Source organism: Lissotriton vulgaris, chromosome 3_2, assembly GCF_964263255.1.
Source record: "Lissotriton vulgaris chromosome 3_2, aLisVul1.2, whole genome shotgun sequence".
In the NCBI taxonomy this organism is placed as follows: domain Eukaryota; kingdom Metazoa; phylum Chordata; class Amphibia; order Caudata; family Salamandridae; genus Lissotriton; species Lissotriton vulgaris.
The window spans coordinates 253,277,944-253,350,032 of record NC_141690.1 but is presented as its reverse complement, the minus strand read 5'-3'; positions in this window follow the sequence as shown (position 1 = coordinate 253,350,032).

Below are 72,089 nucleotides of genomic sequence, written 5' to 3'. Positions count from 1 at the left end.
TTCTTCTGCGGGAGGGCGTGTACCGTCCTTCGGTACGCCTACTGGGCATGGTCTTCGGTGTAGGTGTCTAGGACAACCCCTCTTGGGCGGGAAAAGGCGCGCCCGGCTACGCCGCTTCGGGCATACCAGCCGAGCCACGCCCCCGCCCAAAATGGCTTCCCAGGGGGATCGGGGCACCCAACCATACGTTCGGGGGGACCGAGTGGTCGCCCCTTTCCATATGGCCGGGATGCCCGCCACCCCCTCCCAACACAATCCCCAAGGATGGGAGAAGTCGGAAACAGGTTTGAACTTTTGGAAGGCGGGAGGGAGTCACCCTCCCGGTCGTATTTATTAAAATATGAAACAAAATTTAAAACATTAAATAAAAGTTTCATAATCATGTACAATTTTCATTTATTACATTTCGATGAAGACATGTTCTTGGACTAACCTTAACAGATCTCTAATACAAAGGTTTCCTAGCCGAGTCTAACATCCTGCAAATGCATTCATTCTAAATTAAAATTGTACATCCTAGCATTAAGGGCCAACGGCAAGGTCTTAACCGGTGTCAGATACCTACTACCAAAACTCTCGCCCTCACGGTGTGATTGGCGCATGCGCAGAAGACTCTACCCTCGTTGCCTACTGTAACTTCTCTTGTCGTGGTGGGGGCCCCCTTTCCACTCGACGCCATCTTAAAGGTAGTCCGAGTTCCCGTGTGAGGTATCTGTAGGAAGGACAGTGTGGACTCCCCCCCATCCCCACACTCTCTATCCGCCGTCGCGGATATCCGGCCCCCGGGAAATTAGTAGGAGGGGCATCTAGCCGCCTCCCCCCCTGGGAAGGGCCTATGGCCGTCTCCCCCTAGGCGACCCATCCTTAGTGGGTGCCGCCTCCCCGTGGGAGGGGCCAATGGCCGCCTCCCCCCGGGCGCTCCCATCCATTCTGGGTGGCGCCCCCCTCTAGGGACCTTGAAATTACTGCTCACCGATCATGACCTTACCGCCACAGGCCGGATAGTTGACCGACTATCCGGCCCCCCCTACTCCTCCTAAAGGTCATGCTTCCTCAAACCCCTTAGCCATGCTATGAAGTCTCCTATGAGTAAATCATTCCCCTCCCCGGACAGGTGAACCCCATCATTCAGATACATGAGATCACCCCGAATACACCCGTGAGGAATGCTATGCAACTGCGAAGAGCGAAACAATTTACCAATTTTATTGTTAACCCTTTTCACCGAATGGTTCAGTGCTGACACCGAAAGGCCCCCCCGCCATACCTTCCTGGGAATCATGTGGGACCAGGCAATCGTGCACCCCGGGATTCTTTTAGCCAACCAGCTAACAGCAGACAAAATTTGTTCAAACAACACTCGTCTACGCAGTGTCACCAAGTCATTGCCCCCCAGGTGTACTATGACTACAGATGGCGGTGACCTTTGCCGCCCTAAGAGACCCTCAAAAAATGATTCGAATTGGTCGAAACAGAGCCCGCCCTTCCCATGGAAGGCCACTCTGTACCCGTATTCCCCAGCTGCGTGAGTCGTGTCACCTGCTTTGAATACGTCCCCGGCGGGCCTCACATATGAGTGGGCCACGACCCATACCACTCTCTCTCCAGACGGTGGTCCTTGACCGCTGGTCTCCTGGTGCTGGGTCGACTGCAAATTCCGCCCCGCGGGACAGGCTCGCAAAACTGTAATTCAACCAAAAGACAAGAAGCGTGAGTGCATGTCAATTGATCTTTACAACATGTGCAATCGCACATACCTTTTGAAGCAATTCAAGGACCATTGTCCCAACTGTTTCACTTCCTCCGCACTCTGACCCCTGGCTGTCGCCTCAGTAGCAGCCCCTATCCTAAAGGAGTGGGTCCCAAAATCGCACGGATCCATGCCCGCAGCAGCGATTGTCAGTGCTAGCACCCTCTGGAACTGAAACCTCGTCAGTGGGGTGCCATCCCTGTGCCTCAGCAAACTCCCCCCCATGTAACGTTACGTTAAACGTTACGTTACGTTAAAATTATTTGTAACGCGCACTATCACCATCGGTTTCTTGGCGCTCATTGACAGGTAACGTGAACCAGAGTGGGAGGGTTATTCATATGCGGATTGAAAGAGCAGGGTTTTTAACAGTCTGCGGAAACAGTCGTACTTTGGGCAGAGACGGAGTGAAGGTGGCAGAGAGTTCCAGGTGGAAGGGGCCAGGAACGAAAAGCTCAGGCCACCGTGCTTTTTTCTTTTAAATTTGGGGACATCGAGGAGATTTAGTGATGCTGAGCGAAGAGCTCTAGAAGGGATGTGACGTGATAAGGCCGAAGAGTGGCATTTCTGGCGGACTTCAACGGTCGAGTCGTGTGGAACAAGCCGCCAGCGTCTTCAGATGAACTAGGACTGACTCAGCGGGGAGCGTGCGATTTGGCGCCATCTTTGGTAGCTGCCCTCAGTGCCAAGTATTCCTCTATATACTTTATCGGGCAGGTGGGGGACCCACGCGCGCGCTGCACGACAACACTATTTCCCATAGCCCCCTGGTCGGTCTTGGACCTGGCTATCGAGACCACCATCGAATCACCCCTAATTTGGACGTGATCCCTGCACAAGCCTCCCTCAACATCTTTCTTATTCCTTGTGACCAGTTTGCTCACCCGCATAGCCCCATGGAATGCTAATGCGAAAGCTGCCCGGAACAGAACTGCTTCGAAATGGGAGGAGCACGTCTCGTCTATTTTCGCTACAAGTAGAGACAACCTGTCTGAGCCAATCGGGCGCCTCGCATCTTGCTTGCGACCCTCGAGGCGCTGCCAGCCGCGAAGGGCCTTCTTAACCAAAAAGGAACCCGTCGGGTCTTTTATGCCATGCACCTGCGCCATGAATGAAATGGCCGCCCTATGTCTACTGGCCGTTGCCGCTGATTGGCCTTCTCTGTGCAGCGCTACCAGGAACCCCAGGAAGGATTCCTCCTGACCCCAGCTCTGACTCCCTGTCGGACCCAAAAATGTGCAATAGGAACGAAACGCTCCTTCGTATGCCTTCCTTGTCCTGGGGGTTATGCTTGCTGCCACGAGGTCTTGTAATCCGGGGCACCGATTAGCCATAGTGCTTCGGGGAATGGTGCCGCCACTAGGTCCGCTGTAGGTAGATAACCCCTGAACGCCTGCATATGTGAACGAGAGAGTGCATCATCTGCATGATTCAGTACGCCTGGCACATGTTTCGCCCTGAACTGTACATTCAGTCTCATGCAAAGCAGCACAACTTCTTTCAACAATCTCAAGATCCATTTGCAGCGTGCTGCCTGTTGGTTAATGCATTCGACAACAGTCATATTATCAGACCAAAACACCACTGAGCGGTCCCTGAAGTCGTCTGGCCATGCCATCAGAGCAACCCAAATGGGGAATAACTCCAAGAACCCAATGTTACCTGTGAGACCGCTGGAGTGCCACCACGTCGGCCATGTTTGCGCCGACCATCGATTACCAAAGATGACGCCAAATCGCACGCTCCCCGCTGAGTCAGTCCACAGACCTAGTTCATCTGAAGACGCTGGCGGCTTGTTCCACACGACTCGACCGTTGAAGTCCGCCAGAAATGCCAACCAAATGCGCATATCCTGGCGAACCTCTGCAGACAGTCTCGTACGGTGGTGTCCCTCTTTGAGACCAACCATAGCTTGTGCAATAGAGCGTGAGAAGGGGCGGGCCATTGGTATCACCCTCAATGCAAAGTTAAGCTGACCCACTGTTTGTTGTAACTGGTGCAGGGTCACTTTCTCCTTACCCAGGCATTGCGTCAAGGAAGCCCTAAACTTGGCCACCTTTTCCATCGGTAAACGGAAACATCCCTCCACAGAATCAAGCTCAATTCCCAGAAACTCCAGTGAAGTAGATGGTCCAACCGTCTTACCTGGTGCCAATGGAACTCCAAACTCCCTCATGAGGATGCAGAAGTCATGCAGCGCCTGCGCACATTTCGTATCGCCGGCTGCTCTCAAGAACAGGAAGTCATCAAGATAGTGCATAACATGCCTATGCCCTGTGGCCTCGGTGAATGCCCATTCTAAAAAACAGCTGAACATTTCAAAATAGGCACAAGAAATGGAGCAACCCATAGGCATGCATTTATCCATGTAATAACTCCCTTGAAATGCAAAACCTAGCAAGCGCTGATCCTGTGGGTGTACCGGGAGCAACCGGAACGCCGATTCGATATCTGATTTCGCCATCAGTGCCCCGGGGCCCAGGCGATTTAACATGGCCACGGCATCATCGAACAATGCGTACCGCACTGAACAAACTTCTGGGTCAATGGCCTCGTTCACCGAGGAACCCCTTGGAGCAGACAGGTTATGAATAAGTCTAAACTCCCCTGGGTCCTTCTTCGGGACAACCCCTAACGGGGAACAGATGAACTCCGCCACCGGCGGGCGATGAAAAGGCCCTGCCACTCGCCCTAGGCTGACTTCTTTTGCAATTTTCTTCTCTGCCACGCTTGGGTTGTGCTGTACCGATAACTGTTTTTTACAAAAGGAGTCCCCCCGAAAATCCCCCGCCGGGATGTGGAAGCCATGTAAGAATCCCTTCCTCAACACCCCAGCGGATACATGATCAGGGTATTTGTTCAACCAAGGAGTCATAGCCATGATATCAACGGGTGTAGGCAATCGGTCACAACGTTCTACCTCACTCCTGCTTAGACCCTCCTTTTCCTCCTGTCCCGCTATTTTTGATCTACATGTACTCTCCGGGTGTGAGGAGTTCCCACAGCCTGCACACGCATGCCGGAACCTACATGTTGCCTGTAGTCTGTTACAGTTGCCTCGATTGAAGCCCCAACAAACCCCACGCTTGCCGCCATTCCCGCCGGTCTTGGGCTGGTAATCCCCACCGGCGCCCGCTCGAAAGGGCACAGCAGGCTTTTGGCGGACGGACCATGACCCGCTCCCGCCTGGCGAGGACGTACCTGCCGCCCCTGGCAGGAGCTGTTTCTGCCATGACACCGAGTCCAGGCAATCCCAAGTCAAAGTAGCATCGTATTCTTTCGCTTTCCGGAATTTCATATCATAACCTTTCCATTCTTCCCCCTCATACATTGAATAAAAATCCATAATACGATTTTGATAGCAAGTTAACTCAGTCATCAGCTCGGGTTTACGTTCCCCCATAACTGCAGTAAATATCGAAAAAGCCTTAACCCAGTTCGTTACTGTCTCATCCACCCTGAATTCCGCCATCTTTGCGCGCCAGACGCTCGGGTGCCACAAATCCTTCTGGGTTTTAGCATATTCCATCTCGCGATGGTCAGTCAATAATGAAAACATGTTAACATATTTGTCTCCCCATATTAACTCTTTCGTGGCCATCGGGATGTGCTGTGCCACCTTCTCCCGCCTCGAGGGTAATAAACCCTCCCCTGCCATTGGCAATGCGAGCTTACCAGGTTCGGCCGTTGTTCCCGCCGTCTTCTCGTGACCAACTGCAGGTCCTACCGGTGCCACCTGTGGGGAAACAAGAGGAACATTCGCCTTTGCGACATCTCTCGACTGCCGCAATTGCTCGATTAGTAGTCTGGCCTCCTCGGCCGGGTCTCCAGGGGCCACTGCCCCCCCTGCTTTTTTCTTGAGCCAAGCTGCCAACTGGATGGCCAATTCGGGAGGCATCTCCTCATCATTAGCGGGAGTAATCACAACCAGGATCGGCAGACCTATATCTGGGTTTGGTACCGGGTTGTCTGCCGGCGTGACGGGGGCGACTGGGGGTACCTCTGAAACCGGGACTTCCCCTGAAACCGCCCTCTTCTTGACCCGTTTCCCTCTACCCTCGGGGACGACTCCCGGCAAGGCCGGGCCTATTACCTTCATAGGGTGACCCGGGTTGCTCAGTGCAGCCAGCTGTTTTTTGACCTCCGTCAAACCTCGACCGATCGATTGGACTTGTCCGAGTTTTCGGTCCATGCAAGCCATCCGGTTTGACAATAGGCGTAACACCTTATCCGTCTCGGAACCCTTTCCTGCTTTCTTGCCAGCCATGGTTTCGAGTATTCTGCTCCTAGTCGATCAATGAGGTCCTGGACTCTTCGACTCCAAATAACTGAAAGAGAAACAACAAGATTACAAGTTCTCAAAATTGCTGCTTGTTCCGTCGAGGGCTCATGAGCAACGAGTGGGTGCAGCCTTCAGAGCACAGGAACAAGAGGACGTTTCTTCGGATTTCTGCTCTATTTATTCCTCTGCGGGAGGGCGTGTACCCTCCTTCGGTACGCCTACTGGGCGTGGTCTTCGGTGTAGGTGTCTAGGACAACCCCTCTTGGGCGGGAAAAGGCGCGCCCCGGCTACGCCGCTTCGGGCATACCAGCCGAGCCACGCACCCCGCCCAAAATGGCTTCCCGGGGGGATCGGGGCACCCAACCATACGTTCGGGGGGACCCAGTGGTCGCCCCTTTCCAATCTCCTCCTAATGTTGTTGTAAATTCCTTCTGGATTGGCCTTTGTTTAACTGACCTGCTATTGCACTCTATACCAGATTGCGTCCATTTGAAACTGTTTTTTAAAAAGTTATACTCTTTTTAGTATGCGCACAGGTAGTGCATTTATAACTGCAGGAGGCTTCCTACCAGATGTGAGAACAGGGCGCATTCGAGCTTTTTCAGATCCTGTCTCCTGCCAATGCTGCTCTAAATTCCTTTTGAAGTGGCCTTTGTTCAGCTGTCTAATCTCACACCATACCAGCAGTTCACACAAACTCTGATTAGAATGTGGATACTCTGCCTTTGCAACCCTCACACTCTGTCACTCTTTCTTTTCTATCTTCCTTCCTATCTTTGTTTCTTTCTCTCTTTCATTCTTTCTTCCTTTATTTGTCTCTTTCCTTCCTTCTCCTTTCCTTTCCTTCTTTCTTTCTTTCACTCTTCTGTTCCATTTTCATTCTTGCCTTCCTCTTTCTTATGTTTTGCCTTCCTTTTACTTTTTTTCTTCTCCTTTCTTTCTTTCTTTCTTTCTTTCTTTCTTTCTTTCTTTCTTTCTTTCTTTCTTTCTTTCTTTCTTTCTTTCTTTCCTTCTTTCCTATTTTTTCTCTATTTCTTTCTTTCTGTCTTGTTATGTTTCTTTCTTGCCTTCTATCTCAAAGGCAAGATGCTGACAGCCATTGTCAAACTAATTGTCTTAAATCATTGAAGAGCTAGAGCAGTTCTATTATACTACCTTAGGAATGAGAAAATAGTCGCTTGCCGCAAGCACTTTATCAGCATGTGCTGCTTTTGATAGGAAATGTAGTAACAGATGTGGACATAATTGAAATATGCAACAAAACATAACACAGTAACATAGACAAAGCAACATAAAAGCACTATTAAAACACAACCAGATTCAGCAGAACATTCACAAAAGAGTGCAACACAACATCCACAGTACAACTTAACATGGCAATAGCGAAGCACAGCACAAAAACAGCAGCTAAATGAAAAAGAAACTGCATCACCACTTTATGAAAATGCCACACATCAAATTTGTACAACCATTTTTGACACACATTACTACCTACAATAACCTGCTTCACTAATATGGTGGTAACATTTGTTTGCACCAAGCATTGCCCTAACTTACCACAAAGGACATGAAATAGTGTCAGTTAAAAATGTTTTGCCACCCAACACATACTCCTTCCCTGGACCTGTAGGCCAGGTTGGACAGCTGGCTTTCGATGGGTTGCAAAACAACAAAACCTAACGTCTCTGATCCATTAATTCATTACATTAATTTCATATATGTGTGGGAGGCGCAGTCTGCCTGGTATCAAGATGGCTGCCTAATCGGCGTGCTCCTTTGGCCAATTACAAACTCCTGCATAGTCCTGTCGCATCACCGACATTCAAGCACTGTGAGGTGACCCCCACACAGAAGAAAATATATCAGGTGCAATTGCTGGACATGAAGGTCCTGCTGGTTGGGTGCCGGTATAAGTTTGAGGCCTGCAATTGCTACAGAGTTGCCCATGACCCCTTGATTGTATGAGGGTCCTGGGGGATACCAGGCGTTGGAGCCGGTAAATGCGCAATCCCCCCTTGGAAACTTGGGGTGTTTCGTTGCCCTGGGCCCTGTGCCCATCTGCTGCGAGGCTGGCCAGCCAGTGGTGAACCTTGCCTGCCTACGTCTCCCCGAGGCCGCACAGCCTAGATGTGTGTGCCGGGGCAGGCAGCCTGAGGGTCGAGATGGAATTGCTATCCTTGGCCATAGATGCTGCTTGACCTGTTGCGTACCCTGTGGGCTTAGAGCCGCACCTCTGCTTTGGAGACCTGATAGGCATATGTGCGTCACAATGGACATTTAGTTTCTGCGGTCCAGTCTGAACCATATATGAGAAGTGTGAGATATCTGGACATCATCGCACTTATTGTGGTTCCAGAAACTGTCAAATCGGAGTTATCATAAACTTGCTGCAATACCCCAATATATATATTTTTCATAGGGCTTTATGGGTTTGTCATTGTGGAATATCTCCGCCAATCACTCCGTGGCATGCCTTCACTGCTTTCACTTTGGACTGCCACTCGGGTAGTACATGCTACAAAGGAAAGACCAATAAAACCCTGTCCAAATTAACTTTTGAACAGCGTCAAACATCCCAGGAAGGAGATCTGCGTCATATTCTGGCAACTATTCAACTCAGCCTCAATAAGATTGATGGGAAATTTGACACTCTTTCATACAGAATAGACAGGATGTCAGAACACATGGATGAATACGGAGCGTTTAGGCTAAGAATGGGCGTAGTACCACTACACGGAATTCTGTGGAATTGATCAAAAACTCTGTGAACTCTGCTCCACAACTCCATTCCACTTTTCCCAACTAATAAAACAAAAACCTCACATACCCTTGATAAAACAACAAGTATCTCTATCATTATATGCCAAAATGCATATAGTCATCTCACAAAAGTGAAAATTAAAATATAGCAAGCAGTGAGAGAGGTAATGATTCTGGTGTCCTCACTAACCTAGGGAGAGAACCAAGCAGATGCCTTGAACACAACGAGCACATCATGCTGAGTGATAAGTGGTGGTCCCATCCTTCTAGGACAACCCCAGGCACAGTTGTGGGCAAAATACAATCCCAACCAAAGGCCATGCAAAGCATTATGGGACAAGATTCTATCTAGAGTGTAGTGAATATTATAGTATCCAATATCAAAACATTTCTCAAGGGGCAGGCTCTCCATGCTCAGCTGAGACCTAATCCTATTATATTCACTGCACTCTAGAATCTCGCCCCATAATGCTTTGCTGGGCCTTTGGTTGGCATTGTATTTTTGCCCATAACTTTGTTTGGGGTGGCCCTAGGAGGATGGGACCACCACAGTCATTCAGCATGATATGCTCTTTGTGTTCAAGATAACTGCTTGGTGCTCCCCCTAGGTTAGGGGGTGCCCTAAAATCATCACCTCTCTCATTGCCTGATATTTTTCAAAGCTCACTTTTGTGAATTGGTTATGTACTTTTTAGCATTTAAATGTAAAGTTGTTTCATCAAAGGGTTGTGGGTGCAGTAGCTTACTCCAGAGTTTTGCATGAACTCTGTGTTATGTGTATTAATAAATTGCACTGAGGGGGATCTTGACCATCTTATCCTTCAATGTGAATGTGTGGCCCCCTTCTGGGATAAAGTCTTTGAATTTACTAATAAAGACTTTTCTTTCTCCCCGCCCAGGGTATTACCATACCTAGTATTTGGGTTTCTCAAAGCCAAGTCCCTCAATGACAATGACAGAGCCTTACTAGACCTTCTACTCATGGCTGCTGTAAAGGTAGTCCTCAATAATTGGAAAGATACCCGGAAAGCTAACTATGCCTGCTGGTTAAACTGGGTAATAATTCTTCGTGGCGCCGATAATATGGCTCTTCAACACTCCCCTTGGCGCTCCCCGGCAAGGCGTTTGTGGATCACCCTTGACAATTACTTTAGTGCCCACAAACCCCCATGAATCAATCTCACGCTCCCTTGACCCAACCACTCCCCCCCCCTTGATTTCACAATCTTACACTTTATATCGGCTGGTGTTTTTCTACCTGCACAGCTGGGTACAAATCAGTGCACTTTAAAACCTGTCATCAAACTGTGGAGCAATCTTGTGATACTACTGCTCATACAGTCGCTTTTTGTGCTGTCTTATTTATGGTTTCCTTTTTATTTAGCATCTTGTGTTTGCTTCTGTTGGTTGTTGCTGATTGCTTGTTTATTGATACTTACAGTCCTTTATTCCAGCTTCAGTCATGTCACAAAAATGAAAATATAGCAAACAGTGCCTTTAATCGTACAATAAATAATTCTATCTTTACATGCTAAATTGCATAAAGTCCTCTCACAACGATGAAAATGAAAATATAGCAAGCAGTGAGAGAGGTGATGATTTTGGTGTCCTCCCTAACCTAGGGAGAGAACCAAGCTGATGTGTTGAACACAAAGAGCAGATCATGCTGAAATGATTCGGTGGTGGTCTCATCCTCCTAGGACCACCCCAAGCACAGCTATTGGCAAAAATACAATCCCAACTCCGCCATCTCTGCGAGTGGAGTTCATTGCCCATCGTTAGTTTAGATGCACTCGAGAGGTGTGTATCTGATGCTGAAGAAGAGCAGGCAGTAGTTCTAGACACCCCAAAAGAGATGGAAAAAAAGGCTGGCAGCACTACAGGCCAAGACAGAGGATTTGGAGTCTCGCTCAAGGTAGAAAAATGTGCACATAGTGGTTTTTGCGCAATCCACCAGCAACGTAAACATGGAATCCTTTGTCCAATGTTTGCTGATTGAGTTGTTGGGTAGGGAGTCATTTTTTGGACATAGTTGATATTTGTAGTTGAGTGGGCTCACCGATCTCTGGCGCTGCCCCTCTGTGCCTGGGACACAGCCTCGTACCATTATTGCAAAGCTACTCAACTACAGGATCCGCGCTGCAGCGCTGCGCCGTTCTAGGAAGTTGTGTTCTCTCCGTTATGAAGGCGCTGAACTTTCTATCTTTCCAGATTTCACGCCAGAAGTTCAAGACACCAAGAGTAAATTCCTCCCACTCAAATACAAGCAACAGGACTATAAATTAGAATACCCAATGCTTTATCCTGTACGTCTGAGGGTCACAGTGAATGGCAAGTCTAAGGGTTTTTGTTGTTGTTTTTTTTTAATTTCAACAGATTTTATTAGCAAATTTTAGTATATACATACAGTACAGGTTTTGAATGGACCTAAAAGTTTACAACACTTTCTCAAGAGACATGAATCCTCAGCATCTGGTCCCGGGGCAATGAGCCAGAATGACGACGTACTGCCTCTGCTCGTGAACTAGTTGAACAAGATTGAGAGAGATGCATATTGTGCTTGATTTAGAATGATAATGTATCATCGCATGTTATGTTGCAACAATATCCCCTGGAACTACTCTGGATTACCAATGTTATTACATAATGGTTATGTTACTGCTGTACTATACAATTACCATTTTAGATATTACACCTGAGACAATTGTATTGTGTGGATGTAGGCCTATGGCGGTGGACCGTGCGATCATGGTTGGATGTCGGGCTGCCACATGTTATGTACAACTTATGGATGAGCTGTGCTGGCCGGGGACAACAGTGTTGCCCTGCTATTTAATCTGTTCATATTTGTAAGCATTCAGTGAGAAGTTAATATTACATAGGCCCTCCTGGGACAGTGTCTGCCTCTATGTGTGTACCACATTGTTCAGTTCAGGGCACACGGTTGTGGGCTCAGGGATAGTTAGTAGTAGAGAATGATGTGCCCTATCAAAAGTTGGGGATAGGGCGTGGATGGGGGGGTGAGTTTGGCAGTATTCAAATATTAGTTTCATACAGACGAAAACAGATAATATTACATGGTGTGTGTCATTTATGTTGGCTACATAGGATATGGACTCTTGTTGTTGAATGGGGAGGTAGAAAATTCTACTTTCATTAGATAGATGTCAAAGTTAAATGGTCTGACTTGGAATGCTAGAGGTTTGAACGACTGTCGCAAGATTTGAAAGGTAGTGTCAAATTTATAGCGACGCCATATAGATATAGCTATTCTACAAGAGACACACCTGGCCCGAACACCGGGCTCCTCTGCGACGTATGCACGGGGAGTGTTTGGCTGCAGGGTTCACTAATCATGCACATGGGGTAATGATACGGGCTCGCAGAGGCGCAGGCATTCAATTGCAGGAGATACTCATTATCTTGGGGTCATATATGTGCTAGGGCGTTGTCGTAAACACTCTTTGGCTGCCCTCCTACTGGGGCTATATTGTCCTAATTACGACGATCCCCACTTCTATTCCTCATTCATGCTAAACTTGCCGCACATACAGGCTTACAGCAGATATGGGGAGGGGACTTTTATCATGTGCAGGCCCCTGACTTGGACCGGTCCCGAGGCCCACAGCGATGGCCTTCAGCAGCTGCCTGTGCTATAGCTTCAGTGGGGGAGGAACGTGGCTTGGTGAATGCATGGCACTATCAACATCCACAGGGCAGGGAATATACACATTATTCCACAGTACATGATGTTCACACACGTATTGACTTGTTTCCCGCAGTCTGTTGTCTGGAATACCACTTTGTGACCACATCCGACGCACACACTCAGACCACTGCCCGGTACGTTTGGGTCTGGGCTTGGTCAGACCACGTTCACTTGCTTTTTCTTGGGGTTTCCCAAAGTATTCCATACTTGGTTCTGTGTTTTTTTCAGAGATTTCACAAGCAATAGATGAATATTTCAAACTGACTTGTGTTCTGTTACTGAATTTGCCACTATTTAAGAGGCATTTAAGGTTCATATTTGAAGCGTTACCATAGGGGAACGTCCTTTACAACGGAACTTTTACAACGAAGTACCGTTACGACGCAGGTTTAACAACGAAAGTCATTACAACGACTTTCGCTGGAGGGCGCTCTAGGATAGGTAATAGTTTAATTTACTATCCAACACCTTCCATACTATCCATTAGGACTGGAGCTGGAATAGTAAATTAAACTATTCCCTATCCAGCGCCCCCCAACGCAAGTCGTTGTAACGACTTGCGTTGAAAAACCTGCGTCGTAACGGTACGCGTTGTAAAAGCACGCGTTGTACCGTCATACATCCGTTACCATATCAAAGCATGCAGGGGTGTTACGTTCTATCCGCGACTGGCGGCACAGGCTGGAGGCCGATATTGCGGATCCACAGCGATCTCACAGGGAGAGTGATTCTGAAGAACTATTGGCGCTAACAAGGGCCAAACTAGACGGGTATAACAAATTAGTGCTGAATGAGATAAAGCATCTGGGCAGATATGCCACTGCTAGAGTCTACACAGAGGGTGAGCGACCAAGTGCCACTCTGGCAGCTCTCATCCGGCCTAATCGCAAATATTCTAAAATACTATCAGTCCTTAATGAGTATGGGATATCTATACATGGCACCGCGCAGGTGGCAGAAAGGTTATATAACTATTATACTAAGCTATATGCATCTTGCATTAATTATGATGAACAGGCAACTACTAAATATTTGGTGCATATCTCTATGAAGTGGTTTTTGGATGCACATAGAGAGTGGCTAATGGCGCCTCCCGGTCCTACTGAAATTGTGGCTGCATTAAAGGACGTGTCTGGTGGCAAGGCACCAGGCTCTAATGGCCTCACAGAGGCTTTTTACATGGCATATCAAGATAAGCTCATACCTCATATGAACAATCTTTTTGAGGTGATGGTGCGTGGTGACACCATGCCTCCGTCAATGCGTGAGGGGGTATTGATTATGTTGCTTAAACCTGGCAAGATTGTTGTTTTTTGAACTGGCCGTCGCCACTCTTAAATACGGACACACAATTGTTTGCAAAAGTATTAGCTTATAGAATGGCACCTTTGCTCCCCGGTATTGTGGGCCTTGAACAAGCCGGGTTTATACCTGACAGATCTCTTATATATATATATATATATATATATATATATATATATATATATATATATATATATATATATATATATATATATATATATATATATATATATATATATATGTACAATTGTTGGTACAATTTCATGTATTGACCCTAATGTGCATGCTGTGGCTGTTTTTAGATGCTGAAAAAGCTTTTGACTCTGTTGAGTGGGAATGTATGATTTCTGTTTTGCGACGAGTGGGTTATCGGTGATGTGTTTTTGAAGCTGTTACAGGTCCTATATAAGAACCCAAGAGCCTGTGTGAGAGTCAATGGTTTGGTATGTGACCCAAAACATATTACAAGGGGCGCATGTCAAGGATGCCCCCTGTACCCCTATGCTATACCCTCTGGTGGCAGAGACTCTGGCTGTGTGCTGCGGGAGTATCACGCTCATCAAGGCATATGATTCTTGAAATACAACCTAATGTTTTCTGCATATGCAGATGATACACTCTTATATGTTGGTGATCCCGACCGTAACTTATCTCCAGTTCTCGGAGAGGTGGTGAGGTTTGGTGGCCACTCTGGGTTACAGATAAATTAGGACAAATTTCTTATGTTTCCTCTTAATGGTAATGCAGTCCCAGTAACAGCAGAGTTTTCCCTAAAATGGACTACGGATCTGGTATGGTAACCAGGCATAAGGATACATACTGATCCAGAAGTGGTACTACTCGAGAATTATGGTAATACAACTCAGAGACTCACTGAGCCAGTGGGCCAATGGATACATCTCCCTCTTTCACTTCTTGGCCGTATAGCTATTATGAAAATGGTATTAACGGGTGCACTATTTCGGACTCTGGGCACTTCGATGCTTCATTTGACTTGTGCCGGCAAACAGCCCCGTGTACAATGGTCCACCCTTCCCCTTCCTTACCCAGCAGGGGGCCTGGATGCTCCTGTTTTCTAAATATATTATAGAGTAAAATAATGTTCATTTTTTGGCTACATGGTTGAATGGAATTACCACATGTTCGCTTGGAACGAGATGGGGTATCTCCTCTATCCCTCCCTTCTGCTTTTCTAAGTAGACCTGTGCGCTGTTATAAAGTAATAGATTAAGTGAGTACCACGCAATACCTTTTAAAGGAACAGCAGATGTACAAAATGCGACCTCGCTTTATTTTCCGAAGTTGCCATTGGAATTTTGTGAAGATAAGATGCTTCGTGACTGGGATCAGATTAACTTGCAGACTGACACACCAGATTTGGTAACCCAATTTCATTATTATCATTCCCACCAAGCATGGTGAACATTGTTGAACGACGAATTATTTGAGCCACCTGAGATTCCCTCTCTCAAGTACTTGCTGCAAACACAGACACTGCTGGGCAGTATCAGTACTATACACATTTGCCAAGGAGGCTGAGCGGCTCAAGACCTCTAAAGCTCACGCTGCATGGCAGGATGAACTAGACTTAAAAATCACTGATAAGCAATGGGCATATGGGCCGGGATGCCCGCCACCCCTCCCAACACCAATCCCCATGGGAGAAGACAGACACAGATTTGAACTTTTGGAAGGCGGGGGGGCCTCACGACCCCCCCGGCCGTATTTATTAAACTATGAAACAAAATGTAATACTTTAAATTAAAAGGTTTCATGTATCATGTACAAATTCAACTTCAATTACATTTTGATGAAGACAGGTATTCAGGCTAACCTTAACAAATCTCTAATACAAAGATTTCCTAGCCGAGTCTAACATCATGACAAATGCATTACATCAAATTTGTACAACCTAACATTAAGGGCCAACGGCAAGGTCTTAACCAGTGTCAGATCCCTATCACCAACTTCCCGCCCTCACGTGTGAGTGGCGCATGCGCAGAGGACTTTACCCTCGCAGCCAACTGTAACTTCCCTTGTCGTGGGGGCCCCCTTTCACTCGACGCCATCTTAAGGTCATCCGAGTTCCCGTGCGAGGTATCCGTAAGAAGGACAGCTTGGACTCCCCCCCTTTCCCCGCACTCTCTTCCGCCGGAGCGGATATCCGGCCCCCCGGGAAATTCTGGGGAGGGGCACATAGCCGTTTCCCCCTGCGAGGGGCCTATGGCCGTCTCCCCCTGGGTGACCCATCCGTAGTGGGTGCCGCCCCACCATGGGAGGGGCCAATGGCTGCCTCCCCCCGGGCGCTCCCATCCATAATGGGTGGCGCCCCCCCTAGGGACCTTGAAATCACTGCTCACCGATCATGACCTTACCGCCACAGGCCAGATAGTTGACCGACTATCTGGCCCCCCCTACACCTCCTATAGGTCATGTCTCCTCAAACCCACTAGCCAAGCTAACATGTCTCCTATCAGTAAGTCATTACCCACCCTGGACAGGTGTACCCCATCATCCGAATAACAGTGATCGCCCCAGATGCACCCATGAGAAATGCTTTGGAGATGAGCAGAGCGAAACAATTTCTCCATTTTATTGTTGACCCTCTTTACCGAATGGTTCAACGCTGTCGTAGACAAGCCACCCCGCCAGACCCTCCTGGGAATCATGTGAGACCAGGGAATCGTACATCCCGGGAGCCTTTTTGCTAACCAGCTAACTACAGAAAGTATGTGCTCAACTAAAGCCCGTCTGCCCAGTCTTACCAAGTCATAGCCCCCTATGTGCACTATGACTACAGATGGCGGTGACCTGTGCCGCCCTAATAGTTCCTCCACAAAATTTTGCAGTCGGTCAATACAGAGGCCGCCCTTCCCATGGAAGGACACCCTGAACCCATATTCCTCAGATGTGTGGATTGCATCACCTGTCTTGAATATGTCCCCGGCACGCCTCACGTATGAGTGGCCCACGATCCAGACCACTCGATTTCCATTCCGTAATCCTGTTGCGGTGGTTAGCTGATACTGGGCCGATCCCAATTTCCGCCCTGCGTCACAGGCTCGTGAAACTGTAATCCAAAGAAAAGACAACAAGCGTGAGTGCATTTCCTCAGTCTTTTACAACATGTGCAGTCGCACATACCTCTTGAAACAATTCGAAGACCAACGACCTAACTGTTTCACCTCGTCTGCCTGCAGACCTAGGGCCATAGCTTCTGTAGCGGTCCCTATTCTGAATGAAAGAGTGCCAAAATCACTCGGGTTCAAGCCCGCTGCTGCAATCGTAATTGCCAGCACCCTCTGAAACTGAAATCTTGTCAACGGGGTGCCGTCCTTATGTCGCAGCAGGGCTCCCCCCCACGTTGTCAACCTTTGTTTTAGGTAGGCCTCACTGGACAACCGGGACTACCTGGAGCGCGCTGCAACACAACACTATTCCCCTGGGCCTCCTGGTCCATTTTTGACCTGGCTATCGAGATCAGCAGAGAATCCCCCCTTACTTGGATGTGATCCCTGCGCAGACCTCCTTCCATATCTTTCTTATTTGCTGCCACTAGTTCGCTCACCCGCATGGCCCCATAGAACGCCAATGTGAACGCTGCTCGGAATAGTATTACCTGATTAGGCGAGGAGCATGTCTCTTCTAGTTTAGCCAGCAAGGTGGTCAACTTATCAAAACCTATCGGGTGCCTGTTATCCTTCCTGCAACCCTCTAAGCGCCATCAGCCGCGCAAAGCCTTCCTGACTAGAAAGGAGTCCGTCGGGTCCCTCATCCTATGGAGCTGTGCCATAAATGATATGGCGGCCTTATACCGATTTGCGGTTGCCGCCGACCGGCCTTCCTTATGAAGTGCCACTAAAAATTGGACAAAGGACTCCTCCTGCCCCCATCTATGCTCCCATGCTTGCCCCAAAAAGGCGCAGTACAAGCGGAACGCCCCTTCATAAGTATTCCTTGTCCTGGGTGCTAAACTGGCTGCCACGAGGTTTTGTAGTCCGGGGCACCGATTTGCCACAGTGCTTCGGGAAATGGTGCCGCCACTAGCTCCGCTGAGGGTAAACAATCCCTGAAAGCCTGCATTTTTAAACGAGAGAGCACATCAGCTGCATTATTCAGTACACCCGGCACATGTTTTGCCCTGAACTGTACGTTTAATCTCATGCATCGCAACACAATCTCTTTCAACAATCGTAAGATCCATTTGCAGCGTGCTGCCTGCTGATTAATGCACTCAACCACAGTCATGTTATCGGACCAAAATACCACCGAGCGGTCTCTGAAATCCTCCGGCCATGTCAACAGAGCCACCCAGATGGGGAAGAGTTCTAGAAAACCAATGTTACTCGTCAGGCCGTTTGTTTGCCACCACGCCGGCCATGTTTGTGCCAAACAGCGATTTCCGGGGATCGCACCAAACCCCACGCTGCCCGCCGAGTCCGTCCATAAGCCGAGTTCCGCCGACGAGGCTGGGGATTTGCTCCAGACCACTCGGCCGTTGAAGTCTGCCAGGAATGCCAGCCAAATGAGCATGTCCTGGCGAACCTCAGCCTACAGTCTCGTGCGGTGGTGCCCTTCCCTGAGGCCCACCATGGACTGGGCAATGGATCGAGAGAAAGGGCGAACCATCGGTATCACTCTTAATGCAAAATTAAGCTGACCCACTGTCTGCTGCAAGTGGTGCAATGTCACCTTCTCAGTCCGGAGACACTGCAACAGGGAAGCCCTAAATTTGGCGATCTTGTCCGCCGGCAAGCGGAAGCACCCCTCCACGGAGTCTAGTTCTATGCCCAGAAACTCCAGGGAGGCAGTCGGCCCTACTGTCTTACCTGGCGCCAATGGAACCCCGAAACCCCGCATGAACACGCAGAAGTCCTGCAATGCCCGTGCACAGTCCTGAGTGCCCGCTGGGCCGAGAAAGAAGAAATCATCAAGATAATGCATCACATGTTGGTGCCCTGTGGCCTTTGTGAACACCCACTCCAGAAACGAGCTAAACATTTCAAAATAGGCACACAAAATTGAACACCCCATTGGCATGCACATATCCATGTAGTATTTCCCCTGAAACGTAAAGCCCAACAAGCGCTGATCTTGAGGATGCACCGGAAGCAACCTGAATGCAGATTCGATGTCTGATTTTGCCAACAATGCGCCGGGACCCAGGCGATTCAACAGTACTACAGCGTCATCGAAAGATGCATACTTTACACTGCAAACTTCAGGGTCGATCGCCTCATTGACAGAAGCCCTCTTTGGTGCCGACAAATTGTGAATGAGCCTGTACTCCCCCGGGTTCCTTTTTGGCACCACCCCTAATGGGGAGCACACAAAATCAGCCATTGGTGGGTCACCAAACGGTCCTGCCACTCGCCCCAAGCTAACCTCTTTGGTGATCTTTTTGGCGGCAACTGTCGGGTTGTGCTGCACGGACAATTGGTTCTTACAAGAAGTGGTCCCACGAAAATTGCCCACCGGGATCCTGAAGCCATATGAGAAGCCATCTAGCAGAATCCCGGCGGACGCATGATCAGGGTATTTGTTCAGCCAAGGGGTAAAAGCCAAGACATGTACGGGCGAAGATGTGTGCTTCCGGAGCACCGTATCAATCCTGCTTGGTACCCCCTTTGCCTCCTGTGCCATTGGTCCTGGATCGGCAGCTAGTTTCAGGGTGTGAGGTGTTATCACAGCCAGAGCACGCGTGCCGGAACCTACACGTTCCCTGCGGCCTGTTACACGTTCCTTTATTGAAACCCCAATACATCCCTCGCTTACTTCCGTTCCCGCCCGATCTAGGCTGAGGCTCCCCCCCATAGCTCGGACGAAAGGGCTGTGACTGCCTCTGTGGAAATGCCCTGGAGCCATTCGTGCTTGACCCCGAACCACCCGCTGATCCTGGCAAGAGCTGCGCATGCCATGATACCGTATCGAGACAATCCCAGGTCAAAGCCTCGTTAAACTCTTTCACTTTTCTAAAAGCCACATCATACCCTTTCCACTCCTCACCTCCATACTTCTCATGGAAGTTCGTGATCCTGCTCTGATAACAAGCCAAGTCACTCAACAGTTCTGGTGTACGTTCAGCGATAATAGCACAAAGATAGAAAAGGCCCTGATCCAGTTCATCATTGACTCTTCGACCCTAAATTCCGCCATCTTTGCCCTCCATACACTGGGGTGCCATAAATCCTTCTGGGTCTTTGCATATTCTAGCTCTCGATGATCAGCCAACAATGAAAACATATTAATATACTTGTTGGCCCACACCATCTCTTTAGTAACCATGGGAACATGTTGCGCCAAGCTTTCCCGCCTTGACGGTACCGCGCCCTCCCCCATCATCGGTAACGATCTCTTACCGGCTTCCGCTGCACTTCCAGCCGTGTCCGTCGCTTTATCTTGGTTGTCTGCCGGGACCACCTTCGCCACCTGTGAGGAAATAGAATGCACATTCGCTGCCCCAGCATCCCTTGTCTGCCGTAACTGCTCAATAATTAGTCTAGCTTCTTCTGCCGGGTCTCCCGCAGCCGCGGATCCCCCCTCTCCCTTTTTCAACCATGGTAACACAGCCGCTAACTGAAGCGCTAATTCCGGAGGCATCTGATCGTTTTCCAGCAGTGTGATGACCACAGGGATAGGCAACCCCCCGTCCGGTATGGGTACCGGGCTGGCCGCTGGCGCTACTGCGATTGGTGGTATCTCCACCGGGACTGGGGCCTCGCTAGGACCCGCTTTCACCCTCCTCTTTTTGCCCTTATCCCCTGGGGTAACGTTTGGTAAAGCCGGCCCTATGACTCTCTTAGCTCGCCCTGAGGGGGCAGCTTGAGCCTCCACCTGTTTCCTGAGGGCCGCCAAGCCGCGATCCAGCCGGTCTACTTTACCAAATTTTCGGTCCATCGCCACAACCTGGTTCACCAATGTACGCAGCATTCGTTCCATCTCAGAGCTCTTTCCAGACTTCTTGCCAGGCATGTCCGCGTTCAACGTTAGCTCGGCCTGTCCTTCGGAAGTGACTCGAACTCTAGCTACGCCTTGATGACTGAAACAGAAAAACAAAGATTACAAGTTCAAAAACTGCAGCTTGTTCCATTGAGGGCTCACGAGCGACGAGTGGTGCAGCCTTCAGAGCGCAGGAACAAGAGGACGCTTCTTTGGATTCCCGCGCCTTTTATCCAGCAGCAGGAGGGCGGGGCCGCGCCCCCAGCACGCCCATCGGTACACGGACTTCTGGGCGGGTGTTTAGGACAACCCTTTTTGGGCGGTAGTGGCGTGCCCCGGCCACGCCGCTTTGGGCATACCGGCCGGGACACGCCCCGCGCCCGCAATGGTTTCCCGGGGGATCGGGGCACCCATCCATACGTTCGGGGTGACCGAGTGGTCTCCCCTTTCCATACTGCTGCTCGTGATTTATATGTATCTTTGAATGGACGCCATCCCCTAATACATTTTAAGTTTCTTAATTGAGTATTTTATAAATCTTCCAGCTTACATCGGAATGGTTTTAGGGAGGATGCCAGATGTCCTCATTGTGACATGGTGGAAGTACACTTTGCACATATAGCGTGGTTCTGTTCAGTGTGGAATCATGCAGCCTCTGCGCAAAAGATGGTAACCATGTTTAAATTGAAATAAAGGAATACAAAGGACAAACTGGAGTGCATTGTTCAAATCATTGCAAGTGCTGCAAGTATGGCTGTCGCGGCTTGTGTCTGGTACTAGATGTTGCACCAGCAAGTATATGATGGTTCTATTCAGTCCTTTTTCAACTCTGGATGAGGTATTTAGAGTGTTGGGAGGGCAAACAGCGTTTATAACGCTGTCATTACCACGCGGGTAGGTAACAACATGGACGTTACATCGTCCGCGTTGTTACCAGCATGGCATTACATAGCAAGTCCTTTCTATGACTTACGCTAGATGGGGCACAACACCAAGGAAGGTGTTGGATTTAAAATACAACACATTACCTACTGTTGCGCTAACTGGAGTAGGAATAGTAATTTATACTATTTCTAAGTCCAGAGCGCCATCTAGTGCAAGTCGTAGAAACGACTTGCGATGTAAAGCTATGCGTGGTGACAACGTGGACGATGTAACGTCCGCGTTGTAACCTACTGCGTGGTAATGTATATCATAGTAACGTCATACATTCGTTGGGAGAAATCACTGGTGAAGTATTGAGTTGCTCTTTTTTGTTGGCCCTACTGGATATGATTTTGACATCTCGAAAACTTATAGGAAACTTGTGGCACTTGGCCTTTTGTTGGCAAGATGCAGGGTAGCAATGCTCTGGATGAAAGGCCCTCTACCGACGATATCTGAATGGCAGACTGACATGACATATTGTAATACTTACTTTGACGACTACCATGCTCTAATGCCATCTTGATTTCGCCCAAAAGATATATGGGCTTCGTATCAGGCGTTTTTGCTTCGCCCACATTCTGAACTCAATGAAGAGGGGAGTCGAGGAGATGTCCCACGAATGTATAGCATTAGTTGTGGTTCACCTCCCTTATTTGCATATCACTGGGGCAATGGGTGATGCCTTTTGAGTGATGTGATATTATGTATAATCTTGAGTACCTCTGGCATTATATGTACGGGTGTGACCGGTCGATGCTCAATATTACACAGTGATACGTTGTACCACGTCAAATGCGTTATTTCTTCTGCTTGCCGGTCTGACAATAGGATCTTCTGTTCAATGTATGATTTTTGTTTATGCGGCCAATACGAAATGTATCTTCAACTGCTCACTGTTTACTTGACACCATGATGTGTCTGTTTACCACTCAACTTGTAATTACTTTATACCTTTTTAATAAGTAGGAAATTAAAAGAATAGTTTTTTTTTATAAAATCAAATATGTGTGCTTAATTTCTTTGCACAGAATTTCAGGCAAGCAGCTCACTATGCTACTGTTTATTTCAGAAAGTAACTTCGGAACTGCTATCAATCAATTAATCAGAGTGCTTGTAAAGCGTGCTACTTACCCGTGAGGGTCTCAAGGCGCTGAGGGGAGGGGGTGCAGCTACTGCTCGAAGAGCCTGGTCTTGAGGAGTCTTCTAAAGGCGAGTAGGTCTTCGGTCTGCCGTAGGTGGGTAGGGAGGGTGTTCCAGGTCTTGGCGGCGAGGTAGGAGAAGGATCTGCCGCCGGAGGTTGTTAGTTGGATGCGGGGGACAGCTGCGAGGGCAAGGCTGGCGGAGCGGAGTTGGCGGGTAGGGGTGTGGAAGCTGAGTCTGCTGTTCAGGTAGGCTTATCGGCGTTGTGGAGTGCTTTGTGTGCGTGGGTGAGGAGCTTGAAGGTGATCCTCTTGTCGATGGGGAGCCAGTTAACGTCTCTCAGGTCGGGGGTGAAGTGGCTGCGGCGGGGAACTTTGACGATCAGTTGGGCGGAGGCGTTTTGGATGCGTTGTAGTCGTCGTAGGTGTTTGGCTGTAGTCCAGTCTGCTGCTGACGAGGGCCTGTGTCACCGTTCTTTTTCTTTCGGTCGGGATCCACCTGTAGATCCTGCGGAGCATGCGGAGGGTGTTGTAGCAGGAGGAGGAGACAGCGTTGACCTGTTTAGACAGGGAGAGGGAGGAGTCGATGATGAATCCTAGGTTGCGTGCATGGTCGGTGGGTGTCGGTGCTGTTCCTAATGTTGTCGGCCACCAGGAGTCATCCCAGGCTGAGGGGGTGGGTTCGAGGATGAGTGCCTCCGTCTTGTTTGAGTTCAGCTTCAGACGGCTATTCCTCATCCAGTCGGCGACGGCCTTCATTCCCTTGTGGAGGCTGGTTTTGGCAGGGTGCGGGTCCCTCGTGAGGGAGAGGATGAGCTGGGTGTCATCGGCGTAGGTGATGATGTTGAGGTTGTGTTGGCGGGCCACTCGTGCGAGGGGGACCATGTAGACGTTGAACATCGTCGGGCTGAGGGATGAGCCCTGGGGGATGCTGCAGATGATGTCGGTGGCCTCAGATCGGAAGGGCGGGAGGCGGACGCTCTGGGTACTGCAGGAGAGGAAGGACGTGGTCCAGTCAAGGGCCTTCTCTTGGATTCCGGCTTCTAGGAGGCGTGTCATTAGAGTATGATGGCAGACCGTGTCGAAGGCGGCTGACAGGTCCAGGAGGATGAGGGCTGATGTTTTGCCGTTGTCTAGGTGGCGCCTGATGTCGTCAGTTGCGGCGATGAGGGCTGTCTCGGTGCTGTGGTTCCGTCTAAACCCGGACTGGGACAGGTCCAAGATGTTGTTGTCTTCCAGGTGGCGGATCAGTTGCATGTTGACGATTTTCTCGATGACCTTCGCCGGGAACGGGAGCAGGGAGATGGGCCGGAAGTTCTTGAGGTCCTTGGGGTCCGCCTTGGGAATCTTGAGGAAGGAGTTGATTTTGGCGTGTTTCCAGCTTTCCGGGAATGTTGCTGTTTCGAAGGAGATTTTGATGACCTTCCGTAGTTGGGGTGCGATGGCAGCGCCTGCTTTGTTGAATACGTGGTGTAGGCACGGGGCTGACAGAGAGCCTGAGTGGATGGAGTTGATGACCTTGTGTGTCTCGTCATCATTGACGTTGGACCAGGAGGTCAGGCAGTTGGCGCTGGTGGTGTTCACAGGGGAGGGGGGTCTGGCTTAGTCGGGGCGGTCATGGTGTTGAAGCTGTCATGGATGTCAGCGATCTTGCGGTGGAAAGATGGCTAGTGAGTTGCACAGTTCTTGTGAGGGCGGGATGTCGTTGGTGTTGGCGCTGGGGTTGAAGAGTTCCTTTACAATGCTGAAGAGCTCTTTCCTGTCGTTTGCATTGTTATCCAGGCGGCCTTTGAAGGAGGATCTCTTGGCTAATCTGATGAGGTGGTGATGTCTGCAGGTGGTGTCCTTGTGGGCTGCGTGGTTGTCCGGAGGCGTTTGTGGAGCCATATCTTCTCCAGTTTCCGGCATGCGTGTTTGGAGGTCTGGAGCTCATTGGTGAACCAGGTGGCTCTCTTGCTGGCTTGGTTGTTGGAGGGTTTCTTGAGTGGGGAGAGGGTGTTGGCGCAGTCGTCGATCCACTGTCTGAGGTTGCGGGCTGCAGTGTCTGGGTAGGTGGGGTCGGTGGGTGGGTTTTGGGCGAGGGTGGTGATCAGCTGGTCTTCGGTGACTTTGCTTAGCTGTTGGGTGCGGTGGTGCGTGGTTTGTTTATTGAAGGTGAAATGGATGCAGCTGTGGTCGGTCCAGTGGAGTTCAGTGGTGTGGTCGAAGGCGACGTGGGTGCCAGTGGAGAAGACGGGGTCCAGCGTGTAGCCAGTGGCATGGGTGGGTGGGGTGACGAGTTGTCTGAGGCTGAGGTTGGTGAGGATGTAGATCAGGGTGGCGGAGTTGGTGTTGTTGTTGATCTCGAGGTGGAAATTCAGGTCCCTGAGGAGGATGTAGTCCGTGGAGGTGAGTGCGTGGGTGCTGGCGAGGTCGGCGATGGAGTTGCTGAATTGAGCTCGGGGTCCGGGGATCTGTAGATGAGTGTTCCTCTGAGGGTGGTGTCGGGTATGGTGTGGATCCGGAAGTGCAGGTGTTCGGCGGTGTTGAGAGTGTCGTTTGCGTGGGTGGCGACCTTGAGGGTGGACTTGTGGACGATGTCTATTCCTCTTCCGGTTCCGTTGGCGCGATCCCTGCGGGTGATCTTGTAGCCGTACGGGATGGCTATGGTGATGTCGGGCGCCGAGGAGCCGTTCCACCAGGTCTCGATCAGGAAGGCCACGTCTGGGGCGGAGGTGTCGAGCAGATCCCAGAGCTTGACGGCATGTTTGCTTGCGGAGCGGGTGTTGAGGAGTATGCAGCGGAGGTTGTTTGGTCCAGTCCTTGGAGGTTTGGTGGTTCTGTCGCAGGTGAAGCTGCAGGTGTGGCAGGAGAAAGGTCCGTGAGTCGGTTTCGGGGTGGCTTGGAAGCAGGTGTGGTTTCGGCCGGCGTTGAGTGCGTAGAGGGTGCTGACGTCGTAGCGGAGTCTGGTGTTGTGGCTTTCACGTGCTCTAGGGGTACTGGCGCTGGGCGCGGTCCAGGTGCGGACGGGCACAGATGTGCTTGGATTTGGCACACCTTTGGCGTGCCAGCGGCGTGCCCGCTGCGCGCGTCCGTTGCGCGGTACATGCGTGGCCTCTATAGGTGGGGAATAGGGAGGGAGAAGCAGCTAGGAGGCGGGAGAGGGGTGTCCAATGGGGAGCAGGGGGGCGGGGCCACAGGGACGAAGCAGTGGGAAGGAGCAGGAAACAGCAGCAAAGCGGGTGGGCAGCAGGTAGCAGGCCCGAGGCAGCTGGCGGCCGTGTGGTGGCGTGGGGAGCGACCTGCCTGAGAGCAGGTTCAGAGGTCGCTCCTACGCCACTGCGCAGCCTCCTTAAGTGAGGGAGAGGGAGGGAGGAGCCGCTGGGAGGCAGGAGCGACGTGTCCAATGGGGAGCAGGGGGTGTGGCAGCAGGGACGCAGCGGCGGGATGGAGCAGGAAAAGTTGGCAAAACAGGCAGGTGGCAGGGAGCAGGCCTGAGGCAGCTGGCCTTCGGTGACTTTGCTCTGGCAGCGGCGAGGTAGCTGTTGGGTGCGGTGGTGCGTGGTTTGTTTATTGAAGGTGAAATGGATGCAGCTGTGGTTGGTCCAGTGGAGTTTGGTGGTGTGGTTGAAGGCGACGTGGGTGCCTGTGGAGAAGACGGGGTCCAGCGTGTGGCCAGTGGCGTGGGTGCGGTGACGAGTTGTCTGAGGCCGAGGTTGGCGAGGTTGTCGATCAGGGTGGCGGGGTTGGTGTTTTTCTCGAGGTCAAAATTCAGGGCCCCGGGGAGGATGTAGTACGTGGAGGCGAGTGCGTGGGTGCTGGTGAGGTTGGCGATGGAGTTGCTGAATTGAGCTCGGGGTCCAGGGGTCTGTAGATGAGTGTTCATCTGAGGGTGGTGTTGGGTTTGGTGTGGATCCGGTGGCATGGGGAGCACCCTGCCTGCGAGCAGGGTCAGAGGTCGCTAATCAAGCCCTTGTTCGCTCTCATCTGGTGGTAATGCCTTACTCCTAGGCCTCCTGTACTACTCACTGGCAGTCCTGAGGGGCATCTTACGCGCTACAACACGTCTCACTCCAGGCCTGAAGAAATATGACCACCCCCATCCTGATGGAACTCCACTAGCTCCCCTTGGTCACCCACACCATCTTCACCCCAGCTGCATCATTTAAAAAGCCATCACAACCAGCACCCCCACTTGTCATGCAGACAAGCTCACCATCTCTGGTGGTCCTCAGCACATCTGCAACCACGACAACATCAGATTGCAGAAAGCGAAGTAAAAAAGAAAAAAACAAGACAGCAAGCATTTTCAATCTATGCACCCAGGATATGAAACAGCATCCCCATCTACATTAGTTGTCCCCCCCATGCCTCTCCAAAATAGTATCAAGACTCACCTCTTTGGAGAACACTAGATCACAGTGCATTAACTGTCCACAATCCTGCTTACTTTCCTAATACTTGTTGACTCTATTCTTGTCTTTGAACATGTGCAGCTCTCAGCTGGCTCTTGGGCTAGTTTCACACTACAGAAATGCTAAACATGTATATAAATACATACATCCATTCAAAGCTATTTTTATCCCCCTGCCCCAAATATAATAACGTATGTATGATGGCTTCATGCTTAAACACTGAGCAGAATGTCTTAAACTCCTTGCGTGCTCGTGGCTATGCAATCAATTTCAGGACTTCCATATGTTGAGAAGGGGCATCTGCACCACCTTTCTTCACAAGCCTGTGCTGCTTTGAAAGTCAACTCTAGGGATCCTGAAAACTTGAATAATTCCTCACCAATCAATTATGTTAGATTTCCCATTAAACCTTGGCTTCTTTCCCCAGGCCAGGCATCTGCTAGGTATGAAAGTGCAATGTTTCATGCTATGCAGTGTTGGATCTCCCCTCTACAGTGTTTTGCTATTCTGCTTGGGAACACTGTTTTTAAGAGGAAGATACCCTGTTTACCGAATTCTGGGCCATACTTCAAAACATTTTTGATTTGTTAGTATTTCATGTAAGACAGAGCTTGGTGTAAACACCTTTCATCACCATGTTATTAAAGCAGGTTTCTTGACATCATATTTTTTGTCACTGATGTGTGGCATTTTAACATGGTGGTGTTGTATTTTGGTGTTGTTGTGTACTGCAATATTGATGTGTGATGTTGTGTTGTACTGTAGTTGTGCTGCATTCTGTTGTGATATTTCACGTTAGAATCTATTTGGCAAAATATCATGCTGGTCTAGAAAAGAAGGGAGAATTACAACATAAAACACCCACAGAAAATTCGGTGTAAATATAGAAGATCGTGAGACTTTGAAGACTGAATATATCTTTCAAGAAGAAGATCTCAGAATGCATGACAGAAATGCTATAGGTAATAAATCAATGCAAATGGATTGAAAAGATGGATCCTAATTCTGTCCTGTTTTACCCTTGAGCAACAAGATTTACATTTTTTCATGAACTGTTAACTATAGAAATTAACAAATCAAAAAATACAACCAATTGAGGCAAGGGTTAAAACTTGACTTTAAATCAAAGAAGATAACATCCTTACTAGAGGATTCAGTAATTGAAATCAACCCAGTTGATAAAGGGCGGAAATTAGTGAGTGTGACTGGCGTAATTATCTCTAGCGTAATTTCTCATAATTACCACAAATGTACTCATAATTGTGCATAATTGAATGAGAAATGACCTCCAGCATTTAGAGGCATTATCTTTGTGCAAAATGCACCCTCGTGTCCAGATTGGACCCAAGAATGCATTTTGCGCTAAGAAAAGTGCACTAATGTTACAGGCCAAAAACAGCCGTAGGCAACAGCAGCTCTCTCTCCTTTAGTATGTTGATCCTGTGCTCCTGCGAATTTTGCCTCAAATTACTTTTAATTATTCAAGTTGGTGTCATTGCGTAATTTTAGTACAGAGTATTTCGTAATTACTGCAGTTACTCCAATTTTTCCGACGCAATTACAATTTCACCCAGGCCTTCTGGAAATATAGTTGCCATGATTGAGAAATAATATTATCACAGAAGCATACAGCCAATTTGATAACACTTTTATTTTACAAAAAGGATGCCATCCATAATAGAATAATGCAGTGGTGAAATCAGGATCTCATCTTATGAATGAAAATATACTAAAATATTTAACTGTTCAGTACCTAGTGAAATAACTATCTACATTCTCCATGAGGTCCATAAAGATATTAAGAACCCACCAGGGAAACCCACTGTATAAGCTTATGCAACTCTACAATAAAACAACAGATTATGTGGATCGTTTTCTATCCCCAATGGTTGAAACTTTCAGTTCATATGCAGTTGCAAAATATGCCATGGTCCCATACATAACAAGTAGTCACAATGGACAAATGATCCCTCTATTCATCAGTTTGACATGAAACAGGACTTAAGGTTTGCAGAAAGATAAAAATTGCCAGACATACTTGGAATTTTCTAAAAATGATAGAGATCTGTCCATTAAAGATATTAAAGGACCAGCAGGGAGAACCATTGCATCAGCTTGTGCTTCTTTCTTCTTAAAAATGTCAAATTATGATGATCATTTTCCATCCCCAATAATTAAACTTTTCGGTTCATATGGACAACAAGTGAGTGGCAGAGCTGAGAAGCCACACGCAGGGATCTACGGCTGGTGGTAGACAGGGCTCTTCACCGACCCTGTAATGTGCTAGGTCCTGCGGGCCTGGCGAAACACGCGAGAGGGGTGCCACCGGCGATAGCGGCTGCTCCGCACGGCTTGGTGCCCAGTGGGAATTGAATTGGTGTGGGGCCCTGAGAAACATAATGGGGCGCACTAAGGCCAAACAGCCAGACCCTGCGGTGGACGCTGCACTACAATCTACCGGCTCCGCTGATCCACTCGCCTATTCTAGCAATGAAGTGATACCACCAACGGGGGTTGACCCAAGAGATGCCAAGCTGGATCTGATCCTGTCCGAGATCGGAGCCTCCCGAGAGGCACTGGAAACACGCATGGATGCAATGTCCGTGGGTATGTCTCTTCTGAGGGCTGACCACAATAAGCTGGCTGAAAAGGTGGCTGCACACAAACTGGCGCTCAGTGATTTACTGCCGCAACAGACGGAGCATTCTGCATGCCTCGAAGAACTTATGCGTCAGATCAAGGGACTGCATGACAGAGTAGATGATGCGGAAGGGCGCTCATGCCGAAATAATGTACGCATCCTGGGAATTCCGGAACGCAGCGAGGGATCAAACCCCACACAGTTCGTGGAGGATTGGCTTAAAAACGTAGTGGCACCAACGAGCCTTACTTCGCTATATAGTGTGGAACGCGTTCACAGAGTACCCCCAAGACCTCCCAGACCAGGTGCGCCCCCACGACCTATGATAGCACGCATATTGCATTATAAGGACAGAACCACAATCCTCAGGGCCGCCCTAGAGAACGCCCCGGTGAAATATGAAAACAGAACAATCTCCCTCTACCCAGATTTCACCCCAGCAGTCCAGAAAGCTAGATCGACCTTCCTGGGAGTGAAACGCGCACTGCGTGACCGCAATTTGAAGTATGCACTCCTGTTTCCGGCGCGTCTAAAAATCATGCACGACCATAAAACGTATTTCTTCGACTTCCCAGAGGAGGCGTCAGAATGGATGGAGGTCACGCTTACGCCACAATCCTCTCAGGATCCGCTGTCATCGGCACAGCAGGACCGACCTTCACGTCAGATGCAGTCGACTACACACCAACCAAGACGTGGCCAGGACGACGACATCATCAAACTCACCTAGACACAGGAGCTGGTAGGAACTATCGTAGAGAAAACGATCCTGACAACGTCAGCCCTGGCGGCCCACGACGCCCAGGAACGAATAGAAGTGGATCATTTGATACTCACACGGAGCCTTCTGAATCGGACGTTAGCCTTCAGCTGTTTCCACGGATCCCCGGCGCAGAATGACTTTTGAGTTCACTGACGACAGCAACAAGGTGGTAACATATATTGGTACACGCTGCAGTGGAGCAGCGAGGGGCCCTAGTGGACTGGGGGTTTCTTTGGACTAACAGGGTGCACTTAAGAGACACTAAGTAATTGCTTGCATTTGTGTAAGTGTATTGGAACCAACCCCCCCCCCCCCAAGCAAAGGCATAGTTGCGCTAACTTGGTTCACCCACGTTGGGTACAAATTGTTTGGTCCCCCTATGGTTATGTATGTGGACCTTAGAGTTGGGGAGTTTAAAATAGTTAGGGCACTCAGTTCATGTATAATACAGTTTCACAGAGCACAAGTGATAAGCTGCGAATCCACATTGCCACCTCCTCACAATGACAAGTCAAGTCAAGTCAAGTCATAACATTTATATAGCGCACTACATACCCAGAGGGTTTCAAGGCGCTTAGGAAGGGGAGGAGGATTATTTGTCAAATATCCACGTTTTAAGCTGCTTTCTGAACGCTAGGTGATTCTGGGTGAGGCGAAGGTAAGCGGGGAGTGAGTTCCATGTTTTGGCAGCCAGGTATGAGAAGGATCTGCCTCCCATGGTGGTCTTGTTGATGCGAGGTACAGTGGCGAAGGCTTGGCTGGAAGAGCGAAGTTGGCGGGAGGGGGTGTAGAAGGATAGTCGAGAGTTGAGGCAGTCTGGTCCGATGTCGTAGAGTGATTTGTGTGCGTGGGTAAGCAGTCGGAAAGTAATCCTCTTATTGACGGGTAGCCAGTGGAGGTCTTTAAGGTGACCAGAGATGTGTTCGTTGCGTGGGATGTCTAATATGAGCCTGGCTGAGGCGTTTTGGATTCGTTGTAGTTTCTTCTGGAGTTTAGCGGTGGTACCTGCGTAGAGGGTGTTTCCGTAGTCCAGTCGGCTCGTGACTAGAGCGTGGGTGACTGTTTTCCTTGTTTCGGAGGGGATCCAGCGAAATGTTTTTCTGAGCATGCGAAGGATGTTAAAGCAGGAAGAGGATACGGCGCTGACTTGTCTGTTCATTGAGAGTGAAGAATCCAGGATGACGCCAAGGTTTCGTGCGTGGTCTGTCGGGATGGGTGCATTTCCGAGGGCTTCCGGCCACCAGGAGTCGTCCCATGCAGAGGGGGATTTACCTAAGATGAGGACTTCTGTTTTGTCTGAGTTCAGTTTAAGACGGCTTTGTTTCATCCATTCGGCGACTTCTTTCATTCCTTCGTGTAGGTTAGTTTTGGCGGTGCTGGGGTCATTGGTGAGAGATAGGATCAGTTGAGTGTCATCCACGTAAGAGATGATGTTGAGGTTGTGTTGGCGGGCGATGGCCGCGAGGGGGCTCATGTATACGTTGAAGAGGGTGGGACTGAGTGAGGATTCTTGTGGTACGCCGCAGATGATTTCAGAGGCCTCGGACTTGAATGGTGGGAGGCGGACTCTCTGGGTTCTTCCGGTGAGGAACGAGGTGATCCATTCAAGTGCTTTTCCTTGTATTCCGATGTTACTGAGGCGTTGTAAAAGGTTGCTGTGGCAGACTGTGTCGAAGGCTGCAGAGAGGTCGAGGAGGATGAGGGCGACTGTGTCTCCATTGTCCAGTAGAGTTCGAATGTCGTCTGTTGCTGCGATGAGGGCGGTCTCAGTGCTGTGTTTGGCTCGGAAGCCAGATTGTGAGGGGTCGAGTGATTTGTTGGCTTCGAGGAAGGCGGCGAGCTGGTTGTTGACAGCTTTCTCAATGACTTTGGCCGGGAATGGAAGAAGCGAGATGGGGCGGTAGTTTTTGAGTTCGGTGGGGTCTGCTGTTGGTTTTTTCAGAAGGGCGGTGAGTTCAGCGTGTTTCCAGTCTTCTGGGAAGGTAGCGGAATTGAAGGAGCAGTTGATGACGTCTCGGAGGTGTGGAGCTATGACGGAGTCTGCTTTGTTGAAGATGTGGTGAGGGCATGGGTCTGTGGGGGATCCAGAGTGGATGGAATTCATCAGGCGGATGGTGTCCTCAGTGGAGATTGGGTTCCAGGCGTTAAGGGTGTTAACGGGGGGAGGATGGTCAACTGATGGTAGGGTGGGTTGGCTTCCGGGTTGGTTGTCAAAGCTGTTGTGGATGTCAGCAATCTTGTTGTGGAAAAAAGAGGCTAGGGAATCGCAGAGGGTTTGAGAGGGGGTGATGTCGTTGGAATTGGCCGAGGGGTTGGAAAATTCCTTGACGATGTTGAAAAGTTCCTTGCTGTTGTGGGCGTTGTTGTCAAGTCGATCCTTCAATGCTGTTTTCTTGGCTTTTCGGATCAGTTGGTGGTGAGTACGGATGGCGCTTTTGAAGGCGTCCTTGTTGCTGGTGGATGGGTCTTTTTTCCAGGCCTTTTCAAGGGAGCGGCACAGTTTCTTGGACTTCTTGAGGTCATCGTTGAACCATGAGGCCTTCTTGATGCCAAGTTTGTGTTGACGTTTTTTCAGTGGTGCTAAGGTGTCGGCGGTGTTGGATAACCAAAGGGTGAGGTTGGAGGCGGCTTCGTTGGCGTTAGAAGAGAGGGCTGGGGAGGTTTGAAGGAGCGATGTGAAGATCTGCTCCGTGGTGATTTTGTTCCAGTTTCTTTGTAGAGTTGGTTGGAGGTGGATGATGGGTTTCGGCTTGTTGTAGGTGAAGTGAACGCAGCTGTGGTCAGTCCAGAGGAGATCCGTAGTGTGGCTGAAGGAGACATGGTTGCTGGAGGTGAAGATGGGGTCGAGTGTGTGACCTGCGATGTGGGTGGGGGAAGTGACCAGTTGTTTAAGTCCGAGGTTGGCTAGGTTGTCCAAGAGGGTGGCGGTGTTGCGGTCGTTGATCTTTTCAAGGTGGAAGTTGAGGTCTCCTAGAAGGATGTAGTCTTTGGAGGGGAGCGCGTGTGGGGTGATGAAGTCCGTGATGTCTTCACTGAATTTTGCGCGGGGTCCTGGTGGTCTGTAGAGGAGGGTGCCTCTGAGTGTGGTCTTGGGGTCGATGTGGATCTGGAAGTGAAGGTGTTCGGAGTTAGCGAGGTTGGCGTCAGAGCTGGTTGAGATGCGGATTGATTTCTTATGGACGATAGCGATTCCACCTCCTGTATGGTCGGTGCGGTCCTTGCGTGTGATCTTATAGTCATCAGGGATAGCGATGGCGATGTCAGGGGCGGAGGAAGCGTTCATCCATGTTTCCGTTAGGAAGGCGACGTCAGGAGAGATGGTGTCTAGTAGGTTCCAAAGGTCAATGGCGTGCCTGTGGACCGAGCGGGTGTTGAGAAGGATGCATTCTAGGTGGTTGGGGTCGGGAGTCTGTGGAGTGGGCGTAGCGGTGTAGATGTCGGTGCCGCTAAATTTGCAGGAGAGGCAGGAGAATGGTCCATGGGTGCGTCCAGGAGCGGCTTGGACACAGTTGGGGGCGCGACCGGGGTTAAGGGCTAGGAGGGTTGCGGCATCGTAGGTAACGCGGGGGGGCTGGGTAGCGCGAGGGGCAGGGGAAATGGCGCTGGGCGCGGACGGGCGTAGACGGGCTTACCTTTGGCGCACCTTCGGCGCGGGTTGGGCGCGGTTGCTGCGCGTAAACGCTGCGCGCGGGAACTACTGTCATAGCAGGCACTATATTTTACCTCCCTTAACAGGGTGTTGTAGGACTGGTCAGAGCACAGATGGATCCTAGGGGGAGACTATAATGCGGTTCTAGATGTTTCATTAGATAGGTCTCACCCACCGCTACACACCACTTAAAGTAGAAAGCAGTCAGAGGCATTGGCACATTGGGCGGAGGGCTGGGATCTGCGGGACGCATGGAGATCTAAGCATGCAGGACATAGAGAGTATACCTTCTATTCCCCACCCCACAGACTACATACCAGAATAGATCGTTTTTTTTGTTCCACTGTTCTATTGGGGTCTATTAGCTCGGTAATCCACATGGGGAAGACGCTGTCAGACCACAACCCAGTTGAACTGACCTTACAATGGGGGAGGATTCTGACTCCGACTCCGACCTGGCGTTTACCAAATGAAATGCTGGAGGACCCGGTATTTAGAGCAACTATTTCAGAGGCCATAACCACGTTTTTCAGTGAAAATGCAGGCACGGCTAGTACCAGGCAAATAGAATGGGAGACCTTTAAGGCAACCATACGGGGTGTGACCATAGGCACTAAACTATATATGCGTCAGCATGTGGTGGAAAAACTCACAGGGGTGGAAGGCAAACTAGCAATTTTGGAATGTGAAGCGGCAGGCACGAATGACCAGCTTACGCAACTCAAAGAGGCTCATATACAACATGCGGAGCTACTGGAGGAACTCTGGATAATTGATTATAGGACTTACACCGCTAAACAACATACTCAGGCTGACAGGTCGGGTCCACTGCTGGCACGCATGGTGAGTGCTACACCCATGTATACCCCCATAGTAGAGGTGGAAGATAAGTCGGGTGTATTGACCACCTCCCAACTAGACATAAACACTGCCTTCCAGGGATATTATTCCCATTTATACGGCCCGCACCCACCAATGCAGGACGTGACTTTCGATTCCTTTCTTGAGGATCTACCTATTCCCCAATTTACGCCCGCACAGCAGGATGATCTGGCGCGCCCCATCATGACGGCAGAAATTCGACACGCAATTAAAGCCTTGCCACACAATAAAACCCCCAGGACTGATGGTTTGCCGGCTGAGTTTTATGTTATGTTTATTGATTTATTAGCCCCACAGCTACATCTTTTATATCAAAAATCACTAGCGACTAATGCCCTACCCCCTACGACCCTTCCGGCATTGATAGTCTCCCTCTTAAAATCCGGCAGGGACGGATTACACATACCAAACTACAGGCCGCTGTCGTTATTGAACACGGACTACAAAATACTTATTAAACTCCTAGCCATTAGACTGAACCACTATATCCCGACACTTATTCATACAGATCAGTGCGGTTTCGTGCCGGGGAGGAGTACGGCGCTGAATCTCAGAAGATTAAACCAAATAATGTTGCATGGTGATGCGAGATGTGGCAAGGAGGGTTGTGTATCCTTAGACTTAAAACAAGCATTTGATTCCCTACGCTGGGCTTCGCTGGGCTTATATGTTTGCCGCACTAGCACGCTTTGGTGTGCCGCCTGCATACCTGGCATGGGTGGGCTTATTGTACCTGCACCCAACGGCACGTGTCCGTACCAACAAATGTATTTCCGGACAGTTCGGGATTTATAAAGGGACGAGACAAGGATGCCCATTGTCACTCCTACTTTTCATTCTGGCATTGGAGCCCTTATTGCATAAGCTCCTAATATTAGCTGATTACATCATATTGTATATCAGGGACATGTCGGACGGCCTCGCCCCCATCCCTACCCTTTTTGAGACATTCTGTGAAATATCTGGGCTGACCATAAATGAGACTAAATCCTATGGTTATTATTTTAGTGACAATATAATGGAAGCGCAGATGCAATTCCCACCGCTTAGGTTTCAGATCGCACCTACGACGTTTAAATATTTGGGGATACAAATATACCGTGAACCACGAGACCTCCTAGATGGGAACTTGGGCAAGGCGCTTACAACTCTTAAAACTCAAATTCAATTCTGGACTTCCCTACCGCTGTCAATAGCGGGAAGGATAGCTATTTCCAAAATGGTGGTTACCACGCTTCATATACTTTTTTACGAACCTCCCACTCTTAATACCGGTGAGCACTTTTAAAAGGATGAACACGATGATGATAGACCTCATCTGGGGCTCCCGGAGACGACGCATTAGTCTCACTAAGTTGCAATTACCGGCCTCAAGCGGAGGTATGGGCGTCCCTGATTTAGCAACGTACAATTATGCATGCCAGCTGCAATGGTTAGTTTATTGGCTGGCAGGTTGTAACCTCCATGAGATAGACATGACCATAGATGACAGGAACCGAGGAGCTATCCATAGACTATTGTTACAGGGTGTGCCCCTCCCCATAACTTCACCATTCCTATTGCGCCCCGGAATTAACATTTGGAAATGCGCCATCAGATACACGAACACGAAGACCCCTTATGCACCTACCATACCTCTACTTGGACTGCGCCTCAGATCAGGGACGCTTACTGAGCGTATGCTACAGCCGTGGGACGATGCAGGAGTCACAACTGTAGTTGATTTCTTCGCCGAGGGCAGGTTTATGCCATATGCAGAATTTGTACAAGCACGCCAAACTCCTGAAGCTCTGTTTTTACTACATGCACACATAACACACTACATTGGCACAACATGGGCGAGGGATAGAGTCGAGCCATCTACAAACTCGCTTCTCACTATGCAATACTTACTGGGAAATGGCGGACACCTGACGAAATGGTTGGCATATGGGATAGGCACTGATAGAGCGATTTCCCTGCAACCTACACGGGAAAAGTGGGAGCGGGATGTGGGACGGGAGTTCAGTAACAAGGAATGGGACATAATGCTGAAATTTCCCAAGCGGGTGTCACGGAATCCAAAGTTTAAATTTATATAGTTAATGCTGCTGCACAAACCGTACCTTACCCCGCACCGGCTCCACATGATGTTTCACGGTGCTGCTGACACATGCCCACGGTGCTTGTCACCAGATGCTGGATTACTGCATATGTTATGGTCATGCCCCAGACTGGGTCATTACTGGGAAACGGTACATAAGGTCATGAAAACGATCGCACCCGCAAGACCGTACACCGCCCCGGAATATTGTATACTGGGACTAGGCCCTACTAAGACAAGAAAGAACCCTTCCACAAGGTTTGTAGATCTAGCCCTTCTATTAGCTAAGAGAGCAGTAACCACAAGGTGGAAGTCCACTAGGCCCCCTAAACCGATGGATTGGCATGGAGAGGTGGTACAGTGGGGGAGGGCGGAAGGGGCTGAATTGCAGAGAGAAGAGTACAGGGGGTTACGTAAGAAACACATATCGCTGGAATGGCAGACGTTATTACTTGAATTTGAAGCATTTGTGATCAATGAGTAGTTAGAAGTGCACTGTGTTGCCACTAGGATTACAGTGGTACGGGGCCAAGGAGCAGCAGGTCGGCCCTCCCCCCCATTTGCCCCTCCCCTCCTCCCCCCCTCCCTTCCTCCTCCCTCCCTCCCTCCTCTCCTCCCCTCCCCCCTGCTTCCCGTCCCCCCTCCCCTCTCCTCCCCCTTTTCCCCCATAGTATAATCGCACAATTCTGGGTGTAGTAGTTTTTGAAGGTAATCATGAATAATGACGAAATCGGAGGTGTTGGAAGAGGAAGAAGTTTATGCAATGAATGTGGATACCGCAGGCATATATTGAGTGTACGGATATAGTGAGCTGAGTGCGAGGGGAAGTTGTAGGTGGGGGGTATTGATTTTTATGCATAAAGAAAACTGCATTCCTTCCTTTTTCTCACAGTTTTCATGTGCAGTATGATATATGCAACGTATCTCATTCTAATCTTAAATGCTGTAATACTGTGAAAGGTAATGCAGACCAATAAAGATATTAAAAAAAAAAAGAAAATCTGTTTTATTGGCATTTTTGGTTATATTTTACAGTAAGAACATCATCAATGCAAGCGCAACTGCCTGGGCACGTCAATCAAATATCCATAGACACAGGACCATTACATATTAGGTTCACAATGTCAAGATTGTGCAACTACTGAGACATGGGGTATTCGCCCAAAGTTGGCTGAATCGTGGTGCTCCTGTCCAGATGCAAGCACCGGGACTGTCCATGAAGGTCCGCGCGCTGGACCCTTTCCCGCCAGCAAAGTTCTGGGTAGACCCCTCATCTTGGACTTACAAACAGATGAAGTATTTATAAAACAAGAAGAGAAAACTGTAACTACAGCGGCTAAACCACATTCATACTTCAACCCTCATCCTACCCCCCTTCCCGTCCTCCCCCCGAACCCCCCGTCCCCACCTCCTGCGCACACACCCAGCCCACGACTGCACTTGCGCTTGAAATCCTCTGTGCCCCATCAGAACAGGAATTATACATAGGAAACTATCTCGGCAGGAGAACAGCCCCTGATATGCTCCCACCCTGGTGAGCACCCTCCAAACCCTCCGCGCCACCTGTGTCTCCCTCCCCGTCCGGCAGTTGTAAGGTTTTAAGCATTTGCTCCCAACTCTCTGCTATAAGTTCTTTCCGAAGCCCCAGAGTTTCCTCCCTTCATATGGCGGTCCACTCAGCTCGGGCCCACGCCTGGAGGGAGGAGGTCCAGGACTGTATGCCTGGCGTATCACGCACCTTCCACCTCCTCGTGAGAAGGCGTTTTACTACCACCAGCCCCAAGTCCAGGAAATGGGACGACACCTTATCCCTAGGGCCTCTCCTGAAATGGTGTAAAATGTACTCTGGCCAGTCAAAGGGTATAGTGCGGCCAGTGCATCTACTGACCAGCTCGCTAATTGCACTCCAGTAAGTGCCCAGTCCCGGACAGCTCCACAGGGAATGCAGGAGTCCCACTCCCACCTCATTACACCTGGAGCAGAACGCGTCAGTGCGTCGGAAGTACTTGTTAATCAGATCAGGTGTGAGGCAGGCCCTATGAACAATGGAAAGTTGGATCTGCCGAAATCGCATGTTTCTGGGAATGCGCACCAAGCTTTTAAGGACTCTCTCCCACTCCTTGTCAGTGAGCGGCCTACCCAGGTCTCGCTCCCATTTATCTCTGAGGGGGACTAAGCTAGCTGCCGTAGGTGTCGGCAGCGAAGCAGCAAACCAGAGGACCAGGTGTTTGCCTCTTCCCATGACATGAAGATACTGCATAGTTAAATGAATGCTGTTCAGGCTCTGTTGCTACAACCCCCCATCTGGCAGTCAGCTTCGCTATCAATGAGCGATGCAGTAAGAACCCCCTGGGGGGGAGCCCCTCCTCTGTTACCAGGGTCTCATATACCGCAAGCACCCCATCCTTATAGAGATCGCCAAGTGTCTGGACGTCAGCCTCCCGCCACTCCGTGAGCATGGAGCATGTGAGTACCCCCTCACCACCCAGAGAGCCCTCCAAAGGTATAGCAGGTGCATAGGGAATCACACTACGTGTAAGGAACAAGGCTCTTCGGTAGCACTTATATGCCACTGCCAGCAGACGCGGGGTAGGACGCTCAGGCGCCGCTAACGGGTGAAAAAGCTTAGTTACACGTTCTAGAGAGTATGGCGGCATTGTTGTAGCTGTGTCATCCCTGCCCCTATCGGCTAACCAGAGGGCGATCCATTGTAGCTGCGCAGCCAGGTAGTAGTGCTCAAAGCATGGGGCAGCCAATCCCCCCCTGTCCGTTGGTAGGAATAGCTTCGCCAGCGCCAGCCTCTGTCTAGATGTGCCCCAGATAAGGTCCCGCAGCATCTCATTGAGCATGGAAAAGAAAGAAGCCGGGATAAATAAAGGCAGGTTAACAAAATAGTACAGGAGTCGGGGAGCATAGCCATTTCAGCAAGGGCTACTCTGCCCGTGGTCATCAGCGGGAGCGTGGACCAAAAGCCTATCTGAGACCTGATCTCTGCAACCGCCCTCCCCAGGTTCCCATCGAATAGGTCAGCCGTTTGGTGGTATATCTGGATCCCCAGATATCTAAAGGTGTCTGCTTTCCATTGTACTTGGGTGCCCCCAAGGTGATAGCCCGGGTCCATGGTCCCTTTGCTGAACGCGTAAAGGCAGGATTTGCCCGCATTCACCCGGAGTCCCGAGACATTCGCAAACGTAAATAACAGCTGGGCTAGCTGCTCCGGTATGCATCCCACATCCCTCACAAATACCAACAGGTAATTTGCGTAAAGAGATACCTGATGAATAGCGTCTTCCAGCGGAATACCATCGCCAAGAGTCTGCTGTATGGCCGCAGCCAGGGGTTTGATAGCCAGCGCAAACAGTAGCAGGGACAGGGTGCATTCCTGCCTGGTGCCCCGGCGCACCACCACCGCCCCTGAGATGTAAGGGCCCAGCCGCACTCGAACTACAGGATTCTTGTATAGGAGATCAACCATCTGCAGGAATTCTATGTCAAACCCATAGCGCGCTGGTACCGCCGACAGGTAACCCCACTCCAGGCAGTCGAACGCCTTCTCCAGGTCTAATATCAGACACCCTGCCCTAGGGCGCCCCTGAGTGGCCTCAGCCGCCACTCTGAAATATCTCCTGAGGTTTAAGGACGTGGATATCGCTGGTACAAACCCATTTTGGTCAGAGTGTATTAAGTGAGGGACCACCGGTGCCAGTCGTTCCGCAAGTATCTTAGCGAAGACCTTATAGTCTACGTTGAGCATCGCCAAAGGTCTATATGAACTCAGGGCTGTGGGGTCCTATACGGCTTAGGCAATGAAACCAAGAATGCCTCCCGCATGGAGGGAGGAAACAAGCCCTCCTTTATCACTGTAGTGTACAGCTCGAGAAGTAAGGTTGTGAGGACTTCCCGGTTCGCCTTATAGTATTCGGCAGGCAGGCCATCTGGCCCTGGGGTCTTCCCGGATGCCATAGACTGAATCGCCTCTCCGACTTCTTCCAGCATGAGGAGGGCACCCAGCGTGTCCTTCTGCTCCTCGGAGGCCACGGGTAAAAGAACAGAGTCTAGGAACCTCTCCAGAACATGCCTGGGGACGATACCTTGAGCCCAATATAGTTGCGTATAATGACCAGTCAGGGCACGGTGTATTTCGCGCTGCATATACACCATCTCCCCCTCTGCCGTGCAGAGAGCTCCTATCCGGGCACCACGCCCTTCCCGCTGTATTAACCAGGCCGGTACCCGGCCCGCTCTATCTACCCTAGCATGCGTTCTGGCCGTATGCCCGCATAGTTGTGGCACCTTAACCTCTCCAGAAGGACCACGTGCCTAGCGCGGAGGTCTCCTAGCTTGCGCGAATGCTCCCCTACACCTTCGCCCTCCCGCTCGTATTGTAGGAGCTCAGCCTCCAGATGCATCAGGGAAGCGGAGAGCGCTTTGCGTATATTCCACGTGGCCCCCATCCAGTGCCCCCGGACAGCTACTTTGTGCGTATCCCACTCTACCATGGCGTTACTCGCAGTCCCTTTATTGACCTCAAAGTAGGCAATGATGGCCGTGCCCAGTGAGGAGCGAAACTCCACATACTCCAATGCAGCTGGCTGTAGCCTCCACGTGGGGACAGGTGGGTGGTCCGCCTCCCAATTAAGCTGGAACCACAGGGGGTTATGATCGGAGTGTGTTCTCCCCAGATATTCTGATGTTGCAATAAGTGGGAGCAGGGACTGGGTGCCAACCATCCTATCTAACCAGACATGCTAGTCATGGACTGACGAATAGTAGGAGCAGACTCTGTCTAATGGGTGCTGCACTCGCCATACATCATGTATCTCCCAGTGGGATAGCCAGTTCTGGAACGCTTGCGCATTGGACGCTACCACTGCAGCTAGGTGGGGGGGAAGGATCGGTCTAGGTGCACGTCCAGCACCACATTGAAGTCCCCGCCAAGCAGCCAAGAGAGGCCAGCATATGGGTGGAGGACCTAGTTCAACTGTGTTAGGAAGGAGGGTTGGTCTGTGTTCGGGGCATAAAGTGATCCTAAGAGGACTTCCTGACCATTCAGCTGCCCCCGTACTAGGCAATACCTGCCCCCTTGATCCACCTTTGTTTCTTTGCAAATGAAGGGGACGCCCTCCCTTACCCACACCAGGGTGCCGCGTGCATGCGCTGAAAAGACCGTGCCATAGATTTGCCCCCTACAACGTGTACAGAGCTTATCAAGTTCTGTTTGAGTCATGTGGGTCTCCTGTAAGAGGGCATTCCCAACCTCATGCCGCTGCAAATAGGAAAAGACAGAGTATCGTTTCGATGGAGTGTGCATATCACGGATATTCCAGGTTACTATGTTAGTGTGTGTCATGTGTCTGGACGCGTCGCACCAGCGCGGGGCAGAGGGAACACCTCGGGGGGATCCCCAGAGGTACCATCCGGGGGGGGGGGAGTATCAGTGTGCCGCAACTGAAACAGAACATCAACTAAAAACAGCGCAACTAGTGGGGCGAGTCCCCAAAAGGGGCATACGTCCAAGTCAAGTCAAGTCAAGATTTATATAGCGCGCTACATACCCATAGGGTCTCAAGGCGCTTGAGAAAGGGTGGGGAGTTACTTGTCGAATATCCAAGTTTTGAGTTGCTTTCTGAATGCTAGGTGGTTCTGAGTAAGGCGAAGGTGAGTGGGAAGTGAGTTCCAGGTTTTAGCTGCCAGGTAGGAGAAGGATCTACCACCCATCGTAGTTTTGTTGATGCGAGGTACAATGGCGAGGGCTTGGTTGGAGGATCGTAGTTGACGGGAGGGGGTGTAGAAGGACAGTCGTGTGTTGAGGCACTCGGGTCCAAGTTCGTAAAGTGCTTTGTGTGCGTGGGTTAGGAGGCGGAAAGTAATCCTCTTATTTACGGGGAGCCAGTGGAGGTTTTTCAGGTGACCAGAGATGTGTTCTTTACGCGGGATGTCTAGTATGAGTCTGGCTGATGCGTTCTGGATGCGTTGGAGTTTTTTCTGGAGTTTTGCGGTGGTACCGGCGTAAAGGGTGTTTCCGTAGTCCAGGCGGTTTGTGACCAGTGCGTGGGTGACCATTTTTCTAGTTTCGGTGGGGATCCAGCGAAATGTTTTTTTGAGCTTGCGAAGGATGTTGAAGCAAGATGATGAAACGGCGTTGACTTGTTTGGTCATCGAGAGTGAGGAGTCCAGGATGACGCCCAGGTTCCGTGCGTGGACCGTCGGGATGGGTGCTTTTCCAAGGGCCTCTGGCCACCAAGAGTCATCCCAGGCGGAGGGGGAGGTGCCTAAGATGAGGACTTCTGTTTTGTCCGAGTTCAGTTTCAGACGGCTGTGCTTCATCCACTCGGCTACTTCTTTCATTCCTTCGTGTAAATTGGTTTTGGCGGTGTTAGGGTCTTTGGTGAGTGACAGGATCAGTTGAGTGTCGTCAGCGTAGGAGATGATGTTGAGGTTGTGTTGGTGTGCGATGGTAGTGAGGGGGCTCATGTATACGTTGAAGAGGGTGGGGCTGAGTGACGATCCTTGTGGCACGCCGCAGATGACTTCAGCGCAATAGCTATGGGGGTGCGAGTAATGTCCGCAACCAATCTACACTACGCCCCTATCGCAGACCTCCAGAGCTCTTAAGTGGTGTGTGGTGAAGCACAGGCTGGTCAATCGCGCAGGTCCGGTGCAGGTCACTACCACGAAAGCCCGCGGTTGCAGCATCTACGCGGCGCTTCCTATCCTTTGGCCAGCAAGTCAAGCCTCAGTTATTTAACTGCATTATAGTGGATGACAGAGCAAACGCACTTGGCACATAATGCATTGCAACATCGCACACATAGACATATTAGAAAGACACAAAATGCAGATTATTCAGGGGCATGGGCCTTGCGAGGCTGCCGCATTCCATCATTCAGTCACATGAGCTGCTCAGCCGTTGAGGTGTCACTACTGGCATATTTGAGTCTTTAGAGTACACAGTCGCTAAGTGTCTGGGAATCCAGGCGGGCAATACTGTTCGCTGCTCCTAGGGTCGCCACTGCCTCAAGTGCTTCCTGCCTCTCCATTCTCATTCTCTCCGGACTGGGCGCCACTGGGTCAAGGCCCGTGCCCCGGCGTGCCACCTGCCTTCTGTGCTGCATTGATATCTGCTCCTGCAACCACCTTCCTCCGGGCCTGCAGGTCTTGTCCCCTTCCATTGCCCCATCTCCTCCAGCCAGTCCCAAACATCCAATGGGGCATCGAAAAAGCGTGCACCCTCCTTCGAGACCACACGGAGGTGAGAGGTGAACAACAAGGAATAGGGAATCTGTAGCTCTCGCACCACCATGTAGGTGCTCCTCCGCCTTTGTACTGCTGGTGTATAGTCTGAGAAGAGCATCACCCGACTGTTTCCCACCATGAGATCACCCAGACTCCTGGTTTCGCAGAGCACCACGTCGCGATCACGGTAGTTAAGGAGTTTGAAGAGGAACGGGTGAGGTCTGGGCCCCGGTCGAGGTTTCTGCGCTGGCACTCTGTGCGCTCTCTCTACCGCAAAGTGTGGGGACAGTACCGACCGAGGCAGGAGTTCTCGCAACCAGTTCTCAATGTACTGCTCCGGGTTTTTCCCTTCCTCTCCTTCCAGAAGGCCTACCACCCGGACATTGTTGCGCCGAGAGCACCCTTCCGCGTCCTCTATGCGGTCTTCAAGCACATAAACCCCGTCAATTATGTCCTGAAGTGCTGAAGTGTGGTTTTGCACCACAGGCTGGATCTCTTGGAGCGATTGATTCTGCGTGGCGACCGACTCTGCCAGTTTACGATGGTCAGCATGGAGAGGAGTAAAGTCGGATGTGACTTTATCAATCCAGGCCTCCAGCGTCACTTTAGTTTGCTCCAGGGTGGTGCCGATGCGCTCCACCGCTGCCAGCACAGAATCCATCTTAGCCGCGGGGGTCGCCGCCGGAGGATCCATGCTACCACTCTGGTGCCCAAGGGAAGCACCAAGACCCTCAGCCTTCTGTTGTGGTAAATTAGTTTACCGAATCATTTTTTTGCCATATAATTATCAATACAAGACAGCTCTTTCAAATGAGAGGCAGAGTCAGTGGAATCTGAGTCATACGGGCTTTAATGGATAATCCACGTGGATGGGACATCATGTTCCATCACCACTAAGGTTCAGGAAGGGACATTCAACTTTTTATTAACAGTACACATTATATATAGTAAAACGATACAATTGGATTCAATACAGTAGGCGTAACAGGTGAAAAGAGAGAGATAAGAACACATGTACGTAACAAGAGGCGTGCAAGAAGGCGTACACGTGGGCGTGCACTTGAAATGTCAGAGAAACGTAACATGAAACGTCAAAAGTGGGTGGATGCTTAGTGAAAGTTGCAGAGTCGGCAGAAACTTCTACCCTATATGCGCGCGCAGCTGAGCATGACGTGTAACTGGGGAGAACTGGGGGCTTTGACTTTTGCACGAGTAGAGGAGACTGGTGTCTGGGGTGTCAGAACGACCTGCACCTATAACATATCTGGTATCTCATGTTTGGAGGATGTAGTGTCTGAAGTAAAAGGTCTCTCGGGCAGAGGCCGTTCATCACTGAACGCTAGTGCGTGCAAAGGGATCTTCATGTAGAGTGCGGGGGCCATGGGCCTACCGTGGTAACGGGAGCAGTAAATTACTTGCATGGAGACAGGAAGGCAGGGCCCTTTGCTCTGCAGCCGGGAATATGTTTACCTATTTCACTAGACTGGAATGTGTTTTCGCGGAGGCTGAACAGATAACTGTAGGCAAAATAACGTTTTGGCAGGCAAGCAGGCCGAGCCGGGCACCGCTCGTCTGTGCAGGATGTAAGGTAGAGGTCAGGGATGCATACAGTTTCAGAGACAGGAGAGATGAGGCTCGGGGCCTCGTTTAAGGGCCTAGCTCGACTGGGCCAGGAAACATGGAGAAAACGTGTGCTGAATTCAAAAGTGCACTATGTAAAGACGTTGGCACCATAGCTTTAGAAACCCAATTAACTGGATATTCATGCATGACTGGATAGCTAACAAGTTAAGGATCAACGCAAATCCATATGCGTCTTTCTAGCATGAACAGAACAGAAGTTACACTACATACAAGGAACATGGGTGCATGGATAGGGTGCGAGTGGGGGACACATAGGCTACCTGAAATTTCTATTACCTCACTGTTATCTATTTTGCGACTTGTCTTTTAGCCGGCCCATCACCAGCTGTTGTGATGTAGGCATCCGCGAATGTTTACTGAGTCAGTCGTGCGCAGAGAGCCACAGACTCTCCAATGCCAGGACTCCTCTCAAGCATCCGAGCCAGACCGGCCCCACTGCGATGTCGACAGAGGACAGGAGGGACCCTCCCTGGGGCAGAGTCTGTCGCTGCCAATGGCCGTGCCACGAGTCGTTAGGGCTATTTCTGAGGATGGCGCAGTTGGTAGCCCCACTTCCCCCTACTGCCCCGTGGTTGTCTGCTTTCTCTGCTGTCTCCAGGTGCCAACCCACCTACGTCCCTCCGCCGACAGGTGCTGATCGACGCCCCACCTGGGTCCCCAGTCAGTGTGCCCCTCAGTGCCACAAAGAGGAGCCCAGCACACCCAAGACTTCTTCGACCGTTCAGCTCCCTCTCTATATGCAGGGCAGGACTCGCTTCAGGGGATGTGCCGTTCCAGCCACAGCGATGTCTAAAATGGTGCTCCCTCCAAAATGGTGCCTAGGCCCCAAAGTGTCAAGGCACAGCCACCTACTCCATACCGGCAGGCCTCACCCCAGCACCTCCAGAGAGAGTACACACCACAGGGTCCCTGTCGTTTGCACTAGTGGGCTGCCCCTTCAATCACCACACAAGGTGCAGCGCGGCGTCTCATATCCATGGCATCTGTTGGTGCCCCCATCCAATTCCAGCTCACGAGGGAATCCACCTTAATTTCTCCCCGCCACCGGCACGGCCTTATAGCACAGTTCCAGCCGTATCACCCCTCAACGCCGGCAACACTTGTGGGCCCTATCCCCGCTATGATTTACGCCAAGTTCAGGGCTCGGGCTGCCTCCCAGTCGGCCGGTGTAGCAGGAACAGCCGCTCCTCTCGGCCCCAATCGCACCTCTCCTGCCCGTTGCCGCCTCCGCTCCGAGCCGCGGCTCCGCTCACTCCAGCCTGCAGTAATCGGCATCCTGGCTCCCCCCGCGACCGACTGTGGGCCCAGCAAGGCGCCAACCAGGACGGCTCCCGAGCACCCCGGCGCCTCCGCTGGCCTCTCCTTGTCCGCCTCGGGTCCCGCTCCTCACCAAGTATCACCAGCCTTGCTGCAGCCCGGACGGGCCCACAGGACTCAGCAGGTCCCGCAACCCAGAACTGTGCGGGCCCAGTCTTCAGCAGGTCTCGGGGACTGCCGCCTCCTCTGCCAGCTACGTCCCGCTTCCTAGGCCTGGTCCCCAGGGCTCTCTCACAGGGTCCGCCACAGTCCACCTAGGCCGCAGGCCCCGCTTCCGCCAGGGGTGCACAGCCGCCATCTTGTGCCTGCCTTCCGTCCCGGGCAGTGTCCTTCAGCACCCCGCCGCAGCCGCAGACAGCCCAGGATCGCGGGGCCGATCAACCCCCGGCAGGGCACCACCCAGTTTTTCTTGTCGGGCGCAGGGTCCCAGGGCGAGGACTGGCCCCGTCAGCAACGTTCCGTCGGCACCAAAAGCCTCACCAATGGTTGCCGGGCCCCGGGGCACTTTTCGCACCTTCACCCGTCCGGGCCGCTGAGCTACATTCGGTCCTCTATCTCCGGTGCTGCAGCACCAAACCGGAGACTATCGAGCCCGGCGGGCTCCTCGCTGCACCCCCACACTAGTCCCGCACAGCACGGGTGTAGTAAACACATCAGGAATGGAAATTACAGGAGAAGTAGGGGTCTGTGGACGGAGCACTAGCAGATCGCGTCCACCATGATGGCTGGCTGACCACGCCCCTGGTGCTCCGGTACTTATGACGGCTCCCGGCCATCATAAATTCCGGTGGGCGTGTGCTCATGTCGGCCGGGAGCCGTCAAAACGCCGCCCACTAATTAATTCTTCCGGACAGGCGGGGAAATAACCGCATGTGGGCAGAGCGGCAACGTTCGGACGGCTCCCGGCCGCCATGAGCAGACGTCTACTGTGACTCATGACGACCGGGAGGCGTTATGAGCACCGAAGTAGTTAAACACTACTGAGCTCCCTGTAAGATGCTATTTGTATAACCGATTGTGGTTCGGCTGCACATCACACAGCACAAAATCGAAAGGTACGTACACAGTTATGGCTACCCGACTGAACCAATAGTTTTCTATGATTAAGAGGTTTATTCTCTAAGGCTTGACATATAGTTTTTGTGTTTTGTCTAATCTGTAGTGTCTGCTAAGAAAGCCCGTAAGCCCCGATGATGACCTTGGCAACTAATATTAGGCCCAGAGAAGGTTGAAATGCGTCTGGATAAACATTTGTTGAGGGCACCCCCCCACACAGACCAATGAAAGCCAGAGACATTAATCTGGAGAACTAAAGCCTTGTACACAATCAAGTAAGGGTGGAACATTTTGCCCCATCCACACAGGGTCCCTTAGTTGTACTTATGATACAACATAATGAGGACACTTATGTATCCCCTCTGTTGATGCATTTTATGCTTAACAACACTTTTTTCTCTTATATGGGTATATGTCGACTATGTGAAATGTCATTTATGTGTTTGATTGTTGAGTGGTTTGTCTCACTGTGTTGAATATTAATTAAAAAAATCTTTTTTTTGACATACTATATGTTTACAAGAAAGAACATTCCTTGTTTGCTTATAATATTTGTGTTTCAATCACATCTAATTGGCCATGGTTTGGATGAAATGTATTCAGTATATGTTCCAGTACAGGTACAAATGTGTGATGATCATTTAAATAAGTTTCTAAAGAATATGAAATGTTGTTTTGCAAGACCAGGTGTTGAATGATAACGCAGCCCAAGTAAGTCTTGAACAATTCATGTATAGGGGGGTCTCCTTTTGTGTATTTACTATTTACTGATCCCGCCCCCTACTTCCTTAACATGATCACTCCTCTTCCATGTTTGACATTGTAAGTGTGGGCTCTAGCTCATGAGGGAGTCCCATTTGTTTGGGATTAACTTCCTTCCTCCGCATTATTCTTAGGGGGAAGTACTAGGTATCTCCATGCAGATTCCAACACACCTGGCCATTGCCTGCACATGTTGTATGCTTGTAGCAAAAGCCACACACTAGCATGCCGGAGCCCAAATCCCTTAGCTTCAGAAAAGAATACATAGAAGAACTACTAAAATGACCTACTACCCTAAATATAGGTACAAACACAGAGTATTGCCCAACAATCTGAGGTAGAACCAATCACAAGACTAAAGAAAAAACTAATTAGAACATCATTACATGGTGAGGTCCTACTAGAACGTATAAGAGAAGGAACAATACTCTTAGGACTACTAGTAAAAAATGTCCTTTTTTATCTTTATTGACGACCCAGAATACACTGTCGATTTTAGCCACATTGGAACAAAGTGCTCTCAAGACTGGATGTTCCTGTTCATTAAAGCAGCAGAGAGACCAAGGGCTAGATGTAGGTAAACTTCATTTACCGATTCTAAAATACCAAATTTTACTGATTCGGTATTTTGGAATCGGTGAATGCTATGTAGGTAATTACTCGGTAAGTATTACGGAATCGGTACTATTCGGAATTTACTGAATCGGTAAATACCGATTCGGTAATTCCCATTCATTCCTATGGGCCTGTCGACCCATAAGAATGAATGGGAATTACCGAATCGGTATTTACTGATTCAGTAAAAGGGGGGAAACATTCAAGGGTGGCAGGGTGTCACTTTGACACCCTGTTGCACCCCTGAATTGTGCATGGGTGCACATGTGGCACACATACATGCCCTAAGGGCATGTATGTCTGCCACATGGCACAGTTATTAAATGCAAAAAATTGCTTTTTTTAGGGTTTTCGTAATTTACCACCAACTTGTAGTTGGTGGTAAATAACGAATCCTTACAGGTGAAATGCACTCACTTGGGTACTTCCATCCCAAATGCCTAATACCGGTCGGTAAGGGCTGAAATTCGGTAATTACGGCAGTTAACGACCGGTATTAGGGTTCCTACATCTGGCCCTTAGTGAAACAGAACTTGAACGTATCAAAGAACCAGAGGAAGCCCTCCTAAATATTATGTGACCATAGAAGACACTAGAGCCCTGCTAAACAACATAAAAAAAGAACTTGCTGTATTTAAGAAAAACACAGAAGATTTCAATTACACCAAATTGCATTGGTATCATAAACTTTTATCTGCGAAAGGTTACCCATAGCTGGATAAGGACTTGTAGAAACAACAGGACAAAGCTCAAGCATTAACCCAGTTCCAATGACAAAGCAAGAGGAAGTTCATCTCATTCTCAGACAGCTCTTCCAACTCCGATAGCTTCAGCGAATCAGAACCATCCACCAGTGTTGCCCTAAACCAACAGGGAACTATTTTTAGTTTGAAGTTGAGGAAGGGGACGTGGAAGAAACTGAGGCAGAAGATGGTTCAACCAGAATCAGAACTCAGGAGAAATCGCCACGAGACGGCAAACGTACAGATGAGGGTTCCGGAACGAATCCCCATATACAACTTATCCAAAAGACAACTTGACCCTGAAGAAACAAGGCTTCTTAGCAAAGATCTGTCCTTTGTTCCAACTACCTGGCCAGACTTCATGCAAATAAGATCACAAGCACTACAATTCTTCCGAAAAATGCAGTTGAAAGTCTTTTTTTCAAACCAGATGACACCACAAGAAAGACATTTCTCTGGATTAAAGGGTCCATCTAGCTTTCATCCACCTACTTTAAATAAGCCTATAGACCTATAAACGTTAAAAAGAAAGGTACTGAGGGACATCGATACCATGAAGAAGAAGGGGAAACATACCAGACATAAAACAGTGCGGTCCTGAGATTGAAATCCTGCAAGGAGATAATCATCAAGCAGGCAGATAAAGTTGGAGTAATAGTTATTATGGACAAGAAATACTAAGGAAACTTGGGAATGAGGACCACTACAAACAGATACCAGATGACCTCCCACCTATGATCACAAGAAAGATCACTGAGTTCAAGATCTGAAGAGTAGCTATCTAAACAAGAGGCAGGTTACTTATGCAACAAAAACGCTCATACACCTCTCAGAAACAAAGAGTCAGAATCACAATTCTCTTTAGTCCCTCTCAGAATCAAAGAGTCAGAATCACAATTCTCTTCAGAATCAAAGAGTCAGAATCGCAATTCTCTTTAGTCCCTCTCAGTATCAAAGAGTCAAAATCACAATTCTCTTTAGTCCCTCTCAGAATCAAAGAGTCAGAATCACAATTCTCTTTAGTCCCTCTCAGAATCAAAGAGTCAGAATCACAATTCTCTTTAGTCCCTCTCAGAATCAAAGAGTCAGAATCACAATTCTCTTTAGTCCCTCTCAGAATCAAAGAGTCAGAATCACAATTCTCTTTAGTCCCTCTCAGAATCAAAGAGTCAGAATCACAATTCTCTTTAGTCCCTCTCAGAATCAAAAAGTCAGAATCACAATTCTCTTTAGTCTCTGTAGCCATAAAACGATGCAAGATATGTGCAAAATAGCAATGAAATACATACAAATTATTAAAAGGACGTAGATAGAGTACATAAAATCATCAAGTTTGGTAATATTATTGACAAAAAAGCTAAATAAAACAGGATGGGAGAAACAAAACAAAATTTAAATCACTCTACTAAAATTAATCTAAAAACATTGACCTCCTGAAGCAGACTGAAGATTTAAGAAACAGAATCATATTTCCACACGTTATGCCATCTGGTAATGGCAGTAAAATATGGTATGCTTGCATACAAAGCCTAAGAATCCTAAGCCTCAAAAATGGTTTGAGGAATATTTTGGTAAACATTTTGTAGTATTCGCAAAAGAAGAGAAAATTTACAATAGTTTGCTTATGCAAGTTACTACATGGGCATTCTCTAGAGTCGAGCTTCGGTTGGTATCCTGCCGGAAAACAAAGACAATATTTTGCTGTGCCCGCCCAGAAGCCAAACAATAAAAGCCTGTTGCAACTCTTATTGGTATTCTGTAAATAGTTGGTAGAAATAGCCCCGGGATTAAGATATAAATAATACTTAAGACTTAATTTTTGTCTTTCAGCCCTCAAACTCTCGTTAGCTCGCTCTAGCAGCAGATCTTGCACTTGCTCTCTAACTGAGGCTGCCCGCGGCGTCTATCTAAAAGCATGTCAGCCAATCCAATGGCTTTCTTGACATACGCTATCCAGGGGATGAGAAGAACCTCATCACATATTAAACAGTCTAGAAGGAGCTATCAAGTTAGTTTAGCTTCTTTTGAGTTCCCGCTAGATAGCCACAGGAGAATTGGCTGGCTACGAATAACGAATAACGAAGTCTAATCCTAGTTCAGTGTGGTAGAGGTTGACACAGGGACTGACAGTACTCTCCAGCAGAATCAGTTTTCCTCCCTTTGAAGGGGAGTGAAATCACCCAGCCACATATGCCTGCCCCATAGGTTGCTATGGGAACACATTCTGCTGAATATATTTGCAAGAGGGGTGTAAGCGCCCTCTCTACCTTGGGTGACAGGAGACTTAATGGAGAGCTAACAGCCCTCTGATTATCTGAATACCAGTTGCTCAGTGTCAACCGGACCTCTTCAGTGGCATTTGGTATATTCACTCCCGCTGATATTTGGAATGTTAGGGAAATACGTGGAAGCGTATACGGTTTTCCTGACTGGTGGCTGTAGGTATGCCATAAGGGGACAACCACCAGGTATCAAGCTGTTAAGTCACAGTGTGGCAAGGAATGACCCTCAGCCCTGAAGAAGTTGCTGATAAGTATTAATAGGCAATGAAACATGTTGGCTTCATATAACAAAAGATGAAGTATAACAGTAGCTCTTTGTTTTTAATGTGAGCAGAACACAGCAGTGAATGAAGTTGGAAATAGTGCTAGTCTTTGTTTAGCTCGTTTTTAGTGGGTTAGAGCTAGGCAATTGATGTTGGTGGCTCTGACTCTGGGGTTAGGTTTTTTTCACCAATTTAGTTGGGCACATTTGTTTCACATTGATTTTGATTTAAGTAACAAGGCTACCGATGAAGATAAGTGGAACACACTGATGAGTACCTATCAGTAGTTCCCTGGTGGTTGTTTACGTGACGTACCTTCCCACTTTCCACACACTTTTTATTATGATTGGGTGGTAGGAATTTGTGGCCAGGAAACATACATTGGATATGTTCTGGAGAGATAGACACAGACTAGACGGTTTTTAAAGGAAGGGGATAGGAACACCCTGAAAGTACAGTAAAGTGTCGCTAGTACTGGAAGTATTCTCACCATTGAGGGAGGCGGGCGATGTTCAAGATGTTTTATCCTCAAGATATAAAGCAGGTTTTTTGTAAAAAAATTAAAAAAAAAACTTTTCCTGACTTGCCTGGGGAATGTTAAGTAGGGACGTCATGTTAGTGGTAGAGCAGGGACAGACAAATGCTTTTTACTTACAAACCTTCAATGAAGTCTGATTTGGATGTAGGGGCACTTATACGCCTGTATCCTGGTTCTGGAATTCATCATTCTTTGTATCCTCCAGAAGTTCAACTTCTCTCGTGGGTTTGGCTTTGCATTAGTCCCGATGTATTTCTCTAACCTCATTTTGAGGTGCTTGTATGTCCAGTTATTTTTGGTTTTGTAATAAACCCAGGACATTTAGAACCTGGAGTCTGTGATTCTTCAGGGTCATAAAGCATTGGGGATTTGATCTGATTTGAAAGTTGTTTCTCCCCTCCATACTTCCAGGCAGACACCGACGGTCCATTGGCCGAGGTTTCTAGAATAAATAATCAAAGAGAACCCAGCCCCTTCATGAGTTTGACAGACTACTCCATCCACAGAACAGAAACGTACATCAAACTAGCAATGTTTTTTAATTTTCTAAAAGAAAATCCTCAAAAGAGATCTTCCTATTCAAAACAAAAGAAACATTGACCACCTCTCCATTTAAAAGTTTCCACTGAACCTTAAAGCCATGTTTTCAATGCAGTAATGGGCAGTGAAAACTGGCATTGTGGCTGCCAAATCTAAATATAACAGGCGAACACATGGCTAAACCGCCGATGGAGGTGTATGTGGGTAGCCGAGACGAAGTAGTCTCCGCTGTTTATACATGAAACATCTACCCAACTCGGACCTTCAGGTTGGTGGAACGGGTACTCTGTTGCAACATTGCGACAGTACCCTTTCTGTCAACATCTAGATCGTGCAAAAAGAACAATTGATGGACAGAATGCAGAAACATGTCATACATTCACCCCAGTACAGAGATATGGGTCTACAGCCATCGTTATTTTGCTCCCCATGCATTTCCAGTTTGAACACAGCCATATGCAAATCAGTCTTTTCCATGCACCCAAGGGGAACAGTCCAGCCCAAACTGCCAGGCTAGGGCCTCCCTGGACTGGAAGCATCCTAGAACCGGTTTCAGGGTTTCACCCCTCATCAGCTAGGATAGCTTGATTACAGTATCATGGAGAGCACTGGACCCACGTCTGGGAAATACCCGTCCCACTCGGGGTGACAAATGCAAAAAAAACAATTGATGGACAGAATGCAGAACAATTTCATACATTCACCCCAGTACCGAGATTTGGGCCTAAATCCATTGTTTTTTTGTCCCCCATGCCATTCCAGTTTGAGCCCAGCCAAATGCAGTTTTGACCCAGACGTGGGTCCAGGGCTCACTGTGCCACTGGGATCAAGGTATCCTGGCAGATGAGGAGTAAACCACGAAACTGGTCCTACGATGCTTGTTTTCGGTCCATGGAGGACCTGGCTTGGCAGTTTAGGCTGAACTGTTCCCAAGAAGCACAGGGTCCAGACTGATTTGCATATGGCCAGGTCTAAACTGGAGATGCATGGTGAACAAAAGAATTATGGATTTAACCCTGATCTCTTGACTGGGGGGAATCTTTTGCTTTATTCTGCATTCCGTCCATCAATTGTTTATCTTTTGCTTCCTTGCCCTAAGTGCGACGGGTATGCCCAGACGTGGGTCCCAGGCTCACTGTGCCACTGGAATCAAGTTATCCTTGCTGATGAGGGGTGAAACCCCAAAACCTGTCCTAGGATGCTTGCTTCCGGTATAGGGAGGACCCAGCTTGGCAGTTTAGGCTGGACTGTTCCCATTGGGCGCAGGGTCAAGACTGATTTGCATATGGCTGGGTCCAAAGTGGGGTGGTGAAGGGAGCTAAAGAACGATGATGGATGCAGCAGCAGCCATCAGAAAAGAGTTGATCATCAAACAGAAATACCCCTAACTCCATCACTTTGCTTGTAAGAATGTCCATCCTCTTCACACAGGAGTTATATTCTGTGTCTGGTCTGCTGTTCAATCAAGTTGAACCACCTACCATTAATCCAGTTTTTAAAGTAAATATTTCCCGCCCATTGCTTAATTATGTTGACCTGAGAGTCTTTGAAAAGGTTATGGTACAAGATGAAGACCAGCTGGGCTGTTTGGCATCCCCCTACTCACCTCCCTGGACTGGAAAAAAGCATCCTAGGACCGGCTTCAGGGTAACACCCCTCATCAGCCAGGCTAGCTTGAATCTAGTGCCAAAGTCAGCAAGGGACCCACGTCTGGGCACACCTAGCCAACTGAGGGCAAACAAAGCGAACACAAGGGGATGATGTACGAAGTGCTGAAACTTCTCAGACACCCACCACCAGTCACAGATCTGGGTTGAATCCATCATCGTTCTTTAGCTCACTTCACCACCCTAATTAACACCCAGCCATATGCAAATCAGTCTTGACCCCTGAGGACAGAAATGTTTTTAAAACCATGAAATCATTGATTTGTCTCCCTCGGTGCCATTAGTTTCTTGAAGCAGAGGTGCAACCCATCACTTTTAGTGACGTTCTGGTGGAGATATCCCCTTCTCCTTATTTACATGGTGATGTTAAGCCTCTTAACATGACTTAACACCACCTTGTGAATAAGGCCTCTTTTCACGCTTCACTTAGTGTGAAAGGAGCGTGCAATGGGTGTTGCAGTGGGCCTCACAACACCCATTGTTTTTTGACACTGCCCCATGTTTACAAGGATCAGCATGGGGCAGCGCCAAAAACTAAGGCCAAAAACTAAGGCCAGGTAAAACCTGGTCTTAGGATGGCAATACGAGGATACATTTTTAATTTCTCTTTTATTTTGCTTTTCCTATGTGTGGTGCATTCTGCAGCACACATTGAAATAGCAAATCACCTTTAAAAAATAGTATCCCTTCCTGCACACAAACAATCACCGCTGCAGCGCAGGCACGCTTGCAACATGGTGCAAGGGTGCCTGCGCTGGCGCCAGGCGGCTTTTTTAAAGGAAGGGGAAATGCAGGGCTGCAGCGTATTTTTGTAAATACGGCGCATCCAAATGTTGAAGAGCGCTGTTGCTAATTTTAGAGTAACACGGCGCTCCGACGTTTTATTGTAAATATCCTCCACAGTGTCTAAGGTAGGCTCTAATGATTGTTTTCTACTCTATGAGCATGAGCTTGCTGAGGGCAGCCATCTTTGAATGTCTGAGCTCAGTTCCAGGAAGTCAACAGAGCACTGTGCCAGCCATTTCGGCCATTTTGCATTCATTGCAACTTTGAAGCCTCTTTCAAGAGGATGGGGCGGGGCGCTGGATGGCGCGCTTGAGAGTAGCGTGGCCACGCGTAGTGGTACTTCAAAGGCTTGAATAAATGCTGCTTTCTAATATTCTGAAGAATGCATCATTTTGTGGCCATAAATCTTCAAAATCATGGGACGTGGGTAGCAGTAAATAGGGGTTTGGAAAGAAGCCCGCCTTGAGGGACAAGAGCTGTCTCCTCACCCCCTCGGCTCCGAGGCGGTAAGCGATGGCATGGAGAAGGAACTCTATTTATCTGCCCATACACTAAAGTAATTGTGGATTTCAGCAGAAAAGAACAGCGATACTTAATGATAGCAATAGAACTTTTTCTCGGAATGTATTCCCGCCGCGGCGAGAGCGTTCTAATCTGCTGGGGTCCACGCCGGCAGAACAAATTGCATTCGTAAAACGGATGCGCTTAGGCAACAATTTCCAGGCAGGAAAGATGGCCATTTTGTGTATTTAAATGCTCCATCTTTGGCAGAGTATTTTGAATTTGAATGTGTCCCATTATGTAAGCCCCGGTGAATAATTGGCGATATTGCACAAAGAAACTCGGGATTACATCCGAGGTCTCCTCAGCTCCTTCTTTTTGAAGTCAGTTATCGATTTCAGTTCAATGCAAACAATGAATGTGATTGTATAATCCATGACATATAGAACTGAACGTGGTGCCCTTTGAAAAACAGAATGGTGACCATTGATTAAAAAAAAGTCTGTGTATTTAGGCAGGGAACGTTTTTTACTTATTTCTTAATGCGCAGAACTAGGTTTAATCTTGACTTTTTACTTATTTATACATTTGTTTAGTTTTAATTTATTTTATTTTTGTTTTGTTCTGTTTTATTTTGTTTTATTTTATATCACTTTGGATTTACTTAAACAATTGCATGCCAGTAGTACCCTCAGCCAGGACAGTACTAGTCATGGCATTCATCGGGCATTTCCCCAGAGGCTGTTTTTCCCCCAGTGGGGAACATTGTGGCAAAGGATGGACCTGGGGATGAGTTTGAGGTAGAAAGTGCTTTGAGAAAGCACCGGCCAGCGTTGACTGAAGCATTAGGAGCATCAGGTGCAGAGCGCGTGGCAGCAGTCCGGGTAGATCCCGATGGAATCGAGTGATGTGCCTCTGAAACTTCTATGGAAACTGCCTGAGTAATAACTGTTTGACTGTGCAGCTTGGTGAACGAGCTTCAGTAGCCAAGCATTGGCGTGCACATGATTATCACCCGAATTTTCTATGCCTTTGCAAAAGTAACAGAGATCTTACTAATCAAGTATCTATTGCAAAATCATTTTCAAATGCACAATAGTAGCTTTACAAAGTATTGTGCAATATAGAAGGTACCAGGGCAAATAGAACCTACTATGAGCAGCAAGCAGCAGGCTAGCCTGTAAACCCAAGCAATATGGCCCCCTTGAACACCTTTTCAGTAATAACAAGATTGCTCCAACTGTGTGTTGGAAATGACCCTTTCTGAAGGGTCACACCCAAAGTTTTGCCTCCCTCCTCCCCTTTTTGCTGAATATGTTTTTGTTGGCTTTAAACTCTTCCGTACTGATGACGAGCTCAGCTCGTCATGCAGCACGGTGGCGCTGTGCTGATGACGAGCTGAGCCTGTCATGACCTCCACAAAACGCCCACGCGGGGATAATTTCCCCGCTGTGCTGGGCGTTCTATTGAGTGTGCGTGGCCAAGCTCTTCATCAGCACCGCGGCGCAGCACGCGGCCCCCCCCCCCTCCGCGCTGCGAGGGAATTAACCTCGCAGCGATGGGGTTAAAACTCTGGATACTTTGCTACTGCTAAACCAGTGCTAAGATGATTGTACTCCCTTGTTAAAACATGGTAGAATGGGTTTATTCAATTTACTTATAAGTCCCTAGTAAAGTGGTACTTCATGTGCCTAGGGCCTGTAAATTAAATGCTACCAGTGGGTATGCAGCACTGATTGTAGCACCCAGGCCCAAACCATCCTTTTTAATTCCTACAAGTCACCTCTAGGGTAGGCTCTGGACAGCCCAGATGGCAGGGCGCAATGTATTTTAAAAGTAGGACATGCACTTTTAAGTTTTACATGTCCTGATAGTAAAAAACTCTTACATATGTTTTTCTCTATTGCAAGAGCTACCTCTGTCATAGGATAACATTGGGATTACTGTATTACATTTAATACGCAGAAATTCCAAATGAGAAGATATACCTGATTCGTGATTGGAGTCTCTGGAATCCTAATAAACTCTTAATTTACGGTTAAGTTGGATTTTAAACTACAATTCTGAAAATGTCACTTTTAAAAAGTAGTATGTTCGTGCCTTAGCCATTTGGTGCCTGCCTGCCTCTGATCACATGACTGGGTGAAGTTAGCAGTTGAGCTTTGTGCATTTCACCTAGACAGTCACACACAATGGAAGATATGGTGTGACTTGATGGGCCATCACTGGCAGGATGGGAGGGAGGAGCTGGATCCAGTCTCAGTTAAACTTGAATAGGCTCTGTTCTGTTCCCACAAAAAAGGGCTGCATACCCCATGTAGATAGTACAGGGCTAGCCAGGCAGGGCATCTGTGCACTTCAAAGACTTGTCTTTAAAATCTCCATCACTTCAAAGGCACTGCTGGGTATAAGAACTGGACCTCAGAGACCACCACTTCAGTACACTTCTGGACCTGTTGATTCTCTGCCAGGAAGAAGGACTTCTGTGTTGCTGAAATGACTGCCTCTCTGCTGAACTTCTACTCTGTTGGACTCCTGCTTTACTGTGCTGACCTGCTGCCTGCTGCCCTCATTCTTGGGTGAGAAGGACTGAGCGTGCATCACTTGAACCCAGAGTAACTCCAAGGGCCAGTTGGCTGGCCTCCTGATCTGAAGCCTCAGGGACATTAAAGACTTCCAACCACCTTGCATCGGCACCTGGACTCTGCCACCTGTGAGCCTACCCTGCCAAGTGGTGCCAACCGAGTTGTGGCCACTTGGAAGTGCGCCTAAGGTGCTTCCCGGCAGAACCAATGCATCTTCTCTGCTGAGCGGCGCATCCTCCAGCCGAATCGATTAAACTCCTCGGCTGAACAACGCATCCTTGAGTGGTACTGAAGTATCGCTGCTGTTGCGTGGATTGGGCCCGGTGCACTAGATCTGCATCACCCTTGCATCTTCGGAATTGGCTCATCGGTGCTGGCGTGGTGCATCTCCGAATCAGGTTCTCGTATCCCTCATTAACAGCCGTTCCTCTGAATCGATACATCGCCTCAGCTGTGTACCGCATCCTCAAAGCCCGGACTTCGCATGGCAAGCCCCGTCGATGGGATCATCAACGACGATGCACAGGACCATGCACCACAACCTTGCTGTATCTTGGAACCGATGCATTGTTTCGACTGAGCGACGCTTCTTGCCTCTGATACACGCAACGCTCCGTGACCAGGATTTAAGGTACTTTGGTTCAGAGGACCCAACTAGGTCCCTATATCCGGCCCATGCTCCATTATGGTTGGCCTGAACATTTGACTTTGTCCTAGTCCGGCACAAACAGATATCCCAAATAGCGCTTTTGTCACCTAAAAACTTTGTAATTCAATATCTCAAGTTCTACTTATTGGATTTTTGACGTTTTGGTCTTGTTTACATTATTAAAATCCATACTACAATTCTAAACCTGGTGTGGGGTATTTTTGTGTGGTTGTTTTATTGTTTTACTGTTTGAAATGTTGTACAAATACTTTACACATTGCCTTCAAGTTAAGCCTGATGGCTTTCTATCAAGATACCAGAGGGTAAAGGTTAATTTGGGTTTTGCTTGTGCTCTACCTTGACTTGAATTGTAGTGGGTACTTGACCAGGGCTCACACCGCAGTCAACCAACAACCCAATTTCTAACACTGGCAATTAATATTTTACACTTCAGCCTAGATTTACTAGGAGTTGCCTGGAACAAGTGTGGCAAAGCATAGTTTTGCACTGCACATATTGGGCCATATGTAGGTAAATTCCAAATACCGACTCCGTAATACCGATTCATACCGAATCGGTATTAAGAATGAGGTAAACGTGATGTAGGTAAATATTCGTTAAACATTACCGATTCGTTCCTAATCGGTATTAAATACCGATTGTGACCAGATCGGTAATAAAAATGCATACCGAAAGGCTAATACCGATTCGATGTTACCGAATCCACACCCAAAATCGGAAATACCGAATCGGTAATTCGAAAAACAGCGTTTTGGTGAATCAGCCAATCCTGATACACCCATTTACTTCCCAAACAGGAAGTTGCCACACCCAGCCAGGTGCACAGGGCCTGGAGCTCACTGTGAGGCAGACAGGCAGGCAGGAGAGCTGAGGAGGCAGCAGCAACATAGACCAGAAAAAGAAAAGAGAAGAAAAACAGAACAAGCATTGCAATGGCAAGCCAGGACAAGGAGAAGGAGGGAGGTGATAGAAAAAGAAAACTCAAGTTCAGCGACAAGGAGCTTGAGATCCTGATTGAGGAAGTCACCCAAGTGTACCACAAGCTGTTTGGAGCCCAGTCCCACCAAGTGCCAGACGCACAGAAGAGGCAAATATGGAGTGGCATTCGGGACAAGATCAATGCATAGGTGTGACCCTGCGCACCATAGAGGACATCAGAAAGAGGTGGTACGACCTCAGAAAAACTGCAAAACAGAGGATGGCAGAGAGACATAGGCTGGCAGGGAAAACTGGAGGAGGAAAAAATCGAGCCCCAGTACCAACACCACTGGAACAGATGGTGGAGTCCACCATCCAGCGGGAGAGTGTGAGTGGCATAGGAGACGCAGACAGCTCCGCCAGAGCAGCTAGAAAACAAGGTAAGAAGCATTCCCAGCATGCTGCCCTAACCCCTCCCAAACCCCAACCCCCATAGTGGTAAAAGTGCTCCCACTCCACACCATGTCTTACTGCTTACCTGCAATGCATACTGGGAGATGTAGTCAGTGTGAAATCATGATCAGGACTGTCAGGGCAGCTAACACAATAGCATGGTAACATAATTGGACAGGTCAGGATAACCACTGTGCACTGTTGGCATGTACTTTAATGCAATGGCATTGCAGACAGAGCATTGAGAAAATTTACATTTGTGTCATTTCAGGCGAGTCATCTCGCAGTGCAGCTGAGGGCAGCAGAGGCAGGTCAGCCAGGCCAGAGGGGAGTGAACACGATGAAGACAGCATGGCTGCAGGGAACACCAGCTCTGCGCCATCGCAGCCAGCCAATCGTTCACCACAGACATCACCACAGCGCCAGGGAGGGCCGCAATCCCCTCTCACTCAGTCACCATTGCGACGTTCACCTACACCACCACCACCACCATCACCACCACCACCACAACCACAGTCAGGCAGGAGGCATGCCGTGATCACCCTCCAGCAGATGGAGGAGTCGGAGGAGGAGGGCAGCCAGCGCCAACAAAGTCCCATTGTAGAGAGATCCAACAGGGAGCGGGCTGGTTCAGCATCCGAGGGTGCGAACATCTCATCACGACGCCGCAGGGCAAGGCCGGTCAGTCCAGTGGAATATGAGCAGGGTGGCAGTGTGTTTGCTGGACTGGAAGGAAAGATGCTGAAGGTCCAGCGCCTGCAATGGAGGGAGATGAAGTCGTTACACAGGGAGGTGGCAGACATTAACAGACATATGCACAAGATGGAGGAGGGTATCAGTGCCATGGGGGAGAATATGTCTGCAGGGATGGAGAGGGTAGCAACCTCGGTGGACAACCTGTGCAGCCAGCTGGAGCAGGACCGTGTTGGCATGCGCCGACTGAGAGTGAGACTCCAAGACTATACTTCGTCGGTGAACCAGCTGGCCAGTACGACAGCACTGATGTGTCGCCGGTCCATCGCCATGCAGGAGAAGATGTCGCATTGCAGCAGGGATGTGGCCAGGGGGATGGTGTCCATGACCTCAGTGCTAGAGCTCATGCAGAATGCTAATACCTCAAACATGGAAGGGGGGGGGGACAGTGAGGAGGCTTCCAGCCGCGGTAGCGTCACACCCTCACCCACCGAGTGCAGGAGGCGTAGTGGACGTACTGTCCCAGCACAGGAACGGTCCAACTCACAAGTCAGTGTGGATGGGGAACATGCACGTGCAGCACGGGGACGCAAGAAGTGAAGGACTCTGGCTGTCCACATGCATGTGATGGGTGATGTAACCCATGTCCAATTGGACATTGCTCAGAATGCTGTAGGTGTGCCAAATAAACACCTGTACATGTAATTGGAAATGCCTCAGTGTCGTTACTCACTCAGAAGTAGTGTGATGTTATCTCTGCCCGTCTATGTCTCCCATCATGTTCAATTGCAGCACCAGCCGCGCTGGGCTCTGGCTGAGGGTTGTCCTCGTCTTCGTCCTCTGACTCAGTCAGTTCCACTGCAGTTCCTTTTTTCGTGGCCAGATTGTGTAGCATTGCACACGTAGCAATAATCTTGCAACATTTTAAGGGGCTGTACAGACGCGCACCTCCTGTTTTGTGGAGGCAACGGAATCTGCTTTTGAGCATACCAAAAGTGCGCTCCACCACGTTGCGGGTGCTCCTATGTGCCACATTGTATCTCCTCTCCCTTCGGGTGGTTGGGTTCAGATATGGTGTGAGGAGATATGGCCGGAGGGCATATGCGCTGTCACCTATGAAGAGAAGTAAGTGGCATTGATTGGTGTGACCAACAGCTTGTGGCAGGGTGTACATCAGGGTGTGTGACATTTACTTACCTAGTATGTGTCCGTCGGCAAATTCACCAGCAAGCAGACGTGTATGTATGCCACTGTTCCTGAAGATGTAAGCATCGTGGGTACTCCCGGGGTATTTGGCCACAATGTCTGTGATAATGTGTTTGGCATTGCAGATCACCTGCACATTGATTGAGTGGGTGGATTTGCGGTTCCTGTAAATGTATTCACTTGCTGCAGGTGGGCAGATGGGAATGTGGGTCCCATCGATGCAGCCGATCACGTGGGGGAAGTGGGCAATTTGATAGAACTCCAGCTTGGTTCTCTGCAGCTCCACCTGCGTACTGGGGAAGGATATGTAATGTTCCATTCTGTCCATCATGGCGTCTAGGAAGGTGTTGAAGATCCGGGAGAGGCAGCTCTGTGATACTCCACCCACTGCTGCTATCACACCCTGGAAACTTCCTGATGCTAGCAGGTGCAGGCAGCAGAGTACTTGGACATGGGGGGGGATTGCGTGGGCCCTTGGTGTCTGATGCTCCAGATAGGGTGTTAGGTCCCGTATTAGCTCCAGGATGGTGTCTGGGTGCAATCTGTATCTCTCGTGTATTTCAGCGTCTGTCAACTGGAACAGAGTGATGCGTACTCTGTACACCTGCTCCTCACGTCTCCAGATCCTCATTCCTGCTGCTCCCAGCCGTAGGCGCCTTGCTATGAGATAGAGGCCTGCCATTGTGGTCATACAGATGCATTTTGGGTGTGTTTATATAGACTCCTCCTGATTACCACATGCTCCAGAAACGTGGTAATTAGCGAATCGTTATCACCGATTTTGGCCAAATTCGGTAATACCGGGGTTTGCTACATAGCATATTTGGGGGTTTTACCGATTCGTTTCTACCGATTCGGATCTCATTGTTTCGGTAATTCCGATTCGGTGACGGAAGGTTTTTACCGATTCGTTATTATCGATCCTATTCGGTATTACCTACATCTCACATGGCTACATATTTGTCGGTAATACCGAAAATGAGCCATTTTCGGTGTTACCGATCGGTATTTGGCCACCTACATATGGCCCTTAGTCTTCTTTAATGGCAAGTAAACTGAGGCAATGCTTTGTGTCACTTTAGGATGCTCTGCAAGTAATGACACAGCATGCTAATAAATAAACTTCGTCATTTGTAAAATAGACCTTGTGGCAACCGACAAATGATATTCGCAAAGATAAATTTACATGTGTAAATGTACTTGTGTAAATCTACTATTGCTCCTAATAGTAACTTTGCACTTTTTTGCTATCCACCCTTTCCAAGTGTAAAGCTACTCCTAGGTGCAGACTTACATGTGACCACCCCGTGAAGGAGCCTCCTACACAAGATTTAGAAGTGTTAAGTTACTAGTCTGAACTTTTCACATGTAGGTTGAGACCTCCGCCATCGTGGTGGAATTCTCTCTATGGGAAAGTATAGGGAAAGTTATTAAAGTTTTGTTCATCTTTAAAAAAAAAATCTTTCTATATAAAATATTATTATAACACAATTTTACACATTCATTTTAAGAATCATAAAAAAAGTTGCAACACATTAAAATGTTTATTAAATAATAATTAAAATATATTCACTTATTTATAAATAATATTTATTAGAGAATAATTTAAACAATTCCACTTTCAGTCACATTTTTATTTAATATGTACTGAAGTTTATTGAAATCAATGTATAAAGTACATTATTTTGTTTAACAAGTTTGCATACCCAGCCCTTAAGCCCTGCTTCATCCCCTTAGCCCCTCCTATTTAGTTGTAAGTATTCTCTATTTTCCAACCACTCTTCTTTGTCCCTCTCACATTTACTACTAAAAAATACACTTAGAATTACATGTGTGGAGATTTCCGCACCCACGGCGGGGATCTTTGTGCGGAAAATACAAGAGTGGCATAGGCAGAAGACTCTGCACTCATGTTAATGTATAGCATTTTTTGGTAATACTGTAGTGCTACTTCAAGTACTGCAAAATGCTTTTTGTGCATAGCCCCCAGTGCATACAAGTAGTGTGAATCAACACAAAAGGTATACTAATATTGCGATTACCGTGCAGTTAAAATCTTGGTAGGAGAGACACACCTGCACAGAATGGCATAGGACACATATACACAATCAGAAACCATACACAGTCTTAATTTCTGGCATCACAAGAAAGCAGCTACTACAGTACGGTGATTTGTAGCACTATGTGAACGTGTGACCGATGGCTATAAAATAAGCATGCCCACGTTCGACACTTGGCAGTAGCAAAGGAAGACAACGTTGCACAAACATACTGTGCAACAGGCGTTTCTGTGGCATGCCCCAAGGTTAGGTTATTTTCCTATTACAACAATGGAAAAACATATAACTAGTCAGGTGATTGCATCATTACTGAAAGCTGCACATGTATTTCTCCAATCAGTTTATCCTTACTTTATCACATTTTAGAACACTGAAATGTTGAGCACTCCATTGAAACAAATAGAGTGCTCCGGGCTTCTAATAACCGGTAAAAGCCCAGAGCATCAACATTCTAATGTTTATTCACAGCACCAGCTGTGAAAAAAGGCCTCATGGAGCCTAAGGGGTATTTCAACCCCCTCGGGCTCCTGGACTCCTTTGTTTTACAAAATAGAACAATCTGCCCTCTAGGGACGGAATTTTCTAATAGACTGAGACACCTCTGTAGCGGGCTCTACAGCCCACTAAAGGCACACTCCCTTGTTAAAGACCCTTGCCTTTGTCTCAGGCCTTTTACTCTGGACCGGGCCTTTATTGGCCAGTAGAACCCGCTATGGCAGGCGCTAAGGCTATATTAGAACATTGGAACCTTGGGATCTTCACTGAAAAAATTAAGTGGCTCAGGGGCATTCGTGGCTGGTGTGGCCTTCTGCTCTAACATTCCAATGTTTTTCTTCCATTTTCCTCCTTTTTAATTTAAAAATTCTATCCTCAGTGAGAGGAATGTTTCAAGAGATCTATAGCCCTTCTGCCTCGAGCTAAAGCAGTTGTTAAAGGCACTTTCCGTCATTATATGTCTTCACCTCTGACCCATACCTTGAGTTTGGGGCTTTTAACAACCAGTAAAGCCCTTGGTAGCAGGCTATAGGGCTTCAAAAGTTGCCTTTAGGCATTAGCATTGTTGAAGATGCTCAACTGCAGTTGACCAAAGATTTATTGAAGCCTCAAAAGAATACACTTGAAGGAATAATGTTAGATAAGGTGGAAGTGGTATTGGAATGTGGCAGAGTTGTGTATTGCCACTTTGTTATTCATGTTATTACTGAATGACATGATCAATATACTTTGTTTTATGTCCAAAGTTAGCGACCAAAAAGAGCACATTTACTATATGCAGATGATGCATCCGTTTACAATTTCCCACAAGTAGAGGACTAGCAAATAAGATTTATGTAAATTACTATAAAACAAAATAATGTTCTTTGAAAAAAAGCGAATTAATCAAAAGTATTCTCTTTGATGGGTAATATTCCCTTTTGGAAGAGTATCTCCCTACTGTTATTTCCTTGAAACATTGTCTGAAGATCTATCTTGGAATCTGCACAGAAACCTACTAATTTACAAACGAAAAAACATTTTAACTTGGGACTTCTTGAATGCAAGAGATGGAATGCTAGGTGTTCGGCCAAATTCCAGCAATAGTCTGCAATGTAAAGGATATTTTACTGATCACGGTGGGTGTTGCTTTCTGGAGGGCAAAGATGTTTGTAGCTGCAATGTAGCATGGAACTAATTTCTGCAAGCATTTGAGGCCTTCTCACTGAAGGGATTTTTCTACAGTGCTCAGAATCTTGATTGCGAGCCTGGGTTTCTCCCCTAGCTAGTAGAGATCTTACAGAGCAATTGATGGCTCAGTTTTGTAATCCTTTGTCAACTGGTAATGAGTGTTTTCATGAGGCCGACATAGTAGATATTACAATAGTCCAGACAGGACATGAGGTCACTGGTCAAATCCACCCAATTGTCAATTTGCAATAACAGGAGGAGCGAGAGTGGACAATGGCAGTCGATTTGACATTTGGAGGAAGCAACAGATCTGTCTCAAAGAGTATACCAAGATGTTTAGCTTTTGGGGAGGTTGAAGAAGGGGTGGCAGACCCTAGGGCCAGTAAAGAGTAGTTAGGCAGAATCACTTTTTCTCAATATGATTCTTTCAGAGTTGGCTCAATTCATGCAGTGGAAACTCTCCTTCAGCCGCTGGAGTAGGCAGTCCAAACATGATGCCAGTGTTGATGTTTTTGCATGTCTCCTGTGCACATTTACAATATGACTTGATTTGGCTCAAGAGGCCAGGGAGCATTCCTAAAACTTGAATAAGATGCAAGATAAGAGTGATCCTTCTGATACATACAGGATACTGAACATGTGGGCGATTCAGCTCCTCTGATCCTGACTTTTTGACAGCAATTAGAAAGAAATGTTTAGATAAAGTATCAGGCAGGACCTGGTACTTCCACATATTTTCCAAGCTTCTCCAACAGTATTGCATGGTTAATGGTGTGAGAGGCAGTGGGTAGAGTAGCTAAAGAAGAAAGATGTCTACTTTTTGTCTTCGTCTATAATGAGAAGGAACTGCACCCTTATGCCTACTTTGGCTATTTCATTACTCCACGTGGGGCTGAATCCAGACCAGGGGTTGTGAAAGAGGTGTTTAATTCCACATAGTCTTGGTACTTCCTTGTCGCCTCTTTTCCAGGATCTTGCTGATGGATGGAGATTGGAAGCTCGTCTATAGACAGCCAGGATCTTGAATTCTGAATTGGTTGTTTTCGATAAAGGGAGTGTCTCATGGAGTCATTCATAGCTCCTTACTAGAGGGAGTCATTTATCATGTTCCTATTACTCAGTGCCCAAGGAGGGAGAACATGTTGGAGGCAAGACTCTGCGTATGGATCCATGAATGAATGGGACATTTACATTTTTTCCGCTGGGCTTAGCTTTTAAACCATCTCTAGGGGTTTGAAGGAGAATGCGGTTGGTAGTAAAGGCAGTGAGGTGGGTTGTATGGAGATCATTCTGTTGTACTGGAAACGCAGAATTTAAATATGTTGGATTAAAAGAACACTAATACATCTTTGCATTGTTGTTGACATACACACAGCTTGCTTTTCACAGCACAGGTTAAGCCATCATGAGGTAAACATTAAAGACCTTTTTGTATTTGACTGAATGCCTCCTTGATATATGTAGTTTGGCAAGCCTCTTCTTGTCTTCCGGTTGTCCAGTGGTAGACTTTGCTGAGCATCTTACAGCATGTTTTGACCTCATCAATCTTTGAAGTTTGCCATTGGCATTGCAGATCATGATTTTACTCTTTGTAGCACATTTTGAGTATTTAATACCTTGCTTGGGTATGTGAGATTTGATGGGAGCAAGAGTTGCAAGGCAGCATCCATTTTGAGGTCAACATTATTCAAGGATGTACTTGAGTCAGGAAAGTCAACCTTACTAGAAGTTGACATGAATACTTCTGTAGAAATGTTTCAAAGTGTCTGAAAAGGTTGGTAGGATGCCATAGAAGTTGCAGGGGGTGGGTTTGATGTCATTTCGGCATGATGGCTGGAGATGAAGAATGGTCTGATCACATTAATGGCAGTACTAATTGATTTGAGGGTTCAAGATTGTGAATGAAGTTATGGTTAGTTTTTAATCAAGACATCTGCATCATGATGAGGCAGAACTTGCTCTTCATGTGGAGCTGTTAAAACGTGTTTCTACATTTGTACCAAAGATGATCTCATTCTCAGATTCCTGCGGTATTTAAACACCAGCATTTCTTGGAAATGTCGTTCTTTTTGCCATACTTTCTGCACAAGGGAATTTTACCACATTTTACAGTGGGTGTTACAATGATATTTACATATATAGTTAGGAAAACATAGCTGCTGTCTTGTACCAGGGCCTATTATGACTTCTAAGATTACGTTGTGATTCCGTTGCTTCTGGGAGGTGCTTGTGCTGATCAATATGGTCAATAGTTTGGTAACTGACAGGTGGACAATCCGTTTTGATCATGACGCTCAACTAGTTCACATTCACTTTTTTTCTGGGGTGACTTGCATTTGCAATGTTGGCTGGTGGATCGGAACCTCGCCCTCCACCTACTATCAACACTAGGTGGTCTAGTAACTAAAGGCCAGATGCACAAACATTAGGAACCAATTTCCTAATTGTGATTATCTGTGATTTGACGTTAGGTAATCAGCATTCCTAATGTATGAAGTACTACTATTCCCAAATAGTGATTCCTAGTAGCTCACAAATCGGCATACATCATGAATATTAAAGAGGTAGGTTGCAATTTGTGACCCGTTAGGAATCGGAGCCATCACACAGATGGTGGCCTGCTGCGGTCAGCGGACCACTATGTCTGTGATTCTGTTTAATGAAGCAAACTTTTTTTTTTAGATGCAGCCCGTTTTCCTTAAAGGAAAAACGAATATATTTAACAAGAAATAAATGAAGCTTTGAAGTTTAATGTGTCAAGAACAGGAAGTATGGACCACCTCCTGCTCTTCAAAAATATTTTATCACCATTCTCAAAGGGGAGGGGTCCCAAGGGGACCGTTTCCCATGTGCGAATGGGTGACCACCACCTAATGGTGGTAAGGTATTTCTGTTTTGTGACCGGAATTCAATCGCAAAACGGTAATACATACCATACCAATGCGGTTTCTGGAATGGACGCCGAAGGCACCCCTCTTCCAAATACCAAAATAGCCAGTTACCGAATCACATTACAAAGCTCTGTACATCTGGTCTTACCTTTTTTGCAATGCGAATGCACTCATACACATCAATACAATCTATACCTGCCTCACTGTACCTTTTGTTTCACTATCCTTAATTGTAAATGAGTTCAGTCTCTAACTGGGTTTGAGTTTTTATCTAACAGCCGGTTATTCCCACCACAATATAGTAGATCATTGTATTGATATCTTTTTAGCAGTCCTTATTCAAGAGTCAATTTGTTAGGTAATAGATTTCACACAAAAGATGATCAAATACAGCCTCAAAGGAACAGCAGCAACAAGTACATTCACCCAAAATAGGAAGGGGTATTGAATTGAAATAAAACATAGCGGAGCTGCACTCACTTGAACTGCTGGGGAGACAGACCCAGTTAGCAAAGTAATTGTTTCCCGCTACGGCAGAGAGCATAACCTTTTTCTAAGCAATTAAGTCTCTCCAGACTGAATGTTTGAGGATGAGAGGGGTAAATGCAGATGCTGTGCATCTAGACTATTATATTTTGTGGTGTCTTGCTGTGTGAACAGTATGTCAGTTACTATACAACTGCTAATTATGTGAAACGTGATCTGACCAACAGTTGGTCATTGTGTTAGCAAGCTTAAGAGGTAAGTGGTTTTATTATGTCCATCCTTTCTCAGCCTTTAAGGCCCACGTAGCTGCGGCACCTACTAAGTGATATGCTTGAGTGCAAAGATTAGAGGGGACTTACTTTTTTCAAAAATAAAGTCTGTTGTTTTTTATGTTTATGCTATTACTTGACCCATCTCTGTTATTTTTTTGTGAGCACTTACCTTGTTTAGTCTGGACAGGACCCAAGAGGAAAATGCATTGGAGCTGCAAAGGTGCAAATGCAGTGCACAATGTGTTGTTTTTGGTGAATTTATCAAGTGGAAGGAGAGAGGGATGCAGCACAGACCACTGACCACTTGGTGCATGTGAAAAATGCAGCTTTATTCAAACAGTGGACATCTAAATATTTTCATGGGCATTCTCGCCCATCCCTCAATCATGCTCTTCCCCAGTTGCCCCACCGATGGGGATTAACCCACTCTAACTTTCCCAGGAAGGCAATGCCCACTAGCTTTCAAACTATAGTCACCCAGGACAACCCCCTCTCTGTTATACTCTGGATAAATTGAACCACTTCTTCAGTTCTGCTCCTCCTCACCGGGCTGTGCTGTGCCCCAGATTCCAAAAATACTCCCTACGCCTTACCATATGCTATCATGGTGGACTCACCCTACCACCAATTGCAACATCCTTTGTTTTCTGCTGTCCACAATTCTTCCGGAATGGGCATTCCTTTTTGTCTCCTTGGCCAACCAACATAATCCCTCAGGGCATCCAAATGCCACTGTCCACCCCTGCACATATCGCACTCCAGACAAAATGTCATGCCTCAGGCATTCAAGCATAAATACCTGCAGCAGTTTCAACATTTGTGCATCCCTGGCTGACTATCTGTTCATGATCTAGACCACTGCCATGTTATCCATTCTGAACAACACCTTTCGATGTGCCAAATCCGCTCCCCACAATTAATGGCTACCACCAGCAGAAAACTTTCACTGTGCGGGCCATTCCTCTGAACATCAACAGCCTTGCCAATACAGGCCAAACTCCAAACGTGCTGCTGCATCAC